Source organism: Kryptolebias marmoratus, linkage group LG14 (genome assembly GCF_001649575.2).
Source record: "Kryptolebias marmoratus isolate JLee-2015 linkage group LG14, ASM164957v2, whole genome shotgun sequence".
NCBI lineage: Eukaryota > Metazoa > Chordata > Actinopteri > Cyprinodontiformes > Rivulidae > Kryptolebias > Kryptolebias marmoratus.
The window spans coordinates 3,622,649-3,685,616 of NC_051443.1; the positions used below are offsets into that span (position 1 = coordinate 3,622,649).

Below are 62,968 nucleotides of genomic sequence, written 5' to 3' on the forward strand. Positions count from 1 at the left end.
TCTCATGTGCGCTCAATTCCACGTTGATTGTGATGTACAAAAGAAATGAGCGTGGATTCCGGCGTACACACAGTTTGATACATCTGGATTTTTTTGTGCGTACGCAGTTTTCTGGATTTGACCTTACGCCACGTTTCAGTAAGAAATCCACGCAAGTCTTTGTACATGAGGCCCCTGGACTGCAGGCAGGTCAGTACAGCACCTGGACTCTACTACTATGAAGCTAGCTGTTGGTAAAGATGAAGCGTGTGGTTTAACATCGTCTTGCTGAAATATGCAAGGCCTCCCCTGAAAAAGACAGTGTCTGAATGGGAACAAGTTGTTATAAAAGCTGTATCTGCTTTTCTACATTGATGGTGCCTTCCCAGCTGTTTAAGTGTCCCTTACCATAAACATCACCCATGTTGCTGCCATCAAACTCAAAATTACCTTATTTTTTCTTTAAAAAATATAATTTCTTAATTTATACATTTGATATTTCTACTGTGTTCCATTGTAAATACAAACATCAGATTACATTATATACACAGTCATTACATCCTGTTTTAATTGACACCTAACACCCAATCTTTTCAGAATTCGGGCTGTAGTTTGTAGTCAAACTACCATGACCCCCTTAACAACTCCACAGTGGGAAAGATCCGATTCATAGTTATGTGACTAAAGCCACACTGCTCCTCCTGAATTTGAGGTTGGACCAGAAGTAAAACATTTTATCATTGCAACAAAAAAATGTTTTTAAATAATTTATTAATTATTTTGTTAATTAACATGGTAGCAAAACAAGGTACAAAAAGACCTAATCAATAAGGAGCACATACTGAAACTAATGAGCATGAGAGAACGGTTATCACAGGGCAGGAACAACTGAGGGGAAAATGTCTAAAAATACAGGTAGACACTGGGAAATAAAACAAACTAAACACAATGAATCTCAAAATAATCAAGGAATTAACCAAAATAAAACAACAATATATATATATATATATATATATATATATATTATATATATTATTATATATATATCCTTATATATATATTACCAAGTCAGTAGTTAAAAGCTGAAATTATAAAACCAGTAGCTAAAAGCTAAAAATGACGTATGCTGAAGTGGAAGTGAAAGAGCACAAAGCTGTTCAAGAATATAAAGTTTTCAATTATATCCAATAAGAAAAAATGCAGATAAAATTTCAAAAAAGTATAAACTATAAACAGGAAAACAATAGGAATGGGAATAACAATAAATAGGAACAACAGGATGTTTTTTATTGCACCTGTTGTTCCTATTTATTGTTATTCAACCCAACAACAACATTAACACAACAATAAAGAAAAATGCATAAGGGGTTACATAAAATAGATAAAAAAGGGGAAAAATTAAAATACTGCACAAGATTATTATTTCATTTTCAAAATTTGCAGTGAAGGAATAAAAAGCATAGAAGCATACAAAAAAGACATTGAACAGGAAATGCAAACTATTTTTTTGCAGTTTTATAATAATTTTTTTTGTTTTAAATCTATCAAAGTTTAGTCTGTTTTCTTAAATGTAAGATATGCATTTTATTTCATGAATATAATGTGATCCAAATAAATAAAGACAAGCTTCTGGTTACTTATAAAAATAGTTTAAATTGAATAAATAAAAAAGAACGAACGGAAAAAGGAAGAGGACGACGAAGGAAAAAAAAACAGTATATCGTCACTTCCTGTTGAGGCCAGGTGAGGTCACGTGATATGACATTAGCTCGCTGACTCTGCTATGTTTTTTTCGTTTGTGTTAATGTATTAGAAATGCCACATTTCTCGCTTTTATCGGATTATTGTTGTCGAGGGACGCCCTGCGGCCGTCCCAAGAGTCACTTTGGACGACGTTGCTCGAAGAGTCTCACATCGAAAACAGTCACTGTCGGCCTGCACGTCACGTGACCAGCATGCGGCGGAGCGTTTGATAAAAAGATGGCGTGAGCGCGGAGGAGCCGCGAGGACAACAAGCCCTGAGCTGCCAAGCGCCCGACCGTAGTGAGCCGCAGCGGCCGAAAGGTAAGGTATCCTCGGCCAGGGGCCTATTTCTTTCTTGTTCATCTCACGTCCTCGCATGCGAAAAGCTCCCAGTCGTCGTTGCCTTGCTTTATTTGAAAGCTAAACGATAAGTTTGCGGTTTTGAAGCGGTTTCTGTTTTTCTCTTGGTTGCTAACGTTAGCTAGCAACATAACCGGTACAGTGCGCGTGAGAAAACTGTTATAACGTTACAGCAGCTGGGGTCGTCGGCTCAGGGATTCGGCCGTAGCTGCTTTGCCCAGCTCCACGGTGAAAGTCAAGACTGTAAAGATGTCTGTTTTTATTTAAGTCGGTCTTCCTCCTGATTATTTTTGTTAACGTCATTTATCAACTTCCAACAGCGCCGACGACCCGGGTTGCTAATTCGTATTTGTTACGTTAAACTGTTATTTAACACGTGGCTAAATAAAAAAAAAATAGGAATGAAGTCAATAAATGAAGAAACTTTGTGAGCGAAATTCCGACAGCAAATAAAAAGAGTTGACATATGGACCCTTGTCCGTGTTTTTTTTTTTTTTTTTTTTTGTAAAACCATTTGGCTTTGTGGTCTTGTCTGTTAACTTAAGTCTACTGACTAAGGTACAGTGTTTGTCATTCTGTCGGACTAGGTGAACTGGAGATAGTTAAGTCCTGTTTCTGATGTTGCTGTTCAGTACCTTTAGCTCTCGGTTAAGCTAGCACAGTTCAGCTATGTCCCTTTGCTCTAACCAGGCCAGTTTAGCTGGTATGACAAAGGGAAAGACGATGCATATAGTATCCTTGGACAGGACGATTAGCCCCATCAGACACCGGAGGTTCATATCTTATAAATATTACACATTAAATGTTGATGGCAAGCTAGTCTAAGTCGGGAGAGCCGGAAGTTGAAGGCAGGACACCTCAAACACGTGTCTTGTTTTGGGTCACTTTGAGGAGTCATTGCTGCAACAAACTGGTTTCTTTTTAAACTTTATTCATTAATGTTACCAGGATGGTTTGAGGCTTGTGTGGTACGATCCATTACTGAGTCAAACATATGATTGCACTTCATTTCATCATTAATTTAGTAGGAACTTATCATAATGGCATGTTTTAGGCCCTGTTTATACAACACCCATAAGTGAAACTGGAACATTTCTGCCGTTCGTGTACACGACAATGACGATTGGATTCTCAGACACCAAAACATTTTGAACTCTGCTCTCAGGGGCCTTTTACATAAAACTGTTTTTCAGTGAAACTGGAACATTTATGTTGTAGTTCGGCTGTTTGTGTATGCGACAACAGTGGTTGGATTATTTGACTCTGAAACTTTTTGAGCCCAGGTCTAGTAGTGGAACTTTTCGAGACCCCCCCACCACCACCACCCACATTTACATTTTAAAAGAAGCCGCAACATGTGAAATTGCACATGCGCACCACAGATGGTCAATAGCTGTTCTGGGCATGCACAACAACAGTAACAATAGCAGAAAGCTGTATGTTACTCACTTATTACAGACAAATGGCTGTGTTGTCACCATTTTCTATATAACTGTTTACATGCTCCAGACTGCATGCAGGCCTCCTTGAAAGCCTGGCAGCAGTCTGAAATCACTCATGGGCACTGGGGACGGCTGCAGCTAACAATTTTTCTGTGCTTGCACAAGTAGATCAACAACAGTGATTGGCAGATAGCAGAGTGCTGTTTGTGCTCTTTGCCTTTTCATTGTGTAGGAGCAATCCAACCTTATTGTTGCAAACGAACATACGTGTATTCACCATTTTGGTTGTAACTGCTTTGATGCTTTGAGACAGAGGTGTCTGCGCCCATGCACATGAAGTTGAAATACAAAAATCACAGCGCCAGCTAGTGACCTGGCATGGAAACTGATGATTAAATAGAAAAATAGCCTAAATGTCATGAAAATAGACATGTTTTAACAATATATGTCATTTATAAAAAATCCAGTTTTTTGTTAAAAATCCTCACATTTGTTCCTCGTAGAATGAAGAAAGACTTTTGTCAAATGCAAGCGTTTCACAAATGATCTTAAATTCAATCTTGATTTCATTGTTATTACAGGAAGAATAACATAAAACTGTTGTTATAACACTGTTCTTAACTTACAGTAGCAGTCTTTGAACAAACACCCATCTCTTTTCTCCTGATTGATTTTCATGTGGAGGATTTTGAAGTAATGAATAACCACAGCTTTTTTTGTTTCATTTTCTAAATGTCCATCAAATAATTACCTTGTTCAGGCTTAGTCATTATGTACCAATGAAACTCCAGGGGAAGTTATTTGTAAGTGCAGCAGAGCTGTGTCTGTGTCCCCCTCACACACAGCCTACAGCAGCTATTTGTTCAGGAGCAAAATGTAGTTCAGTATTTTTTAATAATGAAATTTTTTTCATTACATTGTATGTTGTGATTGATTGAAACCAAAATTTAAATCCAAACTACAAATATGATTAATTGCACAGCTCTACTTGTATGTCTCAATCAGCCTATTGTGTGCACTCCGTAAACTGTCTGGATGCTAGATTCTGCAACAGGAATTTATTAATATTGAATAATTAGTTTTTAATCAATTCAGATTGTTTATGTCATGTCTTCATCGACAAATAGATCATAACCATCCCTCCACCCCTACTTCTTATCAACATTTATTTATTTCAAACGACTAAACATAGGAGCGCGAGTCTCTGTCATGAGTTTAGTACATCAATATGTTCTGTAAAGATTTAAATAGACTAGCCTGTAGGTTATAAATGTATTTGACTTACTTTTTTAAAGCAGAGCCTTTATCTTTTTACATAAGGCTGTGAAAAATGACTTTAGATTCCTAACACCTGGTTCAGCAAAGACCTGAACCAGGTATTGTTTGGTTCAGGTCTGTGTTGAAGTAGAGATTAGTTTCTTTAATATCTTATGAAGTAAAGTGTTTGATAAAAAAGTTTGTTTGTTTGTTTTTGGTTTTATCAAAAACTGAGTTCCTAAGGTATGAAAGGCGACAACTTGATGCTGTATTATTTAGTCACTGGTGATTAGTCTTCTCTAAATGGCGCAATTTAGATGATTTATTTTATTTTAAAAAAATTAAAAAGAAATATTAAGATCTTACCCATTCTTTGATTATGGCTGTACTTATCTGATTTGCAGATGGATCCTGGACAGGATTTACTCCTTGCTGCTTTAAGTGAAAGTGGAATTTGTCCAAATGATCTTGGTTTAGACATTGATTCTCAGGATGTTACACAGCCTTCTACAACTCAACAAGTAAGATTATTCTTAGTCATTTCTTTTGCAGAAATTACACCACATTGTATTTTTCTTTTAGTGTAAATATTAAATAGTTTTTTGTTGTTGTCTTTCTTCCAGTCCATCTCCATCGGTGCCCTGGATGTTGGTATGGGAACAGAATCAGTGGAGGTTGTTCGACCTGAGCCCTCAACTGCAGTCCCTATTGTTACAATCAGAGTGAGGCTACACAACATGTTGTTCCTCTGATAAATTTTTTGAACCACATTTAGTTAGTAATATGAATTAAAACTTTCTTGTTGTTTTGTGTCAGCATAAACCTCAGCCATCAACCACCACATTTGTCTTAAATCAGCTGAATCAGTTGCCATCGCTGGGAGCTACTGTGACAAAACAGTCAGTGACCAACCCAATCAAGCATACCATAACTGTCACCAAGGTGGTCCATGTGGCGAATTCAGCTCTGCGAGGTTCATCAACCCCCTTGACTACAAGTGTTTCTCCTTCGGTGTCTACAGTAGTGCCTTCTAACAAAGATCAGGTAAGCATATTAAAAAATGTATTTATTTATTTTAAAGTCTGTTTGAAATTTCACAGCAAACTTGATTACTTTGGTCACATTCAATTTTTTCAGCAGATTCAGCTGAAAGACCTCCTTCGAACTGGCAATGTGAAGAGTATGGGTCTAAAGAGCAACAGCCTAATGGAGCTCATGAAGTTAAAACCTCCACCTGACATTGCTCCGCCTGTGGCAACAGCAACAGCCACAAGTTCAGGTGTGTGTGCACAAAATTGGCCGTTCAAAATGCAGCCACACAGCTTGCTAATCACTTGGTCGCAATCACTCAGAATTCATTGAATTCATTCTCCTCAGCTTAATGTATTGTTTTAATGTGTCTGTGCATTCAGACGGGAAGGTCCAGTGCAACATGTTTCTGAAGGAAAAGACCGTTTACCTGCTCTCAGTATTTATTAAGATGTAATTAAGAATGTGGGCAGATGGCCCAAGTATCTTCATCACTGTTGCAGTAACACCAGATGAGAAAGCCAACAGTAGAAATGTTGAGTGTTAATGACCACATCAGTAATAAACTGGTTTTCTCTGGTGTTTCAGGTGACATAAACAATGGTATCAAGAAAGATGTGTTGGGTAAAGATGGTGCCAGGATCTGGGTTAAAGATGACATTAAAATACAAAACTTTTCCAATTCTCTGGTAAGTTTTATTAGGAGTGTTGGCAAAATATTATGCCTCAATGTAAAAGAAATATTGTACAAACTTGTCATCACTATATTTGACTGTGTGTATACAGAAACCCCCAGGACTAAAGGAGGAAGATGAGCCTGAGGAGGAAGAGGAAGATGAGCTTGGTCATGCAGAGACCTATGCAGAGTACATGCCAATGAAATGTAATAATGACTTTTGTGTTGGAGGTCAGATTTAAAGATAGCAGAAGCAGTGTTTGTTCCAATATCATATTCTTATTAAAATTAAACCTACATTTGGTAACAAAGACTAAAAATGTATAAGGGGTGGGGCTCTCAAAACTAAAATATATACATTTACTGTGGACCATCATTCAGTAAGTTGGACTTGGATTATAGTTAAAGACCCCAAATTGATTAAAAATTATTTGTATTGTGTGGGAACATTATACTGCTGCATCACCTTATTCAATAATGCCCCAAATCCAAATGCATTTTCATCATCATATACAGGTTTTCTTATACAGTCTCAAAATTTGTAGAGTATGGAAATTGATTTTATTTATTTATTTCTAGATAAAAATGAGAACCACGTATGGAAAAACATTAGTGCTTACTAACTTTATTCCCTATTCCATTTTCTAAAATATTAGATTTAAAAGAAAAAACTCAAACAATAACTTAATATTGAAAATGCTATAGTAAAGCTAACACAAATAGCATTGTCTATCACTTGAAATTTATATAAATCTTTTTCAATATGGAAACATTTTTATATTTTAGATAAATCAAGTTAGATGTTTCTCAGTTATTACTAACAATAATAGCTGTTATAACTTCAGCTATTATTTACAGATGGATTTCTTCAAAGTTCAGTGGAGAAAAGATGAAAAAGGTGTGAAAACACGCAGCTTTACTGTAGAATGTTTTTACTACAGGAATGTACAGTAACTCTACTTGAACAAATGTCATCACACAGCAGCTACTTTGCTTACTCAAAGTGGCAACATAATTTGAATTTGTCAACATCAAGTTTTGACATTAAAAACTTTTTTATAATCTTGCATGTCTGTGATGAATCTAAAAGTAGATTATAACCCCCACTTTTAATGTGAACCCCAAGTTCCTTCCAGTAGTTACATCTTGCATGGTATGTGGCCTTGTACCTGAAGAATGTTAATAAATTCTGTTGTCACAAGGTCATCCAGCCCTAAAGCTTGTAAGAGATTTTTAAAAACTACTTTACTGTAAATTTACAATGATAGAAACAACACTGTACAAAACTTTCACTAGAAATTTACAGCCGTCAATATAAACCACTCAGAAGTTCACTGAAAAGTTGAGTTTAGAAAAATATGCAATTTAATAATGGAAAATGTGTGTGTATGTGAACTGATTGTTCTGAGCTTGTAAATGCAGTGAAAATCGGCCTGAGGCATCCTGATCCTGTGGTGGAGACCAGTTCTCTGTCCAGCGTAAGCCCTCCAGATGTGTGGTACAGACTGTCCATCCCAGAAGAAGTCATTGATCGAGGCTGCTTGTCTGCACTGCAGCTGGAAGCCATTACATATGCAGCTCAGGTACACAGTATTCATTACACTAAGGAAAACTATTTTAAAAAGTAGGTTTTGCACACAATAACAATAATGTATAACCACTAAACTTAGTATTAACTGTCTACATCTTCAAAAGCACACATTTTTGTTTATTAAAACATTTTCTATTGATCTTTTTTGTGTATATATATTTTTCAGATAATGAATACGTTGCTGTACTTCTTGTACTTCTAAGAGTACACGTAGAGTTTGTCTTTGTTAAACTGAATTTAATTTTTATGTCCTTATTTAAAGGGATAGTCTACTATGTACTGTTGTTGTATGTCCTGGAATTCTTGAAAGTTCTTTTAGTGCTTGAATTTTGCTTTGGAAAAGGTGTGTGTATATCCTGATTATTGCAGAGATTTCAGGGTGATGTTTACAGGTGGGCAGACTAAAGCGGGTCAGGTCAAACATGAAGAGAACAGGAGGTACACACATAGAAAGTAGAGACAAATTATTTAACTGTTGACTAATTGATTATTTGGAGAAAAAAATTGACAAATTAGTCCACTACCATAATAATCATCAGTCGCAGCCTTAAAGTAATGCCCTTGTTTGGCTCACCATTAGCCCGGCTTAACTGATTCTATTGATAACTATTTGACAGAACATCGCTTGAAAAACACTAAAGGCCCTCACGTACTCGGGCGTACTGTGCAGACTCCATGCCTACTGTCCGTGGACAGTTGAGACTTCATACTCGAGCGTAGATATTGCCTAAAATTTTCCCGTGACAAATTTCGGTCATGACGTCAAATGACGAGGAGGAAGAGATCGATTGCCTCTTAGCTTTAAAAAGGAAAAGAAAAGCAGGTGCCTGAGCCCCATTTCTTCACCACCAGGGCAGCCACCGCACACCTGTCAGTGCTCTCAGAGAGCAGCAGTCATGCTGCGCATCCTTGACGCCGATTCTCAACTGAGAGCGGTTGGTGTCGCACACAAAACAGTTCGATGTGAACACCGTTTCTCGCCGGGCAGTTTATTGTGCGACACAAAGTACGCGTACGCAGTCATAAAAATTGATCTTAAGAGCTCAGGAAAGGGTACCAAATAAAAATAAATAAATAACACTCCAGACTTTGGAAAAGATTTCTGCAGCTGTAAATGTGACAAACTCACATTTTTATTGTGAGGCTACAATCAAATGTCACAATACATTCTGGTTTGAAATTGTGTATTTGTTTTTGCTTTCTCAACAGCAACATGAGACGTTCCTTCCAAGTGGTGATAGAGCTGCGTATTTGATTGGTGATGGAGCCGGTGTGGGGAAAGGCCGAACTATTGCAGGGATCATATATGAGAATTACCTTTTGGGCAGAAAGAGATCTCTTTGGTAAATGACCTGAAATTTTCCAATTTTGTACTCGGGGCTACACAGTTATTGCAAAACATTTATTTTAAGCTTAAACATAATTACCTTACTTGTATTTTTTTCTTTCCCTTATGTTGTGGTCTTCTGTTAGGTTTAGTGTCTCAAATGATTTAAAATATGATGCTGAAAGGGATTTGCGGGATATCGGAGCAAAGAATATCCAAGTTCATTCGCTAAACAAGGTAAGATATTTAAATTATGCAAAAGACAAGACTATTTCAAAGTGTTAATTTGCTAAAAGGACTTTAATATTTAACTATTTTCAGTTTAAATATGGCAAAATCTCCTCAAAACACAATGGGAGTGTGAAGAAAGGTGTAATCTTCGCCACATACTCATCTTTGATAGGAGAGAGCCAGTCAGGAGGAAAATACAAGACCAGGTTTCAACAGCTTCTCCACTGGTGTGGAGAGGACTTTGATGGGGTTGTATCCTTGCGTATAAACTTTTTAAAGCACATTAATAACAGTCATTGCTCAGATATAAAAATTAATAATAATATTTTTTTAAAAACATGTCCACGTAAACATTAAAGCTGGAAAAAATCGACGTTGGATTATCTAAACTGTGTTGACTTTCCTTAACAAAATGTCTATAGATTGTCTTTGATGAGTGCCATAAAGCCAAAAATGTATGTCCCATTGGGTCATCCAAGCCTACAAAAACTGGGCTTGCAGTTTTGGAGCTGCAGAACAAACTTCCCAAAGCTCGGGTTGTGTATGCCAGTGCTACAGGTCAGTGAACATTGTCAATTTGTTTGATCAGTGTATTGGAAACCTAAACAGTGTAAATGGGAATCTGTAAACATGAAAAAATATTGTGCTTTTTTAATTATCATTTATTTATTTTTTTTAATTTTGTTATACTTTATCATCTAGGTGCCTCTGAGCCACGAAACATGGCATACATGAATCGGCTGGGCATATGGGGCCATAAAACACCCTTTAGAGAATTTGGCAACTTTATTCAAGCTGTGGAGCGCAGGTGAGTTTTTGTTTTTACAGGTGACCATAAAATCTCCCCAAAGAATAAATATTTGTAGATTTGAAAGACCTTTTTAAACATCTGTTTTTGTATATTCGCTCTTAAATTTCAGAGGTGTTGGTGCCATGGAAATCGTAGCCATGGACATGAAGCTCAGGGGCATGTATATTGCAAGACAGCTGAGTTTCACTGGAGTGACTTTCAAGATTGAGGAGGTTCCCTTAACTCAGCAGTACATTAACATGTACAACAAGTCTGTAAATCTGGTAAACTCATCATGTCATTTGGGCATTATGCTTTAATTCCTGGATTAGCGCAAGCAGTCAAGTTGACTCAACCATTCTCTCTATTTTGCAGTGGGTGACAGCACGTGAGAAGTTCCAGCAGGCGGCAAATCTCATGGAAGCAGAGCAACGTATGAAGAAGTCAATGTGGGGTCAGTTCTGGTCTGCCCACCAGAGGTTCTTTAAATATCTTTGCATTGCCTCTAAAGTCCGCCGTGTGGTTCAGCTGGCCAGAGAGGAGGTCCAGAATGGAAAGGTAAAACATCTCCTGTAATGTAGATTTATTTAAAAAATGTTTCTTAATTGTTAACATGTTAAATTAACTATTACCAACAAACACTCACTTAAACAAAAATATCTAAACGTGTAGAAGAATTGCTCCTCCTATGAGGAGAGGTTGCAGAAACACTTCAAAATCAGACGAGTTAGGAATAGAGCTAAAAATTCAAAAATTCTGGGCATGAGCTACAGACAAAATTTTGAGCTTGAAGATGTCTGTGTGTGTGTGTGTGTGTGTGTGTGTGTGTGTTTCTGCCATGTTAGCAAATTATTTCATAAACCACTGGACGGATTTTAACAAAACTCTCAGAAAGTAAACACTGGANTTTTTTTTTCAGTTGCGGGCTTTTTTTTGACTGTAGTCATAGTCATAATGGATGTTTCATGTTGGGTTAAAAGATGTTCTAAGCGTGCAGGTTCGGCAAGCATAGTTTTCACTACATTCCAAAAATGACCCGAAACGGAGGACTTGAGTGACCGGCTGATCTGTGATCATGATTAATCAGGCCAAATATCGGCCAGTGCTGATCACGAACACATTCCCAAAGCATCTCTAAAAACCAGTTGTCGTTACAGCAGTGATAGTTAGCTGTATTCTCAAAACATTAATTATCCATTTTCTTTTCAGTGTGTGGTGATAGGTCTTCAGTCCACTGGTGAAGCAAGAACACTGGAGGCCTTGGAGGAAGGTGGAGGAGAACTTAATGATTTTGTATCAACGGCAAAGTATGAATTAACTAAAAAATCTTTTTTCATAAAATGTAAACATATGGTTGGTAATATATCACTGCAACTATGTGTTTTCATTGCAGAGGTGTTCTGCAGTCTCTGATTGAGAAGCACTTTCCTGCTCCAGACAGGCAGAAGCTTTACAGTTTGCTGGGTATTGACCTCTCAGCAAAAAAGACACCCTCTCCAAGTGACAATGCCCCAGAGCCTGAACAGAAAGGGAAGAAAAGGAAAGGTAATATAAACAAAAATTAACAAATCTAAAGTGAAACTAAAAAAAATGGTTTTATACAAAACTGTACGATCTATTACATCTGTCATTGTATTTGATCTTGCCAGGTTCCGAGGTAAAAAAAACACAGAAAAAAAGGCCGCGCAAACATGGTGGTCTTTCAGGCACAAGTTCAGAGGAGAGTGAGTCAGAAGAATCTGACAAAGAATCTGGGAAAGACAGCGATGACAGCTTTAAATCTATCAGCTCAGCAGATGAAGACGACGATTTCAACCCCTTCAGAGACGAGTCTAATGATGACGAGGAAGATGGTGAGCTTATTAAAAGAGGTTACAAACGTAGAAATAAAACCTCCAATTTATTACACACATCAAATCTTTGTCTTCCTTCTTTTAGATCCATGGCTCATAAGAAAGGAACCAAAGAAAAGGAAAGAGAAAAAGAAAAAAAAGAGAAGGAAAAGTATTGATCCAGATTCAATTCAGAGTGCCTTGTTAGCCTCTGGATTAGGCTCCACCAGGCCTGGTTTTACAGCCTCAGTTACCACCAGCACACCTGCCCCAGGTAAGCATATTCAGGTCTGAGAGCACTTGGGTTTGCCCTGGAGTTTATCAGACATTTCCTTGGATCTAACAAAGGCGCAGCTTCTATTCCCAACCACACTAAAATAGGGTGGGGCAGGCCTTGGGTCTTTGCAAAACTTTGATTCAGATTTAGCAGCTGTTCATGTGCCATTCAATGTCTGTTTCACATGCTTGGAATGTGAACTAAGCATGGACCACAAGTTTATGAAGCCAGGGGAAGACATCCCACCCTCACTGACCGGTCATGTGACAGATTAAAGAATTTGCATTCATTGCTGAGCTACATTTATCATTTACCATCACTCCTCCACTCATCAGTTTATGCAAGAAGTTAGCAGAGGATAAAATCGCCCTCACGCTCCTGTCTGATTCAAGGCAGCATTCTATGTATTCAAACACAGTATCTCACTAGAGTTTTTAAAAAATCTATGAGAAAAGCTAAAGCATGACATGTTTTCATTCAACATCATTGTAGCCGCCGACATTAGCACAATAGCAATTTTAAATGTACTGGTCTGATTTTATGACTAAATGCAGGCAGGGTGAAAACGCAGCACCTTGCCAGCAAAAAAGTAAACATTACGAATGTCTCAGCATTGATGTTGGAACCATAAACCGCCCATGGGTCAAAAGGGTTATTTTCATATAATATGCATATATAGCACTCCCAACTTCATGTTCATTTTCCAGGCATGGAAAAAAGTTAAGCTCAGTTTAACACACACACACTATCAACCCTGCATGTTGCTTCGTGCCAAAGCCAAGTTATAATTCCCTGAGTTAGTCCTTTTGAGGGTTAATAAATGATTTATTTCTGTTGATAAGTCAGGACAGAGACTCAGGATAGCTGTCTAACAAGTCAGGACTCGGTGGAACTTGCCCAGAAAATGAAGAAAGGGCTCCTGGAACAACTGGAAGACTTGGCAGAGGATCTACCTCCCAACACTCTGGATGAGTTAATAGACGAACTGGGAGGGCCAGAAAATGTGGCTGAGGTAATGGCATTTCAGGTCTTTGCACTCTTTGTTGTTTTTATCGAAAGCTGACTTGGTATTTGGTATATATCTTAATTGTTGTTTCAGATGACTGGTCGTAAAGGTCGGGTGGTCAGTAACGATGATGGCAGCATCACCTATGAAACTCGCTCTGAGCTGGATGTCCCAGTGGAAATCCTTAATCTTACAGAAAAGCAGAGGTTTATGGATGGAGAAAAGGTAAAGACATGGTCACTGAAAATGGATAATTTACTGGTGCTGTTCTGATTGGGTGGCCGTTTAGACTGCTACAGCTGTTTATAATGCTTGGTTAAGATGTGTTATTTCGACTTTTATTCTTTGCATATAGTCATCAAACAGAAGGTACAGTTTTCTTTACACATCTATGACTTTCATAAAAAAAAAAACTACATAATAATGTTAATGGCATGGGACAGTATTTATTTGGTCTGGCAGTTCTGACAGTGTCTTATTTTTTGCTGTTGTTTATTTGTTTTTGATTTTTGACAAATGAATTATAGGACCACAGAGTTATGAAGTAGTTTATGAGTTTATTTAAAGCCAGTGTCACTGGGCCACAACTGCTGGTTGACTATGGAGTGAGATAACTGGCTAGAAGATGGGTGTGTAATTCTAACATTCGTATTTGTATGTCAATGAAATTCTTGTACATTATTATATTTATATATCTTTGAGTTTGGTGTAATCGCAGATGGATTACTCTGCCCTGTGACGTCATTCCAACACTTTTATACTCATACCCACAAACTTGAATTCATGTCCACGTAGAAGGGAAGAGTTTGTAGTCGTAGAAATTAGAGTTGTATTCACAAGACTTTGCACTCACAGCTTTTAGATTCATACTCTCATAAAAACTATCCTAATTTCTCAGACTCATGTACATGATGGTCAAGTTCTTTGTGCAAGACTTTTATTGACATACAAATACGAATGTTAGAATTACACACATCTTTTTGCCAGTTATCTCACTCCATAGTTGACAAGTTGGTGAACAGTATTCATGAAGGAGTCTCCAAAATACACTATTGCCTAAAGTATTCACATCCAAACCATTGAATTCAGGAGTATAAAATCAGGCACCTGGGCATGCAGACTGCTTCTACAAACATTTGTGAAAAAAATTTGGTTGCTTTCAAAAGCTCAGTGAATACCAGTGTTGTACCATGATTGGGTGCCACCTGTGCAGTAAGTCAAGTCATGAAATTTCCTCACTAATAAACTTTCCAGAGTCATTTTATAACAAAGTGAAAGCAATAGGGAACAACAACAACTTGGCCACGAAGTGGTAGGCCACATAAAATCACAAAGCGTGTTCAGCAGACGCTGAGGCTCTTAATGCACAGGGGCCGCCAAAGTTCTGCAGAGTCAAGAGTTAGACCTCCAAACTTTAAGTGACCTTCAGATTAGCTCAAGACTAATGTGTAGAGAGCTTCATGGAATGGGTTTCCATGGCCGAGCAGCTGCAATACAACACCAAGTGCAATGCAAAGCATCGGATGCAGTGGTGTAAAGCACACCACTGGACAGTGGGGACATGTTCTCTGGAGTGATGAATCATGCCTATCTGTCTGGCAATCTGATGGATAAGTCTGGGTTTGAATGTTGCCAGGAGAACGCTACTTGTCATTGTGCCAAGTGTAAAGTTTGGTGGAGTGGGGACTATGATGGGGGGTTGTTTTTCAGGAGTTGGGCTTCTTTCCAGTGAAAAGGATCTCTTAATGCTTCGGCATACCAAGACATTTTGGACAATTTTATTCTCTCAACTTTGTGGGGACAGTTTGGGGATGGCCCCTTCCTGTTCCAACATGACTGCACACCAGTGCACAAAGCTAGGTCTGTAAAGACATGGATGAACTTGACTGAGCTGCACAGAGTCCTGACCTCAATCTGATGGAACACCTTTGGGATGAATACGAGCGGAAAGTTCATGCCAGGCCTTCTCGTCCAACATCAGTGTCTGACCTCACAAATGCGCTGGGAGAGCACTTCTTTTACCTCTGCGCTGAATTCCTCCATCTTTGACGCTCTCCGTTTGGTATCCTCAGGCTTGTTAGCCATTTCTTTTAAGTCAGAGTTAATAATGCTGAGCATCTGATTGATCTTCTCTCTGAAGTCTGAAAGTTCTTTCTTAATTCTTCGCAATGCACTTCAGCACTCCCTATGCATTCCTGTGGCAGCCACCTATTGTTATCCACCTCTAAAAGTGTCTCTATATTTTTATAGTTTTTATTCTTCCACAAACTTTTTTGCGGCCCGAACGGAGCAACATACCCATGCAAAAGTAATATCAAAACGACCAGCTCGGTCTCGGCATGTGTGTCATTACTTTTATTGGCGTTCGAGTTACCATGGCAACGTAATTTGCAAAAAACGACGCCATTAAAACCAATGCAAACCAATGAGCTGAACTCTCAACTGACAGTGGAGGTCACATGACCTGGAGTGAGCAGCAGTCTGACCACAACATGTTTTCTTAGCCAACAAACTCCTCCTACGTCCCCATCTTTTAAGATGCATACACAAATTATATATCAAAACGTAGGCATTTTTATTTTCTTTCAGTCGATGTGTCTACTTTTCCGGTAGGCTTCATAGTTTTATCTCAAGTAGCCCCAGAAGGTAGAGTGACCCATCGAGATCTTGTGTTTTTTCCATTCATTTTGTCCCACATCTTCTTTTCTGGGGTTGGTTGGAGGGATGTATTTAACTCGTCATGTCTCGGACATAAAGCACTGTAGAAATGTAACATTTTAAAGGAATGAAAACCAATCTCTCCTTTCACTCACGGTCCAAGAATTTTTTCAATCTGCCTTATAGTTTTGGCACAGCGACCGTCGTTTGTTGGGCATGTACTCCTCAGACTTTGTCATGTCTGTGAGACAGATAAATTGGCAGTTAAAGCACCAACTGACAAAAACAGCTGTCTTCTGATTGGCTGAGGCTGTTACCAGGCAGAGTAGGCAGACAAACCCTTTGTTAGTATAGCAGAGGTTACAGAAACAAAATGGCTGCCACACCTTTCAGTTGATTTAATGTTCACTGACTGTTAAGTTTCTTTAAGCTTTAACTCAGTCGTTTTTAGACAAATTGAGCTGAATTTTGGAGCAGCAGTAGCTGACACAAAGCCCAGTCGCAAACTAAATGCTAAGTAAAAATATCAAGATGGCCGCCAAAGCTAGCCTGGGTAAAACATTCTGAGCAAAACGTGTGCGTGCTCTAACTCGGACACCGTGTAACGTAGGAAGGTCAAACTTCTCAGGTAGAACCCTCATGTGTCAAGGATCAGCTCTTTATGATGCCTGTCTGCAACTGATCAGCTTTTGGAGCCATCTTGATTTATGCACAAAATGGCAGTCCCCATCAAAGTTTCTCCAGGAACTTTCTAGTTTGTCCTACGGCTTGGCTTGACCAACTTTTCTCACATCATGGCGCGCCTCCTTTATTTCAACGATGAGGCTAGATTTCCTAGCCTCCTAGCTAACATTGTGGAATAGCTTGCACCTGCAATGCAATCTTCGCTTTCTCACACGCACAAAACAGCCTCTTCAGAGTTCACCTGTGCATTTCTTCTCAGTTTCCCCCTTACACTATTTTACAGCTTTCTAATGACTATGTAAAAGTTCAATCCTAAGGGGGAGTCAGACCCACTGGGAAATGGTAATATATTCTGCCGCGTGTCTCCCCACCATCCCGGAAGTCTCAGCTCAAATGACTTTTAGCTCAGATAAGTGTCCCTGGATTGCCATGGTAACGGTGTCCAACAAAGACATGGTCGCAGTGTGAAAGGGACTTGCTCCTTGTTGTATGGTTGCCAAATTATCACAATTAATACAGTAATTTGGGTAGTTTGTTAAACACTTGACATCAAACATTTCTAGAAAATTGAAGCTGCATATTTTGTTTTAAAATTTAAAACTTTTTTTTTTTTTTTTTTACCCAGAACATAGCTATCATCTCAGAAGCTGCCAGCTCAGGAATATCCCTGCAGGCTGATCGACGAGTGCAGAACCAGCGGAGAAGAGTTCACATGACACTTGAGCTGCCGTGGAGTGCAGACAGAGCCATACAGCAGTTTGGTCAGTAGATAATAACACTTTGGGCACATGTTCACATTGAACTTCTGTTAGTTTGGAGATGTTGTTGCTCTTTTATGTAAGAAAATTGCTATACTTTTAAATAGCGATAACGACAAAGCAAATCACTAGGTTGACAACAAAAATTAAGGTTTTTGAGTATTTTGAAATACTCTCAATCTCATATGCATGAATACTTGTATTAAAATTCTATGCATGGTAGGATTAGGATTGGTAGGTGAAAACTTTTCAGTTAGCCACCATCAGTCCAACAACTGACTATAGAATGAATGAATGAATGGAGATGTTTAAACACATTTATTTATTTTGAAGAGGAACGGATCACCAGTCTTTATTTATGTGGTTAACTTTAATCATAATGCTGACACACAGTAGATGGACTCCAATTGCCCAACCTTAGGCTGACTGACACTGTTGTAATGTGTATTAAAGTGAAGGCATTTTTTTTTTCTTTGCTTCAGGGCGAACACACCGATCAAACCAGGTCACTGCTCCAGAATATGTTTTCCTCATATCGGAGCTTGCAGGAGAGCAAAGATTTGCATCTATTGTCGCCAAAAGATTAGAAAGTCTGGTAGGTATTATCTAGATATTTATGAATCTATTCTGGTGGAAAGTGATGTAAAAGGAGTTATTTTATTCTAAACACTAACTTAATTTGTTTTTGTATCAGGGAGCTCTCACTCATGGAGACAGACGGGCAACAGAAACTCGAGATCTCAGCAGGTTCAATTTTGACAACAAAGTATGCATGTCAAGCCATTATATGAAAGAGTTTTTTTTGTTTTGTTTCCTAGAGTCTCCTTCATATAACTTTTCTTATTGCAGTATGGCAGAAATGCTCTGGAAATAGTGATGAAGTCTATTGTAAAGCTGGACTCTCCATTGGTGTCTCCACCTTCTGACTTTAAAGGAGATTTTTTTAAAGGTATGACTCTTTTACCAAGTGTGACCAAGAGTTTTATCATTTAGTCTGTAGGCTTTGTTTGTACACCATGTAGTTTTTTATGGATGTACTTTAACTAAAGAAGATTTTCTTTTGTAACTCTAAAAACGAACATGTTTATTTTGCAGAAATTCAGAGCGGGTTGATAGGTGTGGGCCTCATAAATGTGGAGGACAGATCTGGTGTACTGTCACTGGACAAAGGTGATTTTTCTTTCTTTTTTTTATTTTAAACCCATTGGAACCATGTTTACTGACTGGACATATGATGTACAACTTTTGTGGAAACGTTTAGCTAACTTTACTTTATTGTTGCAGACTACAACAACATGGGGAAGTTCCTGAACCGTATTTTGGGCATGGAGGTCCACCAGCAGAATGCCTTGTTCCAGTACTTTTCTGACACTCTGGCAGCGGTGATTCAGGAAGCCAAGAAGAACGGCAGATATGACATGGGCATTCTTGGTGAGTTGGTGTGAAACAGGATGTCAGATGTGGTACTATTCATTGAAAATACTAAACAAAACTGAAGCAGAAGTATTTTAAATTGTTAAATTCTTATCATCTTTTCACCCTGATGATCAGTAGAGTTCTGCATTTAACTTTAAGTAAATCAAGTTAACATAAAAATGTTTATTTACTTCTCTTCAATTAGACCTTGGATCTGGAGATGAGAAGGTGAAGAAGGTTGACTGTAGAAAATTCCTGACACCAGGGTATACCACATCAGGACATGTGGAACTCTACACTGTAAGTCAGATCTATTCATGTTCCTTTTATTTACTTTTGAATCCAAGCATCTTCAGCTGACTTCCTGTCGGACTTACAGGTCAGTGTGGAAAGGGGAATGTCTTGGGAAGAAGCCACTCATGCCTGGGCAGAACAAAACGGACCAGATGATGGCTTCTATGTGCAGGTAGGAAAGGAGACTTTATAGTTTAAATACAAGACTTGGAGATATAAAAGTGATCTCTTTACTTCTGACAAATGTCTGCATGTTGATGGCTGTTATTGGAGGGTGGAGGATCCCACCTTGACTATGGGACTTCCTGTTCACACTCAGTACAGATGTTGATTGTTGGATTTCATCCTTCAACACCCCATGTCTGTGCTAATTATTGGGAAGCTGGCTTTAATGGCCATTTTTCTAGAGGAATATTTTTATTGCCGTTTTTTTAAATTGGTACAATAATATCTTTGTTTTTTGTTCATTTCAATAGAGTTTAGAGGAACAACACAATGTAAATGCATTATTTTTAATTGTTGCTCTTCTTGAATTATTTTTTGTGCTTTTGTGGTAATTTTATTATATATAATTTTATTATATATTATAGTAACTTTGACATTTTAGATATATTGCAGTCAAAGCATATTTCGTTTTTCCCCAATAGGTGTCTCATTTAATCAATATTAATAGTAATTGCTTTTGAGTAACATATGTTTACCTCTAAACAGAATGACTAAATTTTTCACTTTTATAAAGATCTGGGTGACTTCTGTTTGTGTGATTCATTTTCAGATGAGAAACAACAAGAAGACGGCCATATTGATTAAAGAGGTAAATACTAAAAAGAGGCTGTTCCTGGTGTACAGGCCCAACACTGGCAGACAAGTCAAACTGGAAACATACGCAGACATCAAGAAGAAGTTTAAAAAGGTGAGAGGTTCATCTTTTATTTCAGCTTACTAACATTAGACGTATGTTCAGTTGATAAATTGTTTGTTTTTTCCTTTTTGTTAGGTGTTGTCAGAGGATGCGAAGCAGCACTGGACTGACCAGTACCAGTCTTCAGGAAAAATATGCTCTCATGCATTTTGGTGTGTAGTTTTTTAAACTTATTTCTTTGTACCTGAAAAGTTTCAGTGCTGTGCACAGTGAAATGTTTTCCATAGTCTTAAATGCACAGTCACAAGTTTATTTTGATTTAAAGCAACATGTCAGAAGATTTCCCATTCCTCGATGCATATCACCTGCCATTTTTCATGTCAGAGTTTTAAACAAAGTGTTTTGCTCCAACCTTGTAATTGATGTGTTAGCACACAGATTGTATTGAAGGCGACTCTAAGCAATTACAGCACCATATTTTAGCTCATTATCTGTAAAACTGACAGAGTTACAGTCATTTTGTGTTGGCTAAGGTTGATTCCATGTGGCAGCCATCTTAAATTGGGTTGACTCCTAATGGTAATCAGTTGTAGATTTACATTCAATAGTTACTTTCTGAAAGTTTTCTGAAAATCCAACCAGTGGTCCATGAAATATTTTGCTAACTCTACAGACTTGATTGTGTCCATAGATGGGCAGAAATGAGTCTAGTGTGTAAATAACAATAATTGCTATAAATACATTTTTCCCTTTAATACAACATGTAGTTATCTAGCATTTTTTTAAAAATCCCAACTAAATGTTGTAACGTTCACCTCCTCAGCCAGATTCAGTGAGTTTTAACTGGAACCATGAAATGTTTGTCTTCTCCTGCTGTTTATCCTAACCCTGAGGGTTCCTCTGCCTGCAGGCGTGGAAACTGTAAGAAGGCCTCCGTGGGTCTGCTGTGTGAAGTGGGTCTCCGGTGCAGAACGTACTACGTTCTGTGTGGCTCGGTGCTCAGTGTGTGGAATGAGCTGGAAGAAGTGCTTTCTCCAGTCAGTGGAACCAACGTAAAGGTGCAGATTGTCCGCCTCAGAACGGAAGATGGGCAGAGGATTGTTGGTAAGTTGAAGAAAAGCATAGGAAGTTACCTGCTGCAATCAATGTCCATGTTTGTTTTCTCTTTTTCAGAAGTGTGAAACCCAAACTGTTGACACAAAATGATGGTGGTTAAATATTAGAGCGAGAAAAATTCTGCAGAAATGTTGAGTCCCAAAGCAAATTTTGGCCAATACTCTGACCTAAATTTGTAGAAATCTAAGCTCAGAAAAAATGCACCTAAAACAGTGTCCGGTCGAACGGTGAGCAGCAGAAGACTGATGGAGCCTTCACTTACTGTGTTAAAGGTTTTATTTTAGCTAAAATGTAACTGATTGGGTGAGCACTCTGTGAATTCAGGAGGGGTTTGATAGAAAACAAAGTCCTATAGCGAAGAATGACATACTTGGTGAAAGAAAACAAAAATGCCCACATTTTGTTGTGTAATCTGGATATGCACTAAAACGAGTTGTGAGAGTAAGAAAAGTTTGTTTGCGACAGATGAAGATTTTAGATTATTCAAAGGTCAGTGTGGCCTTATCTACTGTCAGCTGAGCATTCTGTGGGGAAAAATTCTCTAAAAATTCTAAAGCTTAACCTGTGATTCTGTAAAAACTGTTGTATATAAACATGTACCAGTTCAGTCATGTAAAGTCCAACTTTCTATGACTTGTTTGAACTTACAGTAATTTTTCTAATGTAAAGTCACCAAACTCCTATTGATCTCCATGATTTGTTCTCAGTTTTTTGTGATTTTTGTCTACGTTGTGCAATGTACCACTACCAAAACTCATAGCACATTATTCTGGCTCCAGCCTCATGTTTTGATGTGTACTTTATACATTTTGTTTTAAAGCTGTGTAGTGTGTCAGAGGATGACATGTTTGATAAGATGGTAATATGCAGCAGAAGCAGCCATAATAATTTCTGTGAACAGATCTAACTTGTGTTTCTCTGACAGGACTGATCATTCCAGCCAACTGTGTTTCTCCATTGATGAACAAGTTGTCAACCTCAGACCAGAGTCAGCAGCTGGCAGTGCAAGAACAACAAAAGAGGCAGCAGCTCCATCCTCAGAGTCTCAGTCATGCACCCTGCACATAGTGCGATGGCTCCGGTCCCATTGCTGTCCACTTTGAAGGGATCTGGCTCCAACAATGTCTTAATGCACTGCATGTCTCCGAGCTGCTGTTCTCCACCCTGGGCCAGCCATGCTGATCTGTGGAGACTGGTGGATGTGAAAATGATTTTATAGAGGTTTGACCCGTGATGTTTCTGTCCTCTGACATTCAGAGGGATGTTTGTGTTATCGATGGAGGCATTGTTTAAACTAAGAGGGCATGTTCATGTGATCTATCCACTTCTACATACATTTTAGGCCATTTTGTCCAGACTTTCTGGGTTCAGGCTACACATGGATCAAACGGACCCACTATTTCCTTCAAAGCTGGAGAGGTCATTCAGATGATTCTGTTTGACAAAAACAAAACAAAAAACTAGCCATTGTTATAGAGAGCTACTGCAGTGAAAGAGTTTGATCTTTGAAATCTAAATTTGTTTGGTTTAGATCTGATTTGTGCTTATTTTCTTAAACTCTGTTGTAATTCTTTACCAAAGACCAAAACACTGTAGTCAGTGTCGCAGTTCATCCACATCACTTTTAGTTCACTCAAGTCTTAAGTTCATCAAAGTTTACTGAATGCGATTTGTTTTAGAACTCAAAGATTTGTTTTATATTTTCTTTATGTATCTATATTGTCACATGGAGAGCCAGGAGTTGTACATGCAACTACAGCAGTCAGGAAAATCACAAAGCACTAAGAGAAATCTTTAGTTGTGTACTTTCATTTGTGTTGGATTTTTAAGATTTCACTAAAATAATAGAAAATGAAAAGACAGCATATCGTTGAGCCAGTATCTCACTGGGCTGTGACTGTTAGAGACTCAATATTACAAGAAAGTTGGTGATTTTCTTTTTGTTGTTGTTGCTGTCTCACTAATTTCTTAGTGTTTGCAGCCAGCAAGTCATGTGGCTGTGTTTTTAGAGGTCAGTATTTGAAAATCACATCTTATTTCCATGTGCATGGCTTGTAAAACTGTGCCCACCTCCACCCACATCAGCCTGCTTTGTACCCACCTTGGCATCCGCTCTCACATTTATGATTTAATCTGTTGAAGTACACATTTTAAATGAACGGACCAATTATTTAGTGATTATTATTATTCATCAGTGATGTAGTTTTCTGTCAGAAGGACAGCCCATGCAGGAGTCAAAATACAGCTTGAGACAGGTTGGAGACGGCCAGAAACACTCTTATATTGAGAGGAAATTTGTCACATAAATGTTTTGAACAGGTTCAAACCAAAACTGTGACTCCCGAATGGAAATTGAGAACCCTGCATACGTTTCGGGACATTCTGGAGACTCTGATGCTGATTCTGTTCACCAACCAATCTACAACAGTTGCAGCCCAGTAAAATATTGGCTTTTATCAAACACATGGACATGTGATATGTTTTTTGAGATTTAGAGATATTTTAGCGTTTAACTTTTGCTAAATGGCATTTCCTTTGTACAATTCTTTGTAAATTGCCAGCCTTTCATTGTTGATATATAGCAGGATTAAGTGTTACAGGTTTAGAAAAAGAATTCACTTAACACTTGTTAGTAAATCAGTTATTTATAATGCTTACAGTTGCTGATGGAGACATTTTATTCCTAATTTTTTTTATTTTTGCTTTTTCCACCATTTGATTCCCATTTTGAGTTTGTATTAAATTACAGCTGCAGTAAGTGTTAGAGAAAGCTGAAGAAATGACTTAAAGACAGCGAAGTAAAACAATTAAGTCATTTTGAGAAAGTAAAAGGTGCCTGTCTAATGTCAACACATCATTCTGATTTTTGGGCAGTGTGCACTCTGTCAAATGTTTTATTTTTGGTTAAATTGTTTAACGATCTCTTAAAGACCCAGAACTTATTAAAACAGAGTTGATTTGAAGTGCATGAACCATCAGCATCTCAGTAATGTTGCTTTACAGCTTGTATATTCAGTGTACATAGTTCAGACATGGTGTTCTCCTGAGTCCAGTGTAATTACAACTTTCTGTTGGCCCTCTGGTTTAGTTAGCTTGATGTTCTTGACTGATGATACATTCATAACCAAGTCTTTGTATTATTTTGTATAGTTTCTGCAGCACCTCCCAGTCTCTGAACAGCACTGGGGGGGAGCTGCTCCTAAACTGAAGGTTGTTTTAACTTGAATGTGCACCTTGTAAAAACAAACTGGAAATTCTGCCCATGGGCTGCTGTGATTCTGTTGTTTTGAATGCCATTTAAAAAGAAAATAAAAGAAAGGTTGATTCTTCTGAAGAGTACAAACACTTCATCGTTTGCACTAATGACAAGAGTTGTACAAACTTTCAACGTTATCTGTACATGAATGAGTGCGATGCTCAATAAAGCCTGGTATACTTCCTCCTCCTTTGTTATTTTACAGGCCTGCCGCAGAATTACACAACACTTAAGTCCTATTTATTATTTCATGTAGGAAATTTATCTTTTAGCTTCTTTGTATTTAAACAAAAACTCATTTAAGTAAGGGTCCGGCCTTAAAAATGTTACTGTTGTTTACTGTGTTTACTGTTCTAAATTGCAGGATGGTGGAGAGTTTAAAATATAAAATTTTATGTTTAATGACTAGTTGTAGCATTCTTTGGGAGGAAAAATAAACATATATGCCCCCTGCCTTTCATGGCAGAGTTTCAAACTAAGATGAAACTGCAGAGAACTGGAGTTGCAGCCATTTTAGTCCAGCCTACAATATAATGTGTAATCTTGTGCGTCGCACTGAATAATTCTCAGCTACGACCACACCAAATCTTAGCTCAGTATCTGAGAGACTGACTGCATTATAGCCAGTCTTTGGTGGGTGTTTTTATTTCTCTTTTTATGGTAGGTGACTGTAGTGGCCGTCCTGAATCAGGTTGACTCCAAAAGTTACCACGCCGTAGACATCCATCCAATGATTATCTCCTGAACGTTTCATTAAGATTCATCCAGCGCTTCAGGAGATATTCTGCTAACAGACTAACATTATTGCCCATCTTAACCTTTTCAGCAGGTGCTAACATTTAAAAAAAAAAAGACAAATTAATTAAATGACTCATTTTCCTTCCCAGCAAACTGACAGCAGTTTGTAAATGACGTGCTAAATTAAAAATTCAGTGAAAGTTGAGTACAACAAATGAGTGAGCTTCTTATTCTTTTTTTTTTTATATTTTCCAGAGAAGAATGATGTAAATTATTCTTGTTCTGAAGCATATTCGACTTGAACAGGTTAGGTAGTGCCACATGATGAATGCCTGTCCTGCTGGGGGTCCGGGTCCGGACTCCGGGGACCCCCAGCCCACCATGTGGCCCCACAGGGCCTGATGGGAAATCTGAAGTCCTGAAAAGACTCCTGTTTGAACAGAAGAGGAGCACATGTCTGCTTTTATTTGGGCTTCGAAAGAAACACCATATTAAAGGATGGAAGCTTCACAAACCAAATCAGGTACAAAACTACTTTAACTTTTTATTAATTTAACCGAACAAAAGACTTTTTATTAAACCGACTTATCTGAGTGAATTTAAAGTTCGACCTATTCAGCTAAAGCTGCGTGTTCTGCTCTTTTAATGTGCCATAAATTGTTCAATTTAATTAGTCTAAAACAGACTTAAAGTTTAAACACTTGGTGAATTTATTCTGCTTTAAGTGCTTCCGAAGCGAACTTTGTGATAAACGTTGTTAAATGTCCTGAAACCGGCGTGGATTCGGGTGTAAAAGCCGTGTTTTGGGGGATTTCTGTGATTTTGAAGCCTTGACTGTGCGTGTCAATATAAAGTGACGGCCATATTTGCCGGCGCCGCTGTTGTAAACAAAAAGTGAGAGACAGACGCTTCACTGAATTTCGGGTCATTTTTATTTCTTTAATTTACAATGTCTCTGGGAATGTCTTACAAACCCAACGTCCATCAGCACATTCCGGGAACTTCTGGGAACCAGGGTAAGGAGAAAATGCGGGTGAAAATCAAAGTATCCGCCGGATAAACCGAGTGTTAAATTCGGGGTCTCGGAGAATACCTGGAGAAAGACCGTGTCTGTAGTTTTTGTCCAGTTATATATATAGGGTCAGATCCTGGGAGCTAGGCTAATTCATATCCGCCATTATTACTAATGTAAAAGAGCGCCATCCGGGAGTCGAGGCGGCCCAGAAACACGGCGGAGATGATAAGCGAGGCGGCGGCGGTTCCGAAAATGTGGTTCTCCGTGGTCCGGGGCCGCGGTCCCGCCGAGGGGCTTGCCGATACACGGTGACAAAAATGTATCACTTATGTCTTCTTGAGCCAGCCTTGTTCCGTTTCCTCCATGATGCTCCTCGGTCGGAGCCGCCGTCTGATCTGCCGCGGAGGTTTCGTGTCTCTTCAACGACCTCTGCTGGTGGAAGGTGGTACTGCAGGCGAACAAAGCGGCGGCGCTGGCTGAGGGAGGGTTTCACTTCCAGGAGATAATCATCTGCAGCGTTTAGTCTTTTCTTGTTTCTCTTTATTCCTTATTTGTATTAACATTATTATAGTTTCTTCTGTAGTTGTGTCCGCCAACTCCTTCAGCATTTTCATTCTTTTTTTGCTGCTCACATGTCAAAACGTCCAGCTCATTCAGAAGATGGCTGCTGGGACTTTTGGGATTTCAGCAATTAAAACTTCCTGAAATATTTAGCTTTTTCTGATATTTTTCCTTATTGAAAATGGATGGAGCTGTCTTCACATCCTTTAAGACTGCTATCCTTTTTAAACCCATTTTTTTTCTGTTCATTCCAGCTTTTTTTTCTGGCTCTGCTTTTTTTCCAGCCTATTTGAGCTAATTTCAATTTATTTCTGCTCCTTTCAGCATTTTTCTGCTACTTTAAGGTATTTTTTTGGTCCATTCGTCCTATTTCTAAACATTTCTCCTGTTGTTCTGCTGCTTTCAGCAAGGGTTGTTTGGCTACATCTGGCTTCTAGCTAACATGTTTCTACTTTTAGCTTTTAGATAATATTTAGCTACTTTTATCCTTCAGCTTCTTCAGCAGCTTTCAGCAAAATCTTTCAGCAATCACTTTTTATCTCCTTTTTTTTCTGTTTCACATTTCCAGTCTAGCTACTTCTGCACACTTTGTGTTATTTTAGCTGTTTACATATGAAATTATCAGCTCAATCAGGAGATGGGTGCTATGATTTTTGGTTTTTAGAACCAGACAGATATTTTCCTAATAGAAATCCATTGAGCTCTCCTCGGTTCCTTTAAAAACGCTGTTGTCCCTGATTTCTTGCTTCAGCAGGGCCCTGCAGGGGGCATGGGGCTCAAAATGTGAAAAGGCAGATGTAGAACAAACTTTTCAAACAAAAACAGTATATATCAATATAATTTACTGCCTGAGCTGCTGAATTAAAACATTTCAAGTTTAAACAGAAAGTAAACATAGTTCTGTCTCAGTCTCATCATCAGATCACTTCCTGCTCCATCTCCACCTGGGACCAGAAAGCATCTATCTTTTCACAAACTGTCTTTCCATGAATAACGGACGTTACAGAGCAGCTGTAAAGAAACAAAGGGTTGATAAAAGTCCAGTAAACAGTCAGCACTGTGGGGTTTAATTAGTCGCCACTCCCAGCTAAAGGTTCACTGTTTAAGACTGAATCATGGAAAAATCAATGGTTCCTAAACTTTTCAGCTTTTTACCCCAAAATAAGTCATAGATACTTGAGACTCCAACAGTTTCTAGTGAAATTATACAAAAAAAATTGCTAATTAGCCATCTCCCAAAAAGAAAGATCAAAGAAAGACTGACTTTGCAAGTAAAAAATGATCTTATCACAGCACACCACTGAACGTTTACACAATTTGAGATCCAAATTTCATGAATAAGGGGATAAGACAAGTAAACTGCTGGCTCATCAGTTGTGACAAATATGTGCATCCCAGCAGTTACCTTAAGTCATTTTGGCCTGAAAACACACTCTGTAGGGGCTCCGCTTGCAGAAAATCATAGTTTTTTTCTCCATTCTTACTTTTTCTTTATGAGCTAGGTTAGGTTGAAAAACCTGAAGAGGTCATTGATTCTGTTATTTCTTTCAGATACCTTGAAGCTTGACAATGTGTCTGTAGCTCATCCCCAGAATTCCCAGAATTCCTTCCAGCTCCTCTTGTTTCTGCAACTTCTCTCCTTCACTGAGAGGGGCAATATCTTTTATATGTTTAAACATTTTTAACATTTAAAGTCAACTGTGTGGGAAACAGACTTGGAAAAGCTGATTTCAGATGATGTTTGGGGGCCGTTTTAAGAGAGTCAAAGGGGACACATCTGTGCTAGGCACAGTTTCATAGAATGTTCATTCAATGTAGGCTTTTCATTATACTAAAACCAGGCTTGCAAAAGTAGTTGACACTGTCCCCTTTGTGTGAACGATGCCAAAAGGCCACAGCAACGTACTCACATGTTTAGAGCAGTTCCTCTGTGATGAAGTTCTGGTCTGAATCCTTCTTATATTGTCTAAGGTAACTGAGAGAAGATCTCTCCTGGTGCCTTGACAGCCTTGTTCGGAGTATAACCTACTTCACTTGCTCTCTCTCCTGCTAAAAGGATTTAATGGCATTCACAACTGGCCAGAAGGCTAATACTGTTAAACTGGAAATTTGTAGTTCCACCTACATATACACGCTGGATTAGAGAGGTCCTTTTCTTTGTTAATCAGCCTGACTTTGACTGCTAAGGCTGTGTGATTTGAAGTAACCTGGAGTCCTTTTCTGTTCTGACACGAACACACACTAACACACACATGGTCAGCAAATCATGAACATATTCACAATTAGAGTTTCGCAAAGTCTTGAATGTACAGTACACACATATTGTAAATATTATATTAGATTTTTTTTGTTCCTTATTCTCCCTTTTATGGTTTTATATTTTCAGTTTGCATGGAGCAAGGAGTGGGGGTTAGGTCTGTGTTGGAATAAACATGGTCCAGTATGTAGTTTCCTCTAGTGTGGCAGGAAACATGTAGATGATATCTTGGGAGGACTGTCTTCGAGTTAGTGATGTGAAGGCTTATATACATGACAAGAAGTCTGTATAAGCTACATACTCGCCCAGGGCAGTCTTCTTTTTTCTCACAGCCCAGGTTTGGTGATTCTTGCAGCTTGTTCTCGACTCCTCATCTGCTCAGACAAAGACCAGCGATAAAACTAATACAGGATCTCCTGTCTGCTGTAAGATGTCAAAGCAATGCTGTTCTGAATGAACAGTCAATTGAGGGGCAGATAAAAGAAGAGACGTTGGGCCTTGTGTTGTTCACGCACCTCCATCTTGTTATCTTTACTGATATAACGTCCTTTACAAGGTTTGACCAAAACAGCTACAACTTCATCTTTTTCAAGGAATGCTAGGCCTTTAGTTGTTTTATACATTTTTTGCTGTCCAGGATTTTGTTGTTTGCAAAGTGGTAAATAAATGAAACTGACTAAACGGGTTATAAAACAGAAACAGTAGCAAAATAGTACTGGTTTTAGTAACTGAGGAAAACGGAATGGTAAATCTGGATATTTCTGCAGGAATACGTTCTGACATGCATCTTGTTGTGCCAACAGTTGGAAACCTCCCGTCCCCCTCAGCAGCTAACCTGGCCACGCTGCAGTCCTACAGGCCCATCCTGAGTGAATATGGACCGCCATCTCTGGGTTTCTCACAGGTAAAAAACAAAACACTGGTTGATTTCTTCATGAAATGGGTTAAATATATACAGTGTAGTGAATAAGTTTGTCCTCTTAAAGATTTTTTCTGTTTTTGCTTTTTTGTCACACTTGCACAATTCAGATCTTCAAGCAAATATTAATATCAGACAAAGATAAACTGAGTAAATACAAAATGCAGTTTTTATTTATTTATTTTTCTTTAATCAAGAAAAGCAGATCAAGACAATTAAAAACATTTCAGAGTTTCCACATGATAACAAAAGTTTATCTAGTTATTACCAAATGTAAAAAGTCTGAATGGCCACATTCTTGTTGCCCCTTTCTCTGATTTTTCAACTATTCATTTAACAGAAGAACCTTGGGGGGGGGGGCTTATATCACAGTACAAATGGTAATGACAAAAAATATTTTAAAAATACAGATGAGAGTTGATTTTAAGGTAGATCTGATTCCCATCAAATCAGTCCCCCTGGGTTGTACATACTCTGTTTTGACCTGACCTAAAACAGTGATCTTCTCTATTATTTAGATATCACGGACAATTTCAATGCATTCATTAATGGTAGGTGGTTTTGAATCTAACCATCTCCTCATGGTGACTTTTTTACTTGCTGCCAGAAGCACATTAATAGTTCATTAGTTATATGTTTTAATCTATTCTAGTTTTTTAAATTGACATCACCTAAGTACATAGTAACTCAGTCAAAAGGAACTTTTAAACCAAATGAAACCAAAAAAACTGAAGTAGCTGAAGACGTTTCACTTCTCATCCAAGGAGCGTTCTCAATTCAAAAAGGAGAGAGTGAAGTTTAAGCTTTTAAAGCTCTAACATCACCACTCTGCCAGCTGACAAAGGAAGATGCACAGTAGTCTTCAACACTTCGGATTACCTGGAAAACATGACAACATTACTGAGCAACAGCACCACCTATGAGGTCCTGAAGAGGGACCCAACCAGCACCTACAAAAAGATTATCTGCAAAAACTAGAAAAGGACAAAACAATCAGTCAATCATTGTACTACAGATTAAACCCAAGTGAAGCCACTCCCTGTCTGTATGGTCTTCCCAAAATACACAAAGAAATAACACCTCTCAGACCCATCTTCAGCAGCAGAAACTTAGTGATGTATAATATTGCAAAACCTCTGGCTGGTGTTTGAGCTTCATGGATGCTTTGCAGCGTTTAGTTTTAAAAGGAGCAATATTATCCAAAATCCTTGAACAGCCAAAGTTCAAATCATCCAGGAGCTGATCAACATCTTCTTCCTTGTGACACTCCAAGAAGGGAAAGTCAGTCTGTAAAAGCAGCTGAAAACTGTGTGTTGAGCAGGCGACAGGAGTGTTGGGCCACGAGAATAAATTCAAATAAAACAGGCAGACGATCAGAGATACCAGAGACACATGACATCTTTGACATCTCCATATAAACCAAGAGTCCAAACAAAGTCCAAGGTGTGTCCTTTATCATGAGTGGGACTGGGAGCTGAGGGAAGTTAAAAGAACCGAGCAAGTTTAAAAACTTAGTGGCTTGGTTTCACAGCAGACAGGTATATTAAAATTACCAACAATTAAAATACAATCATAATCTAAAACAGTCACAGACAGTAGTAGTAGTCATTTAGGCAGTTGGTAGATCACTGCACATAGCACTGGAGAGTCACATTTTATTTCCATCATTTGGACTTTAAAGCTTGAAAAGCTGCCCGCCAGGAGCTGCTGACAAGAAACAGAGGATCTAAACACTTTAACTGATGTCCAGGGAGTGCTGAAGAAACCGCAGCCTGGAGGGAGAAGTTCCAAAAACAGAGTGAAATCATCAGCTTGAAGCCTCAGACAGTCTCAGACAGGAACATAAAATCCATCTCTTGAGAAGTAAAAAAACTCATTCAAAATAAGAGTCTTGTTAGCTAGAGATCTTATCATAAGAGGCGAGTTCTCCTTGGCTGCAGAAGATGCCCGACTCACTGGTCGGAGGTCGATGAGCTGACACCTGCAGAGAGGTGTGGTTGCCTCTGGCAGGTGGATTTAGTCCACCGCTGTTCCACGAAACACAGGCAGGATCCAGAATATTGAAGAAAAACTCCCAAAAGATCTAGGACCCCCTCCAGATGGCGTCTGAGGAGCCTTAATTCTGACCAAAACATCACCACAGTTTCCTCATCTCCACGGACGCAGAATACAGAAGGGTGTGTGATGCAGCGAAGCCGGTTTACCTGTAAAGAAAGGAGGTCAGTTAAAGGCATTGTTCTTTAATTTCCACCTCAAAAAAGACTTGTGTTTAGGTTGGATGTCTAAAAGGGCGCAGCAGTGATAAACCACACGAGCAGAAACATCATGCCAGCTGATTAAAAACAAACAGAGAACAGGCCTGACAGACAGCTACAAGTTCATCAACAATATCCCATTTCATGTTCTCTGTTGCTTTTTCCATGTCAAAATGAAGGATTCCTGAGAAATTGAAACTTATTGTTTTTGGCTTCAAAGTAACTGTCAAGAAAAGACTTCACTAAATAGGCTCATTTTTTTAAAGCAATAGAAACTCAATTTGTCACAAACTAGGAGGCCAGATCTAATGAACTTTAAATGTTATCTTGGAGGCCAGATAAAATGTTACCGAGGGCTGGATCTGGCCCGTGGGCCTTGCTGTAAAGGGATGTTGCTGCTGTGCTTCAGATCCTTGTCCTGCTGCAGAACCCAAGTCAGCTTGAGTTAAGGTTCCAAACTGACAGACAGACAGATTGTTTTTCTGGTTGAGAGCAGAATTTGTACAGGAAGTCATCCAGGTCCTGAAGGAGCACTGCAGCCCCAGACCATCACACTACCATATCTGTCAGTATGATGCTCCATCTGCATCCCGTGGAGTCATTTTGGTCGGCCAGCCACGCCAGGGAAGGTTCGCCACTGTGAACCATCCACCACTCTCCATGTGTGGATAACGGCTTATTTAACTGATTTCTGATTTGGTCTGGATGTGGCAGTGAAACTGAACTCAGCTTTCCAAAAAGGAAAACAAAAATCTGTTAATTTATGATTTAACAAGGGGGGCATTTACAGGGTTGCTAGCTTTTTGCCCCTAATAAATGAACTCATCATTAAAAAACTGTATTTTGTATTTACTCAACTTATCTTTGTCTAATATTAACATTTGTTTATTGATCTGAAACATTTAAGTAGGACAAAACGGCAAAACCAGAAGAAATCTGTCGGGGGTGATTACTTTTTCACAACACTGTGTATTATTCATTACAGTTTGCACAGGCAAGGTTTATATGACTGCTGTGATTGGTAAATATGGTGGCTAAAAAGAGTTTTTATTTGTTCAATCATTCATCACTTTTCAGCAAAATACAAGAAAAACCTACAAAACATCTTTTGAATATTCATTTATTCATCCCTCAGTAGAAAAATGGTTGCAACAACCAATTTATGGACTAAATGCACTAAAACAATACTAGAATAGATTAAAGGTCTAGTCCACCTTTCATACCAGACTTTTAGACAAACATCTTCTTATGAGAAATAATGAGTTTGTAGCCATTTTTGCCAAACCTTGAAAATATTGTAATGCATAATCTCCTGTGGTGTTGCAGTATCTTGGAATCTGTGTTCAGAGTATGTGCTGTGAGTGACTCTCAGCTACTACCACATACAATTTTAGCTCAATATTTGCAAAACTGACTGAGTTAGAGACATTTTTGGGTTTTTTTTAAGGTCAGTTGGCTGTAGCAGCTTTCTTTAATTGGTTTGACTCCAAAAGTTAATTGTAGATGTACATCCAATGATTACTTTCTGAGAGTTAATTTAAAATTCATCCAGTAGTTCATGAGGTATTTGTGAGAACAGACTCATGCACACAGACATGGGCAAAAATATTATTGCTCAGCATTTGCGTTTTGGTGGCGTGCAATAAAATGACAAAAAATAGCATACAATAGAGTAACTACAAAAATATAAAATTATTATTATTATTATTATTACAAGTATGACCTTAAGACCTATGCCAAAAACAACAATCAACAAACATATCTGCTCTCCATCATGATGACACTGGCACGGAGTTTAGCCTAAACAAATGTGCCAAAGCTACCTTCAAGAAAAGGTAAGCTACTTAAGACCACTGACAAACACTGAGAGGTCAACACCAGTATCAAGGAACTAGAAGTGCTAAGAAGGCACCTACAAATATTAATGAGGGTGATAGAATCCAACACTCAGCAATGACAAAAACAAAGATCAGGAAGGAGTACTACAGAAGAGTAAGAATGGTATTACAAAGTAAACTCAACAAATTTGAAGCTATAACACCTTTGCTATACCTGTAGTGACATATAGTTTCAATATCACCAGCTGGAATCTAAATGACATCAAGAGACTAGATACTAAGACAAGAAAGATGCTAACAATGGCAAAGATGCACCACCCAAAAGCAGACTTTACTTACCAAGAACAACAGGAGGAAGAGGCATGGTCCAACTGGAACTGACCTTCACTGGATTAAATACATATCCAACAAGTACAGATAATCCACTCCTTCAAAGAGTGAAACATCATGAAGAACATAGGAAGATGCACTCCATCAGAAAGGCAACAGCTTGACCTTCCTGACATACCAAAAACAACAAAGGAGGTGACAACCAAATATGTCCGTAGAGTTGAACAGAAAGTCTACAACAACTACAGAAAAACTGAGAGGACAAAGCGATACATGGAAAGTAGTTAGTAGGTTGCAAAAGACATTTGCAATAAAAAACAGGAAAAGAATAATAATGCTGACACAGCGTTGAGCCAGTTCTGCTGAATTTGTCTCATTTCACTGTGACCTCAGGGCTCTACTGGCAGTCAGGTGCCTCAGAACAAATATGCAGAGCTGTTGGCCATCATCGAAGAGCTCGGAAAGGAAATCAGACCCACATATGCAGGAAGCAAGAGTGCAATGGAGAGACTGAAAAGAGGTAATTTTTGAATGACTTATGAGGTAAAAAGTATGAATTAAAGGACTACAAATGTATGAGTAACTGTGTATTTCCTTCTTTTTTTAGGAATAATTCATGCCAGAGGACTCGTGCGTGAATGCTTGGCTGAGACAGAAAGAAATGCGAGATCCTAGCCATAAACGCACATTCCTCCCTGCAAGAATTACATTTTCTGGCAAAAAAACAAAACAAAACAAAAAAAAAACTACTTGCATGGCATTTCCTTTGCAAGGAGGAAGTAAATAAACAAGGATGAAAGAACAAGTTAGAGGGGAAAACAGAACTGACTCCTAAAGGTTTGGGACTTTGATCGTATGTGACTTACTGGGAATCAGACGAGAAGATGTGCGTTTTTATGCCCCACTTTTGGGATCTTAGTTTTGACTTCATGTTGGTTTTTGCATGTGAACTGGGTTGTGGATTAATTGTAGACACTGCATGGCTTGTACAGAAGTAGTTGGACAAACCTTTTCTTTTTTTGATGGGATTTGGTCTGTTTTTCAGACCTGTATAACACTTGATTGAATGAGGAAGGGACAGGTGTGCCAAATGCATCCGCTCATCTGTGATGACGTTGGTTTTGGTATTGAAATTTAAAAAGAAAAAGAAAAAAGAAAATGCTGTTACTTGCATCTTTGTATGTATTTATTACTCAGTGTAATAAATTGTATTTTCAATACAGTGGACATTGTTATTGGTTGTGTTTGTTTGGATGAAGCAGGTTAAGCAGGGCATAGAGACTGGAGATATAAATGACAACAATCCCAAACCAAACCCAGTTGGTTCTTTAGAAAACAATGAAGACAGCCTCGAAACAATCTTTTATTAATATTTTAATCCAAGGTGTTAAAAATCATCTTATTCTTCTCTGATAGTATGATTGTAGTTTAAGTCTTAATCAAGTTTATATGATCACATAAGCTGAAAAGATCAATTTGTAATTTTACTCTTTGTTTACTGTTTGAATGAAATGAAATGAAATTCAGAACCACTTAAGCAATGGCTAGCTTTCACAGTTTTGTCTTGATTTTATGCAAATATGAAATAAAATTTCAGTGACAACGGTACCAATAATAGTGCTGGTGGATGTTGGTGGTTTGTCAGCATTTTAGCTTCAATAATCCCGTTGGCCCAGTGATAGGGAGGTCAGGATCCCAGAGGGTGGGCTGAAGAGTCCCTGACCCAGACCCCCCACTTCCCCCAATACGCTTATAATAATAATAATAATAATAATAATAATAATACATTTTATTTCAAGGCGCCTTTCTGGCACTCAAGGACACCGTACAAAGAATAAAATCAGCAGTAACAGAAAATAAGATGTAACAATGAAAGAAAGAAAAGAAAAAGAAAGTAAATAAAAATAAATAAGAAAAGACAATGTATAAAATCAATATAAAATCAGGCAAACCAATTGTGTCAGGTGGAAAAAGCAGATCTAAAAAGGTGTGTTTTGAGTTCTGATTTGTATTGTGAGATTGACTTTATGTTTCTAATGTGAGGTGGTAACGAGTTCCAAAGTCGGGGAGCAGAGCGACTTGTTGGTGTGTGAGTGAGAATATCCAGGGTAAATTATATACTGGAAAGCAGTGTGTGTGTAAGTGTGTGTAAATGGGCAAAGGAGAAGCATTAATAAGTACTTTGCAGAACCTGGGTGAGGTTAAAAAAATGCTATATAAGTGAGGAATATCAACGGTGGCAAGACAAAAAATGAGTAAAAAACACACAAAATATGTTTAGAACTACAAATTAATTTTATAAAATAATTTTATAACTTTATTCCTTTGCCTGAACCCACACTACATAAATTAATTTGTTAGAATATCAAATTGAACCAAAAGACAGTTTTGTGTTGTGGAATTGTCAGCTCTACATTTAACCCTCCTCTTTTATTCAGGGCTGGAACCACTGAGATTTATATCAGCACTACAGAGTCAGTGAAAAAACAATACATTCAAAATTATATTTACATCCCACTTTGTAATCCAGGACGGGATCAGCGGCAGCTTTGCACACAAATGATTCATTTGCAAAGTGGACATGCAGGGGTGCAACTACCTACTTTCTGAGGGGTATGCAGACACATTACACCCCCCCCCCCTTTTTTTTTTCACCTGTTTACGTGAATAAATCTTATTTATTTATGGACTTATAAAATATAATACCTGATATTGGATTTGGCCCATCAGAACATCTCTGTGGGTCATTCTCAACCATGAACTGCCTGAATGAGTCAATGAAAGGGGAGGATGGGGGCAAAAATTCCTTTTTTACTTAGATTAATGGCCTTTTTATATTTATATTGTTTAAATACACAGTTTCCTTTATTGAATTATTGGGGGGGACAAATCTACACTTCCCCAAGATTGGGGGGGTCCGGACCCCCCCAACCCCCCCAGAATTTACGCCTATGGGTCTCACACTGCCCTGCTTTAACTGGGGCTGGAGAGCTGAGCTTCATTTTCAAGGAGAGAAAGGTCGACTGGAAGCTCTCTACAGCTTTCCTTCAGGTTTCTGTGTTCCTAAAATATAAGACACATAATACTTAAAAACAATTTAATTGAAAACAACTTGAAAAGGTTTCAGTATACCACAGTGTATTGTAATACACAACACATCATTAATTCCTAAACATGCAGAAAGAACTAATAGGTAAAAACAGGTTTAACAAAGTGTAATATTAACTTTAGTTTTACACATGAATCATAGACATTTCTGTTAACATGTACAGTAAAACAATCACCTCCTCTTTGGAGATGAGATGGGAAGTTGAAGACAGATGGGGTCACAGTCCTGTTAAAGTCCTCTGGTTTGAAATGTTCACTACAGAGCTGAGACAACTGTAGCAACAAAACCCTCCCTTCTTACTGCAGCTTCCCATTGCCTCCTTAAATCTGTGTTACTGGGAAACCTTCAAAATGTGAAGAAAAAAAACCCAGAAAGAGCTAATGAGAGAGGAGGACTAGTTCCTCCTGTTAGCATTTTGTTGATTGCCAAATAACATTAGCTACAATAACATAATATTATAAATGGTCAAATAACCAAAATTATTGTTCAGTCTTACTTGTGAAAGTTAATCCCTTGTGATATAAAATCCGGTCATAGCTGCTCGATCTGTGGTAACTCCTGTTGGCTCTTAGAGAGAGGAGAGATCTGTCCAACATGGCGGCTTGGACGTAATGAGGCGTCTACATATTTATGTTTGTTCGATATCTATCAGTCAGGACCTGATAATCCAGTCAGACCCATCAGCCATTGAGACTTACGTATTGTTTCGAAGATCAAACCGCTTAAACGTGTCCTCTATCAGTGGTTCTAGCGCTGCCATAGTATCCGCAACATTACCTGACCTGCCACATAAAGCCACTTCCGGGTCACCTAAACCCGACCAAATAAATATTAAAATCAAATTCTGTCCTGCTGCCCGTTTTTCGATTTCATGTTTTCGATCTTAGCCTAAAAGTGAAATATGAAAAACCAGACGTTTTTTTGTTTTTGGTGTTTTAATAAAAAACAAAATAACCAATCAGTTTTTCATTATTTGATTTTTGATAGTCAATTGAAAATGGAAAGAACAAATGATACACGGATTAGAGAGGCCAGACTGAGATGGTTTGGACATGTGCAGAGGAGGGACAGTGGGTATATTAGTAGAAGGATATTAGAGATGTAGTTGCCAGGAAATAGACAAAGTGGAGATATATGGATGCAGTTAGAGAGGACATGAAGGGACTTGGAGTGAGGACAGAGGACACAGAAGACAGAGTTAGATGGAGGAGGATGACTCCTGAAAAGGGAACAGCTGAAAAAAGAAGAAGATGATGAAGGGGCAGAAATGGCTCTTTTGACTGCAAAGATTGCTATACTCTGGCCTAAAAACCTTTATTTACTTAAATTGCTAAATTATTTATTAGAAGTGATCCTTAGTTTTTGTAAAACCAATAGAAATAATCTATATGTTTCTTTGAATCCATATTTCAATGCCTTCTAACCTCTAAAAGACATGTAAAACTAAAGAACTACAAACTATAACATCAACAGAAAAAACAGATCACTGTATTTTAAACTTAGTGAAAACTTGAGCTGATTCTTGGTCCTGAAATGATAGGAAGCTGTGTGCATGATGCATTTGTAACCAACTAATTTCTGTTAAACAAACAGAGAACAGGAAGATTTGTTTATTTTACTTAGAGTACTTTATGTAACACAAGCTGAGAGGTAAAGCTATTCTGTGGGGATTCCAGATTTTTGTGTATTAATCACTGGTGGACAGTAACAAAGTACATTTACTTGATGAATGTACTTAAGTACTGTGAGGATCTGGGTTTGGCTCCGCCTTCTGGGCGGCACCACTAATCATTGCTCCACAGGTGTTCCATATACCATTGATGAGACCATCCAGGATTTAAGCAGCAGGCTGAGATCAGACCTTTGCTGGAGCATCGAACCTACTGGGTTAGATTCTCCACCTCAGCGTCTAACCTTGACTCCTGCTCCTAGTGTTAACTACATTCTCTGTTTTTGCCTACGTCCTAGGTTTTTGCCACGTCACGACTACGGATACTAAGGACTACTTACCTGGGACCACTCAGATACTTACCTTGCTGGAACTGGCTCGTCACTCCTGGAACTCTTGGAACCGCTCCTCCTCTCTTCGGCGCTGTATTTACCTCCTGGATCTGTAAGCAAACAAAGAAACATTATTACCACCACCTAGCAACTATTCTGGATCAAGACTTGTACCCGAGACTCACCCAGCTCTCCTTCTCTTGCAGACTCCTCCGGATACCGCCCACTGTACATAGTTTTCACCCTGTAAATAAATTCACTTACCTTTATCTTCGTCTCCGTGTTTTGGTCTTGGTTTCGCTCTCTGGACAGAATCCCTTGAGTTATGACAAGTACATTTTTTGAGAATCTTTACTTTACTTGACTATTTTTTGGGGGGGAACTTATAACTTTCACTCCACTACATTTCAAAATCAAATATTGTACTTTTGACTCCACTACATATATAGGACGCTAGTCATTACTTCGTGGTAATAGATTCAACCTTAAACCTCTGTTCCTTAGTGAAAGTGTGAGGAGAATCAAGACTCTCTGGTTTGGTGTGTTTTTTTTTTTTTTTTTTTTTTTTTTGTGGCATTTTTATGCTGAAGTTCTTTCCAGGTGGTGTAGAAGTTGTAGCAGAGTGTTTCTACCGGTCGATACATCAGGTGGTTTCTGAAAGCTACAAGGTTCTGTAAAATTATACAGCAACATACTGATACTAGAAAATTTAATTTGTATTTTTGAATACTTAAGTATTTTTTTTAAAGTGAGTACTTCAGTACTTGACCTTGAGTACATTTTGGACTGAGCAACTTTTACTTGTCGTTGAGTAAGATTTGACCATGAGTATTAATACTTTAACTCAAGTACTATAGTTGAGTACTTTGATCACCACTGGTATTAATCCTTTGCAGCTTCCTGAGTGGCGGGGCGAAAATACCATGGTCCGAGTCCTGGATCCTTGGATTCTTCTCCCTCGAGTTTCCTGGTGCCTTCCTGTGCCAATTCAACATTTTTCACCTTGGAGGATCAGTTACCTGGAACCAAGTAACCAGATGGTCACTCAGCCAGCCTTGTGCCCATCCTGCCACTCTCTCTCCACTTTGTACTCTTCCACCCTCTGCGCCTGAAACAACAAGACTACCTAGAAGATTGCCAAGAAGTTTTCTTTCTCTCAAATATTTACTAGAACCAAGAGGAAGATACTAACTTTCTTTTGTTTCCTGCAGGTTCTCACTGTTCCACTTCAGTCTGTCTCACCTGTAAAGAAATCACTTAGCAGTTTTATCACAGTGTTTTGGATTTGGTTTATTCTGCTCTGGGTTACAAACTATAATTAAAGATGATATATTCTGCAAAAAAAATCCTATAGTTTAAAACGGGTTACAATGTGGGTAACACATAGATATTATTGATACCAACATTGGCATTGTCTAGAGTTGATGCTAATTTACAGTTTGTTTGTTTGTTTTTTTTATATAGAAAAACACAGAACTGTAATGAAAGACAGGCATTGTATTCAGTCATCATATTTTTGGTTCTGAAAAAAAAAAAAAACTTAAAAGTGAAAGAATTTAAGTTCTAAAATATTTATTTTCCGTTCATAATTTTCTGCACTTTATTTAAATATGTACAGTGAAGGAGAAAATGTGTTATTTTGTTTTTGAACAAACAAAATGTATTTGTTGTGGCAGTTGTAAATACAAAGAAGGAGACGAATGGTAAAGACTAAAGAACTTTGTTACAGATCAAGTGCCTTTACAGTCTCACTCTTCCTCTGGTCTCCTCTCTGTGGTTTTCACAGCAGTGCCATTAAGTGGCTAGAAGTAGTAACAACAGTGTAACAGAACATACATGCATTTACTGTATCAACTTCAAAACACAACAGTATCTAAATGATAAAACATTCATTCTCCACTTAGTACTTACTTAATTTTGGCAGCACAGAGGTGCGGTGGTCAGAGCAAGAAGATTGCAGGTTCTTCACACACCTGGGGCCTTTCTAAGTGGAGTTCACATGTTCTTCCTGTGCATGTGTGGGTTTTCTCCAAAGCAGTCAATTCCCTTCATTTGTTTTTGATGTAGCAATATTAAATTAGCTTTCAATAAATATGAGAGTAAACAGAAATATGAAATAGAACAAAATACCAGTAAGGAAAAGCCAGTTTCACACAATACTCAAGACTTGTTAAAATGAGTATAATTAAAATGTCAACTTTTAATTTCAACTAATGAAATTGTACAAAGTGTTCTTCTTTTTCTTTCAGCCACACTCCTCCATCTAACCCTGTCTTCTGCATCCTATGTCTTCACTCCAACTACGTCCATGTCTTCTCTAACTGCATCCATTCTACACTCTTGACTTTCCTCTTCACCCCCTGTCTCCTGGCACGTTTCCCTCCTTGTGGTCTTCAACTAACAGTAGCACAATTTTGGCCGGCACCCTGTTTGTCAACATTACCAGTGGCGGTCGTTGTAAACCTGGGCATCAACCGATCTGGTATGGCGTCGCTTGCATGAACTCGTATGTTAGTTTTGGCAAAAGTGTTTTGCGTTGGATGTCCTTCCTGACAAAACCTTCACCATTTACCTGGACTTGGGACCAGCACAAGAGATACACTGGCTTGTGCTCCTTAGTGCCTGGTTTAATGAAATTGTACAACGTGTTGCTGCATTATTCAACAGTCATTTTAACATTTATAGGACAAATGTTACTGAAACCAATATCAGCTTTGACATATGTTTTAATTCATAATTTCTGTTAACATATTTATACACAATGGACAAGGCAAATAAAAACGGAAAAAGTCACATTTTCAATGATTTACAGTATGAACTAACATGACATAACACACTGATAAAACGTAATGCCCTGTTCTTTGAAGTGCTGGCTCAGATAGTGTATGATCTGCTGCCGTTCTTGCAGTATCTAAGAATGCCAACGTGTCTACATGTGGTCCACTTCCGATTGGAGGACAACCACCCTGCCTGCTGGGCCAAGCTAAAGATAAATGAAGGACCTACAAATTGCATCCTAATGTCCTACAAAGAGCAAACAATAAAAATACATAAAGGCTGTCCCTGCTTTTGGTTATTCGTCACCTAAAATTCCTCAGAAAGCCAAAATCTTTGATTCTTTAAAATGCTTAAGGTACTGCACGAGGGTTTTATAGAGGTGGTGGGTCTTTCTTTTTTCTTTTTTTAATAACTTGCTGTAGGTCCAATGTAAATTTTATGATGCTTTAAAATCTAGTCACACCCAATGCCTGTTGAAAACTGCTTTCTTCTGGTTAAAAAATGATTGTTTATTAGTGAATTTTGAGTGAAATTCCACTGTTTGTCAAAAATCTGCATAAATAAAATACAGAGCAAGATTCAAAACCACTAGTTCAACAGTTAAGCTAATCACTGCATTTAAGTGAAAACTTAAGCCACATTTAGCTGACTTTTGTACTGAAATATTGGGGAGCTGTGTACACAGTGGCAAAAGATTAGTTCCCAAAGGCAGCCTATCCTATTTGTAATATTAGTGTTATTCTGCTGCAGAATTTCTTTGCACATATTGCATACATTAAAAGAGAAAACTGGTAAAACTACCTTTTTTAGATAATCAATTTAAAATTTAAACATTGATCAGGTATGTTCTTTTTGGTCAAAGGCACAGGGACCTACTTCAGAGAGGCTGACAAGCCACATGTGGCTCCAGAGCCGTAGTTGCAGACCCCTGCCCTATACCTGAAGTATACCCCTGCTGTGATTGGTCGAAGTCGTAACTCTTTATTTCTATTGGCTGTCTGGAGGAAAGGGGCGTACACATCTTTTGGGACATAAACTGACAGAAAAGAAGTCAAAAACTGACTGGTTCTGTCCGTTTTTTGTCTCAAAAGATGTGCACGCCTATTTTCCTCAGACAGCCAATAGAAATAAAGAGTCTAGGCAGCGACCAATCACAGCACTGTATTTCAGATGCGGTTTAACCAATGGCGTTATGGGCTGTGAACGTTACAGTAGACTGCGAACACTGCAGTGCAGTAGCCAACCAGCTACCAACAGCAACCTGCCTGACTACTCACAGAGAAAAATGGATGCAATAACGTTACAAGTTAAATGGTAGGCTAACTGTTAACTAACGTAGCCTGTCTTTGTCAGGCTGTCCTCGGTTTTAAAGCGTTGGTCATGCGGATGTTTTTGCTACAGTTTCACTCGCGCGGTTGTCCTGCCTCCGCTGTTCTTACAAACATGTAATAAATCAACTTAGCCATACTGAGCTAGCTGGCTAACCAACCATTTGAACGACTTGTCACTTGCAGTTATCTTAGTCTAGCAACAAAACTTGGTCAAACTGACCAACACTCCCGCGGAGTTGACAGACAACTTTACCTGTTAGTGTTGACATCACTATTTGCTAGCAGCTAGCTTGCATTCCTGTTTTTGTGACGTGAAACGCGGCGTCCACATCTGTCTGTCTGCAGTGTTATTATTGATGTTTGCTAAGGTAATCAGCTATCTGTTCATTAAACTTGCTCAGTTCATATCTTGTTTAGGTAACACTGGTCTTGGCAAACACAAATGGACAACATGAAGATGAGATATCAGCGTTAATATTTCTAATTTATTTATATTTTGTTTCCTGTTCAACATTTACAGCTTTGATTGTCGATTATATTATATGTATTATGTATAATATGTATTGTAAAGCATTGTGTAGCCTACAATATGCATTGTAGATTTTTCTTGCTATTTTGTGGTAAATGTACATCACTGTAAAACAAGACGTAAAAGCTTGAACTCATTTAGTTGTCTTTTGGCTTCCAGCTGTCAGATTAACATCCTCCACATGGGCCCATAAAGATGTCAACAGATGACAGTATTTCTGAGGATGTGTCCAGCTCGGCAGCTTTGAGCCACTGCCATGCTAGTGCTGATGGGGGAAAGGAGAGTGAAACTTCTTTGGTGTCCTCTGAGGGGACATCAGCCTCAGGCCTGGCCATCTCAGAAGAGAGACACACAACTTCCCAAACAACAGGAGGCACTGTGGAGAGCAGGCCCATGGACATCACACCAGCATGCAACAAGATCAGGTGCAGGAACTGTGAACACACTACTTGTATGGAAAATGGAAAGATGATAGGTGTTTTTCTTTTGGCTGCTTCTGCGGGGGTCAACACAGCAAGTAAACTTGCATTAGAGATTTGGCAATTGTTTTATTCTGGATGTCCTTCCTGGTGCAATCTGGGCTCAAACCTGCAGCCTCAGGATTATGCAACACTGACCACTGAGCTACCGCAGTCCCTCTATGAAAAGATGATAGATAATATATCAAAATGTATTTTGTAATTTTAGCTGAAAGTACAGCACGTACTCCATACTCTACTTATTTGCCTACAATTTTAGCATTAACTATTGGAATTATGCTTGTTTGTTTGTTAGCAAAATATCTTATGAACCACTGGATTTTAATGATGCTCTCAGAAAGTAATCAAACATGTACATCAATAGCTGATTAACTTTTGGAATCAATCCAAATCATAATGTCCACCACAGTTAATTGACATTAGCCAACACAAAAATGGCTTTAACTCAGTTGGTTTTACAGATATTGAGCTACAGTTTGATGTGGTTGTAACTGAGAGTCATTCCTAACACAACTCCAAAATATTGCATGACATTACATATACCAATAGTTTTGAGATATGATCAAAACAGCTGCAACATTTCTTAACATAAGAATATCCTAGTTTAAAACTTGATACGCAGTCCTCAAGAAATACTAGGCCTTTAATTATCACATAAAATACACCCACAATAAATTCCATTTAAATAACTATCTTCAGAAAATCATAAAAGTGACATTTATGAGCATGTGAAGCTGTGTAAAACTATACAGGTGACATTGGGCCTGGTAAATTACTATAAATTTGTTGAGTTGATTAGGATGGAATTAACTGTGCTCAAGCACGGAGGAGCATCTGTTGACATGTTCTGAACGTGGTTCTTCAAGCAGACACCGAAAGATCTTTGGATGCGAAGCAAAATGTCTTAAGCTACAGAATAGAAGTCCAGTTGTTTTTGTTTTCAACCTTCTTTTTGATTTATCATGTCCTGGATGACTGAGAATCTACACCAGCGTACTATAGGAGCAGCTATCTTGACTAGGAATGGGTATAAAAAGGGCATTTTAGAGAGGCTTAATCTCACAAAACTACAGATGGCCAGAGGTTCACTAGTTTGTGATAAACTGCATCTGAAAATAGTGGAACAATTATAGAATAATGTTCATCAATGCAAAATTGAGAAGACTTTAAATATCCTATCATCTACAGTTCATAATATCATCAAAAGATTTCAAAAATCTGGAGAAATCTCTGAGCTCTAAGGACAAGACTGAAAGTCAATATTGGATGTCTGTGATCTTCAGGCCCTCAGGGGCCACTGCATTAAAACAAGATCTGATTCTGTTATAGACATCACTGCATAGGCTCAAGGAATACCTCCGTAAATCACTGACGGTGAACACCATCCATCTGTACGTCCGTTCGTTCGTCCATGCAAGAGGTGGGGTACACATTGGGCAGGTTGCAAGTTCATTACAGGGACATCGAGACAAATGAGACAGACAACCACTCATTCTCTCCAACTGGCAGTGCTAGGGGGTGCTATAGCATCCCCTGGAAAAGTCATAGCACCCCTGTAGCACCCCCAAGCAATGGCGTAACCGACACGGGGTATGTGTGGGACATGTCCCCCGCACTTCCCTTATGTGTGCCCTCTATCCCCCGCACTTTTTTCAGCCGTCTTTAAACGCACCATGAGCGCTGCGTACACATGGTGGGTCGGGAGACTTGCTGCTTCCCATTGTTGCATGGTGCGTCAGAAATATGTTCAGCAAACTAGCCAGAGCCAATAAGAGGCAAAAAACTTTGCAAAATTGTTTGCAAACAAACCGTATAAGTTGAGGAATGATGTTCCATACTAATAATGTTGGCTAAATGATGATCAATGTCAATATATCATGTTAAACTAGTTAACAAAACTATTAATGTTGTTCTGAACCGATGTTACATTCCTTGCTGGTTTTTTAATGCAAGCAATATATTCAATCCTCTTTAATTTCTGTGCAGAAGTTGTGCTCACTGTTGCTTTCCACATAATAAAAAATAATCTTTATATCCACAGTAGAAAGAGCAAAGTCAGGGAGGAGAAGGAGAAGGAGATGTTAAATCAGAGGCCAGCAGCAGAGACAATGATGCAGGGTCTTCTGTTGCCAGAAGTCCGGGGCCTTTCTGAAGAAGTGGAAATACTTGTATGGTTGCTGCTTACTGTGCCTGCCTCTTCTGCTGAGGCTGAAAGAAATTTCAGTCTTCGGTGGTTAAAAACCTGTCTTCACAACACAATGACACAGTCTCGGCTCAACAGTGTTGCTGTGGGTCATATCCACAAAGACAAACTAAATAGGAGAGAAATTACTCATCAATTTATTGTGCCTAATGAGAGGCGCAGAATCACATTTGGGTGCTTCACTTCAGTGAGATCAGTGCACTGCTACATGTTCATGTTGTGGGAAGCTTCTTTATTCCTTTGATAGAGGTTTAGGTAGAGATATTGGGCTATTACAGATACATATGTATGTTTTATTCTGGAAACTGTTTTGTGGTCAAAAAAATGAAATCTGAATTTCTTTTTGAAAAGCACAGTTGCCACGTCCTCTGTGATAAAGACAAGGACCATCCAGCGTGTTATCAGAGCACAGTATAAAAGCCTGCCTCTCTGATGGTATGAGGGTGGAGTGCCCATGACATGGACAGCTTACTGGAAAGTATATACAGGTTTTAGAACAACATTCAGACAATGTCTTTTTCAGGGAAGGCCTTGCATATTTTAAAAGACAATGCTAAACTACATGTTGCATCATTACAGCAGCATATCTTCATAGTAGAAGAGTCCGGGTGCTGAACTGACCTGCCTGCAGTCCAGATCTTTCACCAACTGAAACCATTTGATGCATCATGAAAGCAAAAATCCACAAAGAAGAGCCAGAACTGTTGAACAGCTAGAATCCTAAATTCTACTAAAATGAGACAACATTTCCCTCCAAAACCTCCAGCAGCTGCTCTCCTCAGTTCCTAGATGTTTACAGACTGTTGTTAAAAGAAGAGGGGATGCTTCATGGTGGGAAATATGACCCTGGAACAACTGTTGTGAGACATGTTAATGCCATAAAATTTAAAATGACCCTATTTTTTTTTCAACAATATGGTCCAATTTCTAAGTTTTTATGTTTACTATATTCCATTGTGAATAAAATTTGGGTTTCTGAGATTTGTAAATCATTGTTTTGTGTTTTTGATTTGCATTTTACGCAGCTCCCCAAAGTTTTGGGGGAGTTTTTTTATTGTTATAAAATTAACAATAATAACTAGTACTTATATGCGTATTACAATTCTTCCTTGTACAATTTTACAACAGGGGTTTGCATCTAAGCACAGACGGAGAATTTGAACAAGAGAAGAACCTTCCATTCATCAACCCGAGCTCCCTTGAGACCCTTAGGGCCTTGGTGCAGGAGATCCAGAACAGTGGAGAGACAGACCCTGAGATTTGGAAAGATTGTGAGGTAGGAACCAATCGCACAGCCTGAAAGACAATACTTTGAGTTTGTAAATGAGATCGTACATACACTCTGATGTAATTCAGAGTGAAGTTTGAAATTGCTGCTTCTGCAGTTGTTTTATGTGCTGCTGCATTTAGCATCCTCCTTTCTTTGTTCAGATCACACCTGATACAGGTACACTTTAACACGCATTTATAGAGCCATAACCCCACACAGCACCACACTTCAGCTGAACTGTTCAGGGAACAGATAACTGTCAAACAATACAACACAGATCCTTTGTTGTGCACAAGTTTTTAGGCTTTTAGAGATGACTTGGGAAAATGCTTCTAAACTAGTCGTTGAACAGATAATTTCATACTTACTGCCAGTGGCGGCTGGCAAATAGCTGCCGCACCACTCACCACTCTCCACATTACCTTGAATAAGATATATAAAAAATAAATAAAATTGAAATAATAAAATAAAAATATTTCAAAATATATGTATATATATTTTTAGTTGTGTAAGATAAATATTTTAAAGTTAATGATAAGTAAAGTTGTTTTGTTCATCGACGTTGTCTGATTGGTGACGTATTTCTGCCCCGGGGTGCATAAATCTTTGTCCATAGTCCAAGTTACATACACAAGGTAATAAATAAGTTCATAGTTAATAATTAGTTTTAAAAACTTTATGCTAAAAAACTTAAAAAGTTTGGGTTTTGAATTCTAATCAGAGTGAGACATCCGACCTTCGTTATATTGTACGTTCAGAATATGTGACGTAGTGAGTGCTCTCACTATAGAACAAGCTTTGATTGATTTTCTCAGGTAAAGCTAAAAAAATAAGGGAGAAAACAGGTCATATACACGTTAAATGTGCCCTATACGCTTGTGCCTTGGGAGACCTCTGTCTTTGTAAGTATTGGTGTGTTCAGGAAGCACTTGTGCATTTATATGTACATTATAATGTTGCTTTTGTTGTTTTAATTCATGCAAATACACTGGTGTGATACCTTAGTACATGTTTTGGTATCTGTCTATTTTAGACTTATAGCCCCCCCTGGAGAAAACACCACCAGCTGCCACTGCTCACTGCTCCTAATATTAGTCCCTTCACTATGAGTTTGTATCAAAATCACAGTGGTGCCCAGCTGCTCCAGTCACACCTTTGCACTCATGCAATGTGCAGCAGGTATAATATTTTATTATATGGATCATTCAGATTTTTTTTTATGTGGGTTTTAGCAGAGTGATTATCTGCAGTCAATATCTTTCCTGCAGTAGACGGCATTCAGAATTATCTCAGTTTGGAGAATCAGGAATATTTTTATGTTTTTTGAAAAGGTCAGGTTTGCAACTACTCAGAACATTGTCTGTTTAAGAACAAATTTTCTCCATCTAAAACAACTCAGATCAGAAAAAAATATAGTGGTTCAATTAAATGCCAATTTGTAGATTTTTACTCTACATTACTTTGACATCAGATAGGTATGGGGCTTGGCTACGTCTAACACAGTTTTTTTTTGTAAATTGTGTTTCACACAGAACATGTTGTAATGGACTGCAAACTGTGTTCCATCTTCAGTGTAAACCATAGATAGATGCAGGAAAATTTGTTAGTACCCTTCAGTATTAATCAAAATTATTATTATTTGTATTAACTTAAAGCTAACAAAGGTTTAATGGCATCCCTTATTGTTTATTTGGTATGTAACACAAGGCAGACTTTGCTTTTGATTATTGATTCAGTTGAAAGTAGTACTGTAACTAGCAACAATTTTTATTTTAAATGAAGTTTCAGGTTCTTCCAAAAATCATAATCAATTTTTTCATTTTGGTTACTTTTATTTTTAACTTTGACATTTACAGTATATTACAAAATAAACAAATAAATGTGTGTGTGTGTGTGCAGGGTTTCCCCCAGAAAAGAGGCTAAGCCCGGTGGTAGGTGGCCGTTCACTGGCTGATCGCCAGCCGATCGCTAGCCGACTGTGATTAAGTAAAAAAAATGATTAAAGTTGACAGAAAAGAAGAAAATATGGCTATTTATTATGTGATATTGTAAGATATTTGTGCCAAATATTTACACAACTACAGTTTTACAAAAAGGAACTTTTGAAATACTTTTTAAAACATCCATCCATTTTCTTTACCCGCTTCTCCATTCCGGGTCGCGGGGAGCTGGTGCCTATCCCCAGCAGTCACTGTGCGAGAGGCGGGGGACACCCTGGACAGGTCACAAGTCCATCGCAGGGCCACATATAGACAAACGGGACAAACAACCATTCACACTCTCACCTAGGGACAAATTTAGAGTCATCAATTACTGTAACATGCATGTTTTTGGTCTGTGGGAGGAAACCGGAGTACCTGGAGTAAACCCACGTGTGCACAGGGAGAACATGCAAACTCCACCCAGAAAGGCCCCAGGCCGGGAAGCGATCCTACTACCTTCTTGCTGGGAGGGAACAGCTCTAACCACTATGCCACTGTGCCACCCCTTTTTAAAACTAAAATACAATAAAAAAAAATACAAATTGTTTGCACCTAATTTAAATCCTAATTTAAGTCACATTTACAAATAAATTAAATTAACATAAATGAAAAAGTGCAAACAAAGCACCAACACACGTCTCATTTCCAGGACAACGAATAACAACAGAGAACTGAGAGATGCTGTACTGTACTGTGCTTTTTGTGGCACAGGCTGCATGTTGGATCACTACATGGAACAACAAAACAAAGCATTATCGCCACCTACTGGTAACTGATAAAGTTATGTTCCGGGAGTTCAGGTCTTCATTTCCGGTTCCGCCATAAGGTCCCGTTGAATTAACAACAAAATAAAAGCTTGTCTTTGGTTTAACCATTGCAGTTAAAAAAAAAAAAATACGTACCCCTTTTTTATTTTTGCAATTGTCGTTTTTCTAATTTCGTTTTAAAAACGAAAAACGAAAAAAACTAAAAAACACGTTTGTTTTGTTTTTGCAATTTTATTTTGAAATGAAAAAACCAAAGAACGAACCATACACGGATTATTCATTATTTATTTATTAGGCTTTTTGAACTGGGACATCTGTCTGAATTTTGTACCACAAACATGCAAGTGTGAAATGGTATGACAATAAAAGATCCTTGAATCCTATAATTCGAACAAAAATCTGAAAATAAAGTACAAAAAAATAGGTTAAAAGTTTCAACTCCAGCATGACAAGTAAAGAAAGAGAAACTGTTATTTATGTATTTAAAACAAAAAGCCTGAATATTCAGCAAGTTGGAAAGATACCATTGGTTGGTAAGAACTGCATCAAATAGAGATGAAAAATCTATCTTTTACAGAAATTCAGTCACTTGATTTTACCTTCAGAAATAAGAGAGAAACAAATACAACACAGCTATTTACCATATAATTATGGAGTTTGTAACGCTGACAAATGTTATTTTAACTTAGCTACACTTTTCATATCATATTGTTGAGAAAATAAAATGTGAATTATATTTTTAGTAGTATGCATTACAAAATAAATTAGTTAGATTTAAATGTTTGTCATGTAGCTGTTAACAATATCTACACAATTAGGCGTGCTCTAAACAGTCACATTAACCAAACTCAAGTGTTGTGCCAATAATTGTTTTACACCAGATGCCCTTCCTGCTGCAACCTCAGGATTGCAAGACTGCAGCATTGACCACCAAGCTACCGCTGCCCCCTCAAGCGTTTCACCTAAACTATTGCTGTTTAAAAAAAGAGTTTAAGGGAAAAACAGAACGAAGCTGCAGGGGAACCAGATCTGGACTGAGAAACACAACTCAACACAACATCGGTCCGGATGAACATGAGCCCAGATTCTGATCTAAAAGTTTCCTCAAACATTTATTCAGTGGAAAATGTAGCAGATAGACAATATGTCTAACTTCATAGAGAGCATTTAGCAACTTAAAAACTTATGTTCATTTTGTTTTTCATCTTTTAATTTCATACATGTCTCATGCTTAATCCAAAAAGACTTGCAGAATGGACAAACCACCATAAGGGTATCAGCTAGTTTGAAGATGATTATGAATCTTATCTGAAAGGTGGTAACAATATTGTTTTTATTCTTCCCAGGTTTATGTTGAAAAAAAAAAAATTTTTTAAATCAGAACTATATCAGTAGTACTTTTCTCAGCCTCTAGAGGGCACCCACCTGTCAACAAGTCTACTCAACTATGCTACGATGTTGTGTTGCTTTCCTCTGAACATTACCAATGTTCAGGGACAAGCTCTTTAATCTTTGCCTTCCCCCACCCTGCCGGCTCTGGGCTTTAAACCTACAGTGCACACAACGCATGTGTTTGAAGAGATCTGTACTGTAATACCCTACAGCATAGAGCTTTCTTTACTCCTTTTCTGTTGTGGCAATTAGCAACAAACAAGCAAACTTCTCAGAATGAGAGAGGCGATTGATTGGCTGTAACCAACGTATTTGATGTCGGGTCTGTGTATTATTCTGAGACATCTGTACTGTGATGGTTCAGTACAAATACAAATACCATTACACCTAGTAGTAGCTGAGAGTCATTCCAAATACATACTCTGAGCATGACTTCTTGTGATATCACATGAGATCACACATAACATTTTTTAATGGTTTGACAAAGTTGGCTACAACTCCATCATTTCTCAGCATAAGATGATCTTAGTCTAAACTCTGAAATGAAAGGCAATAGTGATACGCATTCATTTGAGTAGCCTGGTTGGCTAGAAAGGCGCTATATAAGTACAGTCCATTTACCATTAAAAGGAATGCTAAACTTTTAATATGAAAATACTTTTGTTTTTGCTGTGTGTGTCTTTGCTGTGAAAAATGAAGTGAAATGTTTTTTTTTTTCTGCAACAGGGTCGATGGCTGCATCTGTTTCAGCTGGTTGAAAAGCAATATCAAGAGCAAATCCTGGCTCAGCAAGAACAATACCAGTGCCAAATACAGGTAAATCTGCATCTATCATCATGTCCTGTCACCTGGTAGGGCTGCAATTAATGACCATTTTCCTATTCGACTAATCAGTCCATCTTTGTGTAATTAATCAATAATTATTTAAATCAGTCTCTGCTTCCTTTAGCTGCTCCTCCAGTCCATTTTACCTCACCTGCTTTTGTCTGTCCACCTGTGAATGCCAACCCTAAATTAAATTAAAGTGATGAAAAATGGTCAAGAGTTTTGCCGGATCTCTGAACATTTTTTAAATAAAATAAAATAAAAATAATGTATAGTTTATAGAAGATTGAATTATAAAATTTACTATTGCAGTGCAGCACAGTATTATGCCAAATAAACCATTTAACTGATTAAATATCTTACAAATTAGTTATTTACATTATGTGGAAAAGGCTTACCACCTTTCAACTGACAAACATTAGTGTACTATAAACATTAAGGAAGTTAAGAACATGATGCACTGACTTTACTCACTAAAACTTACTGATCAAAATGAAGTTGTTTCTGTGCTCCAGGGCGGTTTGCAGTGGAAGGAAATCTCTGCGTAGCATGATCTGCATGATCTGCTTGATTCCCCCCCCCCCATCTTTTTCTCCCTCTTCTATCTGTTTTACCAGCACTCTTGAGCTTAGCTGTCTTTCTTCTCCTCTTCCTTCTTTTTAACATTCTTCTTTGTTAGAAGACTGTATGCAGTCCTAACAGTAAAGAAAATACTGCTCCCAGATGTTTTTGTCATTGCAGTAATAAAAAACCTCCAGCACTGTTCTTTATGACTGGAACCCTTTAATAATAGCTCTTTATACGATGTGTCAACAACAATCTGAATAACAATGTTTTTCTTGCCGATTATGTTGATTAATTGTTGCAACCCCATCACCTGATGAAGTGTTTTTTTCTTTTAGTTATTTTGTTTTAATTTTGTGTGTGTTTTAAGTTGATTCAGGATGAAATTAAGGCTCTTGTTCAGCTCCAGAACCGCCAGGCAAGTGTCCATCCACAAACAGAGTTCACTCCAACTCCAGTGATCATTACTACCACAAACACCAAGGACTACATCTTTCCCATCATTCCCAGTGATTGCACAGTTCTCAAAAATGTGCCCAGTGACAATGACAATGACAGTCTGGCAGCCCTTATCCATACTCCTGTTAGCTCCCCTTCACCTCCACCTGCCAGATCAGGGACCAACAACCAGGGGGAGGAGCGGGCCATCACAGTTCTCAGCAGTGGATATGGAACCCTGTCTGCCTGGGAAACTGGTCTGGAACCTGCTGAGTCTCCAGGACGAGACTGGGAGGATGGTCCAGAAAGGGAGAAGCATCAGTGGACCAATAATCTCCAGGAAGACACAAAAACAACTGTGGTTGGGTACCAGCAGAACTTTTCCAGTGAGAGGACTGTTGGGGTGGATGAACCTCAACCATCAGCAAACCAGCAGAAAGCATCAGGGTAGGTCTAAACTCTGCGTTCCTCCAAAGTAGGGTGTAAAAGTACAATTAAATATATGGTTCGGTATGTACCTCAGTATGAAGATGATGGTTTGATACAGTTTGGTACAACAGGAAAAAGAAACAAATGCAAATGCTATATATTTTTTATTTACCGTATTTTCCGCACTATAGGGCGCACTGGATTATAAGACACACTGTCAATGAATGGTCCATTTTGGAACTTTTGTCATATATAAATCGCACCGGACTATAAGGCGCATAGTCGTGCACCTCCCACTTTTTCTACCTTTGTGTGGACCGCGCTCCATTCTCTGCTCTAGCCGAGCTGGTTCGCCTGTATCAGCATTTATATGATCCCTCTATGAGAGATCATAAAGATAATCAAATTGTTCAAAACTCATGTAAGAATACTGCGCCGACCTACACCACTCGCTCAGGTCCGCGCCGTGTGCAGAGCCCTGCGTGACACTACAAAGAGCGACTATAACTGAGCCTGAATGCTACAAGCGGTGCAGCTTTGAAGTTGACCAAAGTCGTACTAAAACATTATGACTTCTTACATACATAAGGCGCTCCAGACTATAAGGCGCATTGTCGGTTTTTGAGAAAAGTGAAGGCGTTTAAATGCATCTTAATACAGTACCTATTTTTTAAAGATTTGTATATTGTTTTTAACACATACTAACTCTCCGAGAAGCGTAAACAGAAAAAGAAACCACACTTTCTAGTGGAGAGGGTCTAAGGGCAGGTCATTAAAACAAGATAAAACTGAACACAAAAGAAATTCATAGAGTATTGTCATATTCATCCAGTTTGAACTAAACAGTGTCCTACAGACCATATGTCAAACACAAGGTTTGATCAACTCTAAAACTAAAAGCTAATTCTAACTTCTACAAAGCACTGCGTTCCCTGCTTCCATATTCAGTTTTGTGTGTTTATGTGGTGTGCTGAACTTCTGAACTAAATTCACAGATCCGGAATGAATGATCAAATTTTCCAAAGATTATAAAATGTTCATCTATTTTGGTAGACGATGTGTATCAACTGGCATATTAATGAAATCCTTGTAGTATAATCCTTTCTTTTCTTCTGACAGGCTGTACTTATTACATATAATCAAACCACACTATTATTTCTAATTATCTTTTTTATACCTTTCCTTCTTGTCAGAATGGCATTTAGGAAGTTAAAATTGAAATCCGACATTTCTATACTAACATTGTTATGGGTAAAAATACCCTTCAAGGTTTCCAGAACTGAGATTGTATTAAGAAAAACTAAGTTTAGGATATCTAAAACATTCCTTAAAAAGTTTTAATGGCTGTTGTAATACTTAATGTCTAGACTGGATTTGTAATTCAGTTCTTAATTATGAAATAAACCTCAAATATGTAGAATGTAGCTGTTATGTCAGATTATTATTCCACCTGTTAAGTTAAAGTTACATCCCATCATTGACTTCACAATGAACCTTTACACATACATACAATGAATACAGTTTAAAATGCTAATGGGATTTAAAATTTTTTTGGTCATTACCTGTACATTCTGCAATCACAATCTTTGGAAATAAATGTTAATGAATATTAAATCATTGTTCCAGCCTAAAACAGCCATATTTAAGTCTGAAAATAACAAAAGCAGCCTGCTATAAACAAAAAACCATCAATGAGAGTGTAGGTAGGGTGAAAAAAAGATATTGTCTCTTATTTGGATTGAAAGAAAAACATTAGGGCTTCACAACATTAAACTCTTTAAAGGCTTCAATTACTCTGGTCGACTTTGATTAAAGAGCAGAAGAGAAGAGTTAAACTCACTTTCCATATTCAAATCATAGATAGTCAAATCCAGCAGCATTGAGAAAACCTGTCCAAAAAAAATTTTTGTCTTCCCAATTGAGAGCATATAAATTCACAGGAGCTACTTTTATGACATGAATGTGCCCCAAGATAATTATTAACCTGCCAGCAGAATCAGAAATTGTTTTAACATGAACAAAATTAATATCTGTGTACAAGAATGGCAGCATCTCTAGATTTGCTGGAAATGATGTGAAGTGAGATTTATTTATGTAGCACTTTTCAGCAACAAGGCGATCCAAAGTGCTTTACAACAGAAACAAAAACAGAATCTAATACAGCAGGTACAGAATGAAACACACAAAAAAAGAAAAAAACACATCAATCACGTATAATCTAAATGAATCGTGTATAATCTAAATGAAATATAGGATAATCTAAATAAAATACATCTCAGCGTCAAGATGGCGTAGGTAGTGCAAAACTTTACTATGGTTGATTAGATTGTGTAGCCCCTTATGATTTAAACTAGCAAACCTAATATCCCCACCCACACTAAGTAGTGACCTATTTAGCTCATCCATAAATAAACAAAAGTTTCAACATGTAATAAAATAATCAAAGGGAAAAAGTTCAAACTACAGGTAGCAAACTAGAGTTGCTATCTGTAGTTTAAACATAGTACAAACAGACCTGATGAAATGTTTAAGCTGTCCCACATGAAAAGATAAACTAATCTATAAAGCATAATAAAATGCCACAAATCAAAGGTTTAATTATGCTTCATTCATCAGTCAACAAAGTCCTTCAAGCTAAAAAAATGAATGAAAAAATGATTTCAAAGGTAAAAAAAGAAATGTAAATCGGTATATTTTTTTTCTCAAATGAAACATTGATACCGTAGTCAGCTGAGTATGTGTTTTACCCAGCACACAAAGACAAATACAAGGATCTCCAACATGACTGGCCATCTCTGGATCTGCATTCTTACTAAGTTGCTTGTTGACAAACTCCAAAACTAGGTTCGGGTCTTCAAGCTTATGGATCTGGCCATGTGTCACCGTAATGACCATCGATCGTGGCAGCTCGCCCTTTCTTTGGTTTAGAAAGTAGCATACGGTGAGCTCTGTCCTGGCTAGTTTTTTTTTTCCCCAAGCTCCAACAAGTTCTATAGAAATTTGTTCAGAAATTATGTATGTCATAGACCTTCAAAGCCCCCTGGCTCACCAAAAAGTCGAATATTATTGTATCTTTAGTATGCCTCCAAGTCTTCACATTTCTTGCTCAGTGTCCACCGCTGGGATGAGCTCTACCTTATTAGCATCTTTTCTTGAACAGCTTCTCTGTGAAATTTGCCTCAGAGGTTTGGAGGCATGGCACAATCCTGGCAGACTGAATATTTATCCAGATATGGCTCTGAAGATGTAGAGGTTTTGATAATTCTTTGAATTTGTCATGGCAAGCAATCAGACCCTGCAGGGTTTCGCGATGTTGCAATTGCAACTATTAACGCAAAATCAAGCAAACCCCACAAAATCGCAACTTTTTGCAACTTTGTCCAAAACACTGCAACTTTCCCACAACTTTAACCCAGCTGACAGCTGACCGACATTAGTGTTCCTGTTTCGGGTCAGCCGTGAGCTAGACGCCGCTAACTCTGCGGAGCGCGAATATCCAATATCCAACTTAAAACTAACTTCACTGCGTTCGCAAACCAGTTTCCTCCCCAGCTGCACAAGAGAGGGGGGAAGCTGTTTTGCACGTCCTGCAGTGTAATCATGAAACATAAACGCATCGACAAACACTTTGTGTCTGCAAAACGTGAGGAGAGCTGGAGATGAAGGACAATCCAGAAATGGTCATGAATGTCAGTTTGTAAGCTATCAAAGTTCTCAAATAAAGCACCTTTTGATAATGTCAATGTTTTTTGGTAATTATCTTACAAAACTAGTAAGTATTTTTGGTTTATATATTAAAAGTTATGGTTTTTTTATTGATTTTAGTAAAAAAAAAGAAATCGCAACTTTTAGGAAAATGCTCCGCAAAATCAGGCATTTTAGCCCGCAAAATCCTGGAGGGACTGAGCAATGGACAGACTTTAAGTGTTAAATAAAATATATTATGATCTTTATAACATAACAGAGCCCATGCAAAACACATTTTATCTCTTGGTGCTGGGGGCAGAAATCTTTATCTTTCCACCACTTTGGTTTTGGTCCTGTTAGTGTGGGAATAGCTGTGATTATTGTGTTCTATCGTAGCTCCATAGGGTAAAACATAACACATAAACACTGAATCCAGATGCAAATCATTTGCAAAAAAAAATTGTAATAGATTTTGTAATTCACTTGCCCTTTTCAGAGTTGGATGGAAAGTTTGATGTTACTTGCTTGATTAGCTTCCACCTCCAGGTGGAAATGTGTACACAACTTGCGTATAGTTTGGCTTTTGTCAATTACATTTTTCCCTTTAATTTCATTAAAGCAGTACTTCCGTTTTTAGTGCAGAAGGATGTGTTTGTATGTTTCAATCAACCAACTGGTTAACAAAGCAAAACAATAAAAAGTTGTATCTTTAAAACTTAACAGTCTAGTGGTAACTTGAGGAGATAATCTCACTGAATTCATCTGCCTTTTCATGGCAAGACACATTGTTTTATATTGCTATAAAACTTTTAGCAATTTTGCTGTAGTGAGTTTTTTATTTTTTAAATAACTGCTTTCAACTTCTGAAAAATGTCCAAATGATGTACAACTTGCTTCGATTGCTAATATTGTTGATACTTTACTATGGTGTATAAAAGGTGACTTAATTTGACTTTAAAGAGACAGAAATCTTTTTCTGAGAATATTTAACTCTTCTAACACTGACCTATTTTTGTTGGCAGCACCAGCCAGCAGCTGACCTCCTGGGCCCAGAGGCAGAAACTCAAACCCAAGAAGAACAAGACAAGACAAGCTTTAGCACAAATCCCTGACTACCAGGAGGAGACTTGCAGCCCCAGAAAATCCAACCAACTAACCCTGCTGGACAACACAGACTCTCATGACCAGGTAAAATTTAAAACTGATTAATTAGGATGAATAGTATTGATAAACTAAAAGATTTCTGAAAACATTAAAAGGTGCCATTGCAGCTTTTGCCCAAAATTCCAACATCAATTTTGTCATATTCTAATCTCAGAAAAAATTGTTCACCATGGTAATCACACACCTGTGTCTCACACTCCTTAACTGCCAAGTTATTAAAAGTATGCCTCAAACAAACAGTTGCTGTTTGAGGGCTTCTGATGAATGCACAGTTAATTAGACTTGTTTTGTCGTTATCTCTGTGGGAATGTGATTATAATTTGTTTTAACTAAAAGCAGTCTTGAGAGTGCAAACCTCTGCCAAGGCCATGGGTCATTTATGCTTTTGAACTCTTGTACTATCCGGATCGTGATTTGGAACACAACCAAAATTTAATGACTTGTTAATTGAGAAAAACCCAATATATCCTAAAAATGTAATCAAAATCTGTTTTTATTAGTTTTTAAGTAATCTTGCTAACAGACGGACGGACAAAGAGACCAATGCTGCTAAAAAGATAAGCTCTTTGGTGAAGGTTAAACAGAACCAAACAGTCTTGCTTATTCACAGGCAGCTCAAATAGCTGAATTATGTAGCTTCTGGGTTGGTAGATTGTTAATTCGAGTTCACCAGCGAAGAGGAATCCATTGGAAGTGTGTGCGCAACAATGGACAGTGTGCGGTGGCAATCAAAGGTGTGGCTTAACTTGAATAAAAGAAATGACCAGTTGGTTCGGTGCGACACTTGTAATAAGATTATTGACCAGACTTCACGATTTGCTGCTCTGTTCACCATAGCATTCAAGGGAAAGATGTTTGTGCAACAAACTGAAGAGTTTCACAGAAATGTTACAGCATATACCACCAACAGTGTATATTGCCTCTTAAAAGAATTGAAATCCAGAATCATTAGGAATCAGAATCGAAATGAGGAATCAGAACCAGAATCTTCAAGAAGAATTAAGAAGTATTTAGAACCGGAGATAGCCTAATTTAACCATGAGATGCCCTAGACCAGTGGTGAAAGGCAGTTGTAAGCAGAACCCGGGCTACTTCTCTTCCTTGTCTTAACCTTGCCAATCTCTAAGCAGCCTTGGTATCTAATGAGCCTCAGGTCCACCTGGCTGATGTCCACATGTCAGCTGCTTCATCTCACAGGTGTTCATGTCCACATGTCAGCTGCTTCATCTCACAGGTGTTCAGACTTGGGAGTGGCATCTGATAATACATTGGATGCCACAGCCTTTCTCTGCTGACTCGTCATCCTCTAAGCAAAGCTTTAAAAACTCCCATCCAGATCAATGATCAAATCTCCAAAAATGATCAACATTAAACTGAATATGAAAAACATTAAAAGTCTCAAAATGCAAGCTCAAATATGTAAAGTCCAAGTCTCTTTGAATTGTTTAAACTTTAAATTATGTTTCTACTCTGTAGCTCAGACAAGAGTAATGGCCTTTGTCATCGGTTTTGCCAACATCCCATTGATTGGTATTATTTTTAAATTTTTAAGCAATTTTTTTTGTCAAATTTGGAGGGATTGAGGAATCCCAACACTACCATCAATCATAACATACCATTTTTATTTGAACCGCACATTTTATTGGATATTTTGCACGTTTCATTTGAAAGCTGTGCAGCAAGATACTGGACAAAAGTTTTTGACAGAATGTTAATGAGCTGAAAGGTTATTTACTGCCCTGAATTTGTAATGTTTTTGTTTTTAGCACGTTGTCTGTAGTGGTTGTCCTGATTATCATCCTGCTACTTATATAACCACTTCTCTGTGTTGGTTTTTAGCATGGAGCGGCTGGGCTGTTGTCAAGCTCTAGTCCCCTGAGGAGGAGTGACAGTCTGATATCTGAGGCATCAGGTAAATCTCTATCTCAAACAAAAAACAACACCAAGGACAAGAAAACTGAAATCATAGAAAATATGATTTGTTTAAAATGATACAGTATTGTAGTTACTATAGATGACAACAAAATGCCACCTCTTATCATTTTTATTTTTAACAAAATCAAAAAAAATATTTGTCTATGTATTTTTGTAGATTTACCTGATCTTTGCACAGTAGCATTTTTGTCAGATTTTTTTTTTCATTTAGGGCATCAGTTTTAGTTCATGTGCAAAAAAAGAAACCACATAAGGTTTTCAACAACTTTTTGTGGATGTTGCCGCACCATTTTTGTTTATATCACCTGCTTATTTAATCAATTTATTTATTTAAAATATAGCTTTTATGTAGCAGATTGGACAGAATGAACTGCTCAGGAGGATAACAAATAAGTGCTAGATACACAATAATTACTTGTTCACATAAAAAAAAATTAGTAGATATTGGTATTTTTTTTATTTGTTAACAGAAACTAAAATTTTAATTGACTGTCTTTTTTATAGTTAAGTATTTTAAAGTTGTATTCACTTTCACTGCCAAATATATATATACACACACACACACACAGAGCTCAAAAATAAATAAATAACGGGAACACTCAAATAACACATCCTAGATCTGAATGAATGAAATATTCTCATTGAATACTTTGTTCTGTACAAAGTTGAATGTGCTGACAACAAAATCACACAAAAAAACCATCAATGGAAATCAAATTTATTAACCAACAGAGGCCTGGATTTGGAGTCACACACAAAATTAAAGTGGAAAAACACACTACAGGCTGATCCAACTTTGATGTAATGTTCTTAAAACACGTCAAAATGAGGCTCAGTACTGAGTGTGGCCTCCACGTGCCTGTATGACCTCCCTATAACACCTGGGCATGCTCCTGATGAGGTAGTGGATGGTCTCCTGAGGGATCTCCTCCCAGACCTGGACTAAAGCATCAGCCAACTCCTGGACAGGCTGTGGTGCAACGTGACATTGGTGGATGGAGGGAGACATGATGTCCCAGATGTGCTCAATCAGATTCAGGAGCGAGCGGGCCAGTCCATAGCTTCAATGCCTTCATCTTGCAGGAACTGCTGACACTCCAGGTACATGAGGTCCAGCATTGTCCTGCATGAGGAGGAACCCTGGGCCAACCGCACCAGCATATGGTCTCACAAGGGGTCTGAGGATCTCATCTCGGTACCTAATGGCAGTCATGCTACCTCTGGCGAGCACATGAAGGGCTGTGCGGCCCTCTAAAGAAATGCCACCACACACCATTACTGACCCACTGCCAAACTAGTCATGCTGAAGGATGTTGCAGGCAGCAGATGGCTCTCCACGGCATCTCCAGACGAGATAGGTGAGGGGCCAGACGAAGTGCAGCCCAAAGACCCCTTATGATTAATATAAATATTGGACACAGTGTTCCCTCGCCCGAACGCGGGTCACCGGGGCCCCACTCTGGAGCCAGGCCTGGAGGTGGGGCACATTGGCGAGCGCCTGGTGGCCGGGCTTTCACCCATGGAGCCCGGCCGGGCACAGCCCGAAGAGGATACGTGGGTCCCCCTTCCCATGGGCTCACCACCTATG

The 62,968-nt window shown here is 38.2% G+C and overlaps 3 protein-coding genes across 6 annotated transcripts in view; all 3 read left to right on the forward strand.

Annotated features, from left to right (window-relative positions):
- Nucleotides 1-1,706: 1,706 nt before the first annotated feature.
- sbno1 (strawberry notch homolog 1 (Drosophila)) lies at nt 1,707-24,770 on the forward strand. Of its 3 annotated transcripts, none has more exons than XM_017436768.3 (33): nt 1,707-2,043; nt 5,186-5,302; nt 5,405-5,503; nt 5,598-5,825; nt 5,919-6,060; nt 6,399-6,499; nt 6,597-6,693; nt 7,909-8,069; nt 9,287-9,420; nt 9,551-9,641; nt 9,726-9,887; nt 10,058-10,193; nt 10,338-10,443; nt 10,556-10,709; nt 10,801-10,983; nt 11,635-11,732; nt 11,819-11,970; nt 12,075-12,278; nt 12,364-12,531; nt 13,377-13,546; nt 13,634-13,765; nt 17,508-17,643; nt 18,123-18,235; nt 18,335-18,406; nt 18,490-18,589; nt 18,736-18,810; nt 18,925-19,071; nt 19,262-19,356; nt 19,436-19,522; nt 20,126-20,263; nt 20,348-20,424; nt 21,123-21,316; nt 22,254-24,770. In XM_017436768.3, the coding sequence occupies exons 2-33, from the start codon at nt 5,186-5,188 to the stop codon at nt 22,394-22,396; spliced, it is 4,212 nt and encodes a 1,403-aa protein (XP_017292257.1). In that variant the 5' UTR covers nt 1,707-2,043; the 3' UTR covers nt 22,397-24,770. The 3 variants fall into 3 exon arrangements, with proteins under 3 accessions (XP_017292257.1, XP_017292258.1, XP_017292259.1); XM_017436769.3 differs by having other exon boundaries at nt 5,922-6,060; XM_017436770.3 differs by having other exon boundaries at nt 5,640-5,825.
- Nucleotides 24,771-25,687: 917 nt separating this feature from the next.
- LOC108248167 (cyclin-dependent kinase 2-associated protein 1) lies at nt 25,688-35,722 on the forward strand. 2 transcript variants are annotated; one of them, XM_017436749.3, is made up of 4 exons: nt 25,688-25,845; nt 29,959-30,059; nt 34,891-35,017; nt 35,105-35,722. In XM_017436749.3, the coding sequence occupies exons 1-4, from the start codon at nt 25,821-25,823 to the stop codon at nt 35,170-35,172; spliced, it is 321 nt and encodes a 106-aa protein (XP_017292238.1). In that variant the 5' UTR covers nt 25,688-25,820; the 3' UTR covers nt 35,173-35,722. The 2 variants fall into 2 exon arrangements, with proteins under 2 accessions (XP_017292238.1, XP_017292237.1); XM_017436748.3 differs by lacking the exon at nt 25,688-25,845 and adding an exon at nt 26,186-26,338.
- Nucleotides 35,723-43,575: 7,853 nt separating this feature from the next.
- Nucleotides 43,576-62,968, forward strand: part of LOC108248170 (M-phase phosphoprotein 9) — a 59,613-nt gene continuing 40,220 nt past the window's right edge. The window contains exons 1-7 of the mRNA XM_017436758.3: nt 43,576-43,699; nt 44,405-44,670; nt 48,056-48,203; nt 53,065-53,154; nt 54,098-54,612; nt 59,304-59,469; nt 61,285-61,357. Coding sequence (XP_017292247.1) covers nt 44,441-44,670; nt 48,056-48,203; nt 53,065-53,154; nt 54,098-54,612; nt 59,304-59,469; nt 61,285-61,357 — 1,222 coding nt within the window. The 5' untranslated portion in view covers nt 43,576-43,699; nt 44,405-44,440. The remainder of the gene's footprint in view (nt 43,700-44,404; nt 44,671-48,055; nt 48,204-53,064; nt 53,155-54,097; nt 54,613-59,303; nt 59,470-61,284; nt 61,358-62,968) is intronic.

Bases quoted from the DNA above. Each gene is read 5' to 3' on its own strand.
- sbno1 (XM_017436768.3), top strand. From the start codon at position 5,186: ATGGATCCTGGACAGGATTTACTCCTTGCTGCTTTAAGTGAAAGTGGA. The intron at 9,421-9,550 runs GTAAATGACCTG...GTCTTCTGTTAG, and splicing joins GGCAGAAAGAGATCTCTTTG to GTTTAGTGTCTCAAATGATT. The intron at 11,733-11,818 runs GTATGAATTAAC...TTTTCATTGCAG, and splicing joins GATTTTGTATCAACGGCAAA to AGGTGTTCTGCAGTCTCTGA.
- LOC108248167 (XM_017436748.3), top strand. From the start codon at position 26,272: ATGTCTCTGGGAATGTCTTACAAACCCAACGTCCATCAGCACATTCCG. The intron at 26,339-29,958 runs GTAAGGAGAAAA...TTGTGCCAACAG, and splicing joins GGGAACTTCTGGGAACCAGG to TTGGAAACCTCCCGTCCCCC. The intron at 35,018-35,104 runs GTAATTTTTGAA...TTCTTTTTTTAG, and splicing joins AATGGAGAGACTGAAAAGAG to GAATAATTCATGCCAGAGGA.